The following is a 60,948-nucleotide window of genomic DNA, read 5'->3' on the forward strand; positions in this document are numbered from 1 at the left end:
CCTAATGGCTATTGTGTGATACATGATGCAATTAAAGCCTAATGCAATGCACCTCACTTAGTGAACGTGTCAGGTCCCACATAACAGGCACTGGTTGTCCTGGGCTAACGGGGCTTGCTACCTGACTGGCCTGTAATGGGGATATCCTCCAAAACAGACAGAAGAGCTCCCTAATCAGCTGGATCTGTCAGCCGGGCATGTTTGTTTGCAACCGGGGGGGTGGGGGTGGGGGAATATTCAGCACAATTTGATGCAAACTATTTCTGTTAGCAGAAGAAGAGGGGAATAATCGAAGCGGGTAAGAAAAAAAAAAAGAGAGAGGGCACAATCATCAACCCCCATCCTTTCCCTCCCTGTAACCCCCAGCCTTCCCTGCAGCTTCCCTCACCCTCACCACCCCCCATCACCACCACCACACCACACCACCACCACACTCCCAACACCCCAGTCACTGTCAGGCCAAACACATGATGAATTGCCCTGTCAACAGAATTCATTCAGGGACCAATTAATTCAGCAGAAATGAACTAGAGCCATCAGTCGCTGAAAAACTCAGAGCAAAGAGAGCAAAGTAGCTCGCTTTGGAAGAAAGAGAGACAGTGTGTGTGTGTGTGTGTGTGTGTGTGTGTGTAGGGGAGAGAGAGGGAGAGAGAGAGAGAGAGAGAGAGAGAGAGAGAGAGGGAGAATGAGGGAGAGGGTGCCAGGGGAGTGCAGTGGAAGTTAGCCTGACAGGAATTGGTCATTTAATGCTTTAGCGCACTGGAGACAGCCCCTGTCATAGAGGAAGCCATGACAGGACTCCCCTGGTACTTTATTTATTAATTATCCGGAGCAGCAAGGGGCATTTAACTGTCTCACTCCGGGCCTGTCAACTCGACTTCTTGTCATTCCACCTTCACAAACAGGTCCTTTGGAAACACACGCGAATCAAAACGGTGGAAATGTAGACAAATATTTGTGTTGCGTTAAAAATTTAAATCAATCGTCGTGCAAAAAAAACCAAAAACAACTGTCACCGAGGAAACAACATCTGACTTTGGGACCGTGTCAGCTGATCAGCAGGGGAACAGAGCCAGTATGTCAGATAACGCTCACCTCTGGATACAAAAACAAGACCAACACAAATATAAATCCAGCATGAGGATACAGCAAGAGCTGTAAGATATTTACAAGGGTCCTGACCTTTGTCCAAATCAAAGCTCTAATAGGTTCTTCCTTGATACAATGATCAGTTCAGCATCCTACTTTTAAACAGGCAAAGGTGAACTGATGACCAAAACTTGGAAATGTTGCTGTTCTTTTGAACTCTACTTAAGTTTCCCTTCGTGTCTTCACTGATGCAAACACACCAGATTTGTAAACTGTAATATAAACTCTATATAACAGATGTGAAATGAGAGAAATCAATAAATGATTTAGAAAGTGCTCTAAGAGCACATAGCACTAAAAATCTGGATCATTATCTGGATCTGTACCAAATTGTATCTGTCCAAACATATTAGCACTCTACATCCCTGCATTATGTCTTGAGATATTCATAAAAAAAACACCTTAAAAACAACAAATCCCTGTATCACCAGATCTGCTCCAGAATTTGACAGGGTTTCCATGGGTCACGTCTCACACGCCCACCAAGTTTCAAAGAAAGCGGTTCAGTTGTTTTTGTTTAATCCTGCAAACAAAATACAAATGGCACTGAAAACAGAACCTCACTGGTAATGACAAAACATACTGACAATTTAGCTCATCTTGTTGTTTTGACGCAACAGAAACTTTTACAGAAGAGCAAACATTTTGAAGTTTTGGTTGGTTTTTTTCTACGACACAATGAAACAGTGCAACTGTTGTGTTTCTGGAGTGTGTTTGCTCTGCTGGAAACCCGATGAGTCCGCGGTTGACCTATTCAGTCAAAGGTTTGATCTTTCCCCCTTTGTGTTGTGCTGATCAGGTGGTAAATATTTGATGGAAGCCTTTCTTTCTGCACATTATGCATCCTAGTGTAACAGGAGGATGAAGCAGCAGCAGCAGCAGCAGCAGCAGCTGGGAAGCTGCTCATGCCATCAGGTATTCTTTACCAAGATTACACAACGACACACAGCCAACAAACAACCACACCTGACTGCCTGTTACCGGTGTTACAAAGAAGTGGAACCAAACAGGAAAGAAGCTAAGAAAGAAGAAATGTACATATAAGTGACTTCTAATCAAATCCCGCCCATTATCACAAGGTTCCCACAACTGTGTTGAGCTAAACATCCAATAAGTGTGTAAAATCCACACAGCAGCATCCGCGTCACCACCGGTAACGTGGCACCAACGTCTCTGTGAGAGCCCATCTTCTCTGTGCAAGTTTGAAACAAAAGGCGATGGAATCCAGAGGAAGCCAGAAATGAGGAGAAGAAGAAGAAGAAGAAGAAGAAGAAGTGCTGCAGTATATAATTAATTAAATGAGACTAATTAGGAACATGAGAGCAGGTGCCAAGCTATGGGCTGACAGCACAGACAGCCAGACAACAGGAAGGGGGGAAGAAAAAAAAAAAAACCTATGGGTAAGGGGTGTAACGTGACAAGAGGAGGGACAAAGCAACTTTCTGTGTTTTGTCACATGAAACCTCCAAGGAATATATGTGACAGAAACTGTAGACCTAGACGCCATGGGGGTCTCTGCCTTTGTTTAAGACAGATTTTTCATTTTGCCAATTTGAGGTCTGATGCAAGCGAGAGATGTTCCTGCTCATTATTTCTGCGCCATGGCTTTAAGAAGAAAAAGACCTGTACCTCTGAGAGCGTCCATGTCACTCATTTAGAGAAATAACTCCTGGTAACATGGGGCTGACACCACAGACTGCACAACTTCTTGTGATATATACATATGTATATACATATGTATATACATATACATTCATATATATATATATTCATACATAGACTAAAGGGACAAAGTCTTTAGTTTTGAAAAGCGTTGCAGAGGAAGTATGAAAGAGGAAGTTAGCCACCAGGGGGCGACTCCACTGGTTGGGAAAGGAAGTCCATTTGAATGGATGATGAGCCCACTTCTCCGCTGATTTATAACATTAGGAGTTAATGGTCTCTATTGCAATGTTCTTGTCTTCTTCAATAGCACATTTTAACCCTTTAACACCAAGCGTATTGCAGATGACACGTTTGCACGGGTGCACTTTTCATTCCAGTAAATATGCGAGAGCATGTGCTATCAGAAACATTCCAGTGGCATCTCAAAGCTGAGAAGTTGCACGTCAAAGCCAACATGTGGTTATTACGGTAATTGCACTCACGCTGTTACAGGAAGCCGGCGAATCAGCGTCTTTGTCACCAGAGAGGAGAGAGTTGGAAAAACACCTGTACATAAGTTTCTGTTTCCATCAAAAACTCAGACAAATCTTATTTTAACTGTTAAAATTTCAAATTTTACACAAAATCTGGTGTTTGTGTACAACTACGGTGTTTTTTGTAAATAACTGCCAGATATTGAAAGTTATTCTGGAAAAATGGGCAAAAGCACTTATGCACATGCTAATTTTCGGGCCCTTTTATTGTTAAAATAAGGACATTTTGAGGCTTAGGTGTTAAAGGGTTAAAGGAAAATAGACAATGCACATATGAGAGGACACCAGTATGATTGACAGCTGGTACTATCCATGACACTGGTCAAACTGTGAATCTCAAGGCTTAAAAATGGGAGTTTGTTTTGCAACCAGAAGACTATGTCCATTTTCTATTTACAATATATCAACGTATAAAGTAGATTTATACCCTTAGATATCAGGGAAGCCAGCTCACTAGATATTTTTAAAAGAAGACAACTTGAACTAGCTCCTTTTTATTCCACCCTGTGTTGTATTTTACGGTATACAAATGGTAAAACAGGGTTTTTAAACGTTATACTTTTCCTTTTCATTCCACCCTGTGTTGTGTTTTATTGTTGTATTTGCATCTCTTTTCTTTTTAAATTAAATTTTCCTTTAAGTATGGCAGGTGCTGTACAAATAAAGTCTATTATTGTTATTATTATTATTATTGTTATTATTATTATTATTATTATTATTATTACATTACTTCCTGCATATAATTCTTTGTCATTTTCTGTTGATAAGACATTCCGGCTCATTAGCCCATGAATTCCAGAGTGATGTCACAACACATTACATCACACTTTGTGATGTGACGTTACATAACAAGTGTAAAAGAGGGAAAAAACCTCTCTTCCTCCTCTTTTTTTTCCCCCCTCACACAAACGCGGTTCACAACATTATGGAAAGTCCAGCTTGTGCAGCCACAGACGCTCAGAAGGGGCATCAGCCTATTTTATCACAATTTGCTCGCTAACCAGTTACAAATGTGGCATGTGATGACAATAATGAGGCTTGATGTCACTTAGCCTTTGAGTCGTGTGTGTGGAATAGCAAAGCAGGATGTCAGGGTGCTGCAGGTCCTCCACTCTGCTACTGAGAGGCTTCCTGCACAAGAGGTGACAGACACCTCGGTTAGAGAGAGAGCCGCCTCTCTAACAGCATTATAAATTACTGTAGATCCTATTTGTGTCAGTGGAGGCAAGTGGGGGGAAAATTCAACATCAGCCTATTTATTCATTTACTTATTCCCTGGCTCGGTCAGGCTCGATGCAGCCGCTGTGTGCTCCACTCTGCCTCAGAACAAATGCTGTGTGTTTACGGGGACACATGGGCATTTTATTTTAGAGGCACTGGTGAAACCAGAGTCAATCAGGCCAGGTGAGAGTAAGCATCACAGTAAAAGTCATTCTTTTTCCATCCCTGGCTGCATGAAGCCCACATTTTTTTTAACAACCATATAGTCTTGAAAGATCTTATAGTGTAGATGGAATGTTTACATTTTTAGTAAAGTAAAAAGACATCCAAACATCCATGCTGCAACCACATTATAGGCTGTTTTATGCATTTCCACAAACAGGTGACAGTTGCTGGGGATGTTTTTGCCTTTCTTTAACCAGACCTCTATTAAAAACCTCTGATGATGTGACAGAAATAAATAACAGAAATACAAATAAGAGTCGTGGACAATCACGTCTCTGCTATAAAGCCACTGGAAAACAAATTCCCATGACATAATAAAGACATTTAGACTTTAATATTTATTAAAAATAATAAATGATAGTCATGTTAAATGTAGAGGGGGATTTTGTTCTCCACACACACACACACACACACACAGGCTCACCTGATTGACTGTCCAAAACAAGATCATTAACAGCTTTTACGTTGAGTAATCAATAACAAGTCACGGAGAATGGATTTCAGAAAGGAAAAAAAAAAAAGTAATTTCCCGGCTAAAATGACAAAAGTGATTTAAAGGAAATGCAGCTTGATGTGTTTGTGCGTGCACCTGTGTGTGCACTCACGGGCACAAAAATAAAACAACAAATACAGAGAAAGAGACGGAGCTTATTTTAATTATCATGGGATGGCTTGGACTGTGCATCATCATTAGTTTGACTAAATAGCGTCGGTCAGTGACTCAAGTAGTGGTAAATGGTACAATTAGCAGGCTGAGCAGGGAGAGGTATATTCAATTTGAAAGCCTTCTTTCTTAATCCATCTCGTGTGATCATGAAAAATGCTGAGCGGTAGGCTTTTACGCTCAATTTTAATCAGGTTCATTCCAAGTAAAATGTCAACATTGTAATCAAGAACTAGCACACCCCAGCAAAAGCTAAATGTCTGTGGCTGCTAAATTTAAATGTCCGACCGCTTTTATCTCCCCCATCTCCATCTTAATGTCCCCCCTTCTCCTCGGTGCACATTCCTCTGTGAACAGTTTGGCACATTTCCTCTTCAGCTGGGCATATTTGATTAACAGCTAAAGCAAAAAAAAAAAAAACCCAGCACAGATTAGTTTGAAACCTACGTAGCAACCGACAACAATGAATAGCTTAAGTACAGACACCGGGGAGGTGTTGACATGCTTCCTTAGCATGAATCTGTTGTTCCTTGTTCTACTTCTCCCCGTGCCCCACTGCTTAATCCCTCAGTGCACTTGCTCTGTAACCCCAGCAGGTGCAGTGGGAATCTATAAACACAGCTGGTGCATCTCAGCGTCAAAAACTCTCAGACCTGCCCTCACCTCGCACCTCACCCCATCAAAAAAACTCAAGTTTACTCAGAATACCACGCATAGCCCTGGTTCACGACGCTGGCAGATTCTTTAATCAAAGCTGCAGGCACAACAAGGGTTCATGTCAATTAATTACAAGTACTCAGTGTTGCTGTTTGGATTTTTAAAAAAAAAGAGAAATATGTCAGGGTTAAAAAGCCACTGAAAACATAAACTCTACGAATTCTTCTCTGCTCTGAACCACTGAATATAATAAATATAAACTGAAAGGAGATGTTCTTTAATAATATATCAAAACAAAAGTTTTAATGTCATAAGCAACTGTTGAAAAATGTTGATCAGTGTTTCACTGCCCCTTTTCACACAGAACTGTTCTTGTAAACAACAATTAGCATTTGGGTGTTTAACTTTGAAATAGTCATCTAACGTTGTCATTTTAGCCTCTTTTGTAAAGACTAAAAACAGTGGCGTTATGAAGGATCAAGGAAAAGATTGAACTTGTGTTCACAAGACCAAACAGAGGCTTCATCAACAGATTCAATATTTGCCATATTCTGTTTGAAAGTCTGATACTTGAGCGCTGAGAAAGATGGTGGTCACGAGAAGAAAAAGAGGTCAGGAGAGCAGAGAACTGTAAGCGACGCTGCTTCTGTGTTCCCTGTAATTGTCCTATTTGTGAGAGGTCTTATTGATCAGCATCGAAAACGTATTGAATTTCAATCTTTGAAACGCAATACGAGCACATTCAACGACAGTCACAGTAGTGCGACATTAAGAAAACAGCCAGAGGCAGTGAGAAGGATTTGAGAAGTGAGACTAAAAAGACTGTGTAAAATTAAAGATGTTTAATACTATACACAGCAGCACCTGTGACCGACGTGTCACTGGGCGTCTCCTCTGTTTTCTAGAAACTTGATGACTCTGGATATCGGCTGTCTCATTCGCTCTGATTTAATGTTCTACTTGGCTTTGCATTTTAACTTGTTAAAGTGCCATAGTCTATATACCTGCCTGGGCACGTTAGTCCTGATTGCTTAGGAAATTTCACCGCTGCCTGCACATAATGAGAGTGGACAGAGGTTAGAACAGCTCAATAGAAGAGATAACCAGTCTTTGATCCAAACAGCCATGCAGAACATACAGGCAATACCGTCAGAAAATGTACTGTCAGGAATTTTGGATTTTAAATTACTCCTGATTAACCCGAATGGAAGTGGTGGAAGAGTTTGGCGGAGTTGGAGCAGACGAGATCGAGAAACGTGGAATCAGCTGCTCACGAAAACCAGTCAACTTCCCCCAAAACAAACAAACATAAGCTGTGTACATGAGTTGTCACATCGGAGAATGATATGCGAGCTCTTTGTAATGAGGGATTTTACTTGCGCACCTGTCACTCACTTCCGTCTAAGGTGCAGGAGGAGAGTGAAACAGCCCTTGCTGATCAAGATCAGTGAACAGTCTCATGTCTGCAGATGTCTGCTTTGTTATAATCAGGAAACATCTCTACGTCAGTGATGAGAGGAAACAGGAATGATTCCACTTTTCTGTGTGGAAAACTTCCCCATTGTACAAATATTATGCATATTTTTGTTTTCTTTCAACTGTATTTTATTTTTCGTATTTGTGGAAACAAAATCAAAACTTTATTGACAGCAGATCATGGTCTCTTCCTGGTTTTCACTACGCCAGACAGATTATTTTTCGGGTAAAAAGTGTTCCACTTACAATGCTTAAACTTAACAGCCTGTTTGTTTTAGGCCATTTTGAATCAATCAGGGCAAACTGCTTAAACAACTGCTCAAAGACAATGGAAACGTTTTTAATCGATGTTGGAAATTTTAACTTTAAAGTCCAAGTTTCCCCTTAACAACAACTGATCAGAAGTAAAGGAGCTGTCTTATTAAAAAGGCGCACAATTATTGTGAATTCTTGATTCATTGTTCACTTTTTAAATTATTTTATGTATTATTGTATATTTGTTAATCTAATTTTCATGTCTTCAGTCGTCTGCAGACGTGAGGAGGGAAAGTCTTTGCACATCAACAGCAACACAAATAAAAATGAAATTGAAGATAATTTGTGGATAATTTTGATGCATCTGACAATTAAGATGATGCATTGTGTGAATAATGAGGAAAATCCTCCTTTTAGGAAAATAAATATGGAATTGACATCATGCAATAATGACACAGTACTTTTAATTGATAAAAAGGTATAAAATTGATATACGCTGAGAGGAGAACTTATTGTAAAGCATTTATTGCAGGATGTTTGTCGTAAAGTTTGAAAAATTGGTGCAAAATCATACGGAAGCTAGGATATTCATGATTCCAATAGTTGCAGTTGGCCCTTAATGCTGCAGTGTGTGAATTCTAGTAATTTTTATTGTTGATGATGTTATTATTCTGCTTCGGACTTTGTGGTGAGAAATGATTTATATGCTGAACCCTTCACTTGAAATTGGGCTTTGTCAAGCAATACTATCAGACCTGGCTGAGGGTGCGTTTGTGTATATTCATCAAAAGTGCAGGGACGGGTGAGGGAAAACTGTTGAATTGAAGCAGTAGAATTCACTTCTAAAATGTTGTGTGGAGCTGATCGTCTTAATTAACTTAAAAAACTTTGTCTTAGTTAACTTGAAATTAACTTAACTGTGTGAACTCATCTGACAACTGGGTGAATGTAGCAGACATTTGTTGATATTTAAATGTTACACACAACAGTTTTGAGATGACTCAGAAACTGCCACCCTGCAGCTGTCAGAGGAAGAGAATCTACAGGGACGATTCCATTCATTTACGCACCCATTTATTCACATACAGAAGAGTTCATTCTTATACTTTTAAAGCTACAATGTTTGTCAAATAAGTTTCCAGAGTTCCCAAGTTCCACGATTACGTAATGTACATATTGAATCGTTGGCAAAAAAATTAATTTAAAATTCAATTTGTCAATCAAATTTTCATATCATATTCTCAGCGATTAATGGGCTGCAAATGGGTTTATAAAGATATAATTATTAATTTCCTTAAATGTCCTGTTATGTGGTAATTTAATTTTTTTTTATTCTTTAATCAGAATTATGTTTCCATGTTATTAAAACTGTAAATTGATATTAAACATTGTCTCATTTCCCTCGGCTCATGTATATTCAATAGGGTGAGCTTAAAAAAATTTTTTTTAAAAAAGAAGAAAAGATTATTCAGAGTTGCCACCTCAGCCACAGTCTGACTGTGCCTTCCAAAACACCTGAGGGGGGGAATGATTTCCTCATTGCCAAGCTAATGGTCTTCATTCCTGTTAATCTGTGGCCCAGTGTTTTCCAATTTGGAGGGTGTATCCTCACTCTCCACTGTCTATTATGCTCCAGGGCCAGAAGGAGGCCACTTCCTGCCCATTCTGTGGCACTTGAATTAAATGGAGGCAACTTGATTGCTGGGAAACACGAGGCTCGGCGATAAAGCAATTAGGAGCCTCCAGTTCTTATCCAAAAGACAGCGCAGCAACTGCTCCAGAGAGAATTAATATGTGTATAAGGATATTGTGTCGTCTTTTTTTTTGGGGGCTCTTTGTGTGGAGCGCACACTCCTCCCTTGGCTTGTCAGGGAGATGAAAACAAATCTGTGGTTAATAGGTCCTCTGTGGGCAGGAGACGTCTATTGTAGTGTCGTTTGCAAACAAGTGTGAGGACGGAGTGAAGTGGCCAGAAAGAAGGACACAGACAGCTGATCTTAAGTGGACTGACTAGTTTCCTCAGAGCTGCTTCAACTTGATTCCAGTGATGATGAACAAAATGTGGCAATGGCTGGGCAATATGGCCAAAAAAGACTCCAAAGGGAAAAATAAGAGAGTCCAGTATCAGTCAGTAATTATCACAATGAAATTAAAGAAAAATAAAGATTAGGTTTTGGTCCTGCAAAGTATTTAACTGTAGTTTAAAACTTGGCCAGACTTAATAGGCCTAGGATTTAATAGGCCTTTTGAAAAAGCTTCAAAAGCTAAAAACTTTGGACACAGAAAGCTTTTAATCATTATTCTAGTGTGGGAACACACAGATATCAGTATCTAACATTGATTAGAATCAACCTTTAAATATCTCCATATTTCGACACTAAATGTTCTTGAAAGCTGAGATGAAGGCAGTGTGGGAGGTCCGGAACATGACTACATTGGATACTGTGAAAAATCCCACACTCTAATTTACAAAGAATGCATTGTGTAATATAAGAAATGCAATGCAAGCTCATTTGTCCACTGCACAACAGCAAAAACCTTCTCTCCAGGTAACTATATTAGTATTTCAGGGTCATATTTCAATTTATAACAATTGTTAACAACAGTCTAACAAAAAGTGTGCTCTTCGCTCAATAGCGAATTCAAAGCTCGCATTTAAGATTAAAAGAGTTTTATCGTTACACTTCTATAACCCACAGTGAAATGTAATGAGTCGCTCTAAGACTGTAAACATAGGAATATCAAGAAAGATAAAGGGAAAAATGGAAAAGAAGGACATCTAAATCTATTCAACAAACAGCATGTAGCAAAAAACAAAAATTAAAGTGAGTTAAAGGGACAAATTGTGCCGTTTTAGCATCAGTAGTACTCAAAGTGACATTGTGCATTGAGAAACATTGTGTTATCTGTATTGATTATTGTTTATATTGTGTTATCCATGTTGTGTGTTGTCCATAGCTATGGTTACTTAGAGGAGCCTTATGCCATGCGGATAAAAGTGGATAAAGTTAACATTTTGAACATTTTAACTAAAACTTAATTTGTCTTCATCCTACAGATAAAAAAAGATTCCCTCCAAAGTTAATGCTTTCTAATCACTAACCATTTTAGTCAAAACAGACACCGGAATAGAATGATTTCTTGATCTTAATCTTTTTTCTTTTCTTTTTTTTCTTTGTAATTTGGGTTAACTGTTATTTCGTCTGTTCATTATAACCAAATTTCTTTGGTAAAGAACGCAGCTATTGTTCCAGGAAAACAACATAAAGGAGTTCATTTTCTAATCATGAGTGTGATGGCTTATAGACACTAAATGTTCGAGAGCAAACAATTTTCTCTCCAGCTGGTCTCTTTATAGATCATGAAAATATACTACTTAAATCAATGGGAGACATCCCACACACAATAGCAGCCCTGCTGTTCAATGATGACTTTTGTATTGGGGATAATCTACCAAGGTCATCAATCATGTCATGCATCCTCCAAAAAAAAGGGGGGGAGACACTGGCTGATTTGATGATTTAAAAAAAATCCTCTCTTTCATTCCCAAAAAGTAAAGTATAAAATATCTGTACATATGTATAAGAAACACAAAGGTTAAAGAGAGGAACACCAGACAACAAGGGAGTCAATAAGGCTCCAAATTCAGCGTCAGGCATGTGGCGAGGAGGGCGCTTTCACAGCAAAACACTCCCCGGTTGAGCTGAAAATGTACAATTGACCCTGTCTTCCTTCTTCAAAATGGTGCAACATTATAACCTGGGGGAATGTGTTGACATCCAAATGAGATAAGTTTATTTTCTGCGATGTAGCATTTGTTCCATCAGGCAGGGAGGCTATAAAGCTCGAAGGATCAGTGGGGAGTCGAGCTCAGCACATGTGGTGCGAACAAGGAGCCCAACGAAAAGGCTTGGCCACCGCCCAAATCTCTTCCTCTGCCTTCTGTGCGGGCCCAGCCTTGGAAAGCAGGAGGCCACAATATTGTGGAACAAATTTCCTCTAATCTGTGCGTGCTGGTCCCGGGGCTCCAGTGGGAAGACTGCTCTCCTGTGCCCTCCCCGCCTGTCCCACAGATCAGCCCAGTTTACCCTCCACAGTGCCAACACACTGCAAGACGGATGAGATGTCAGCGGGGGGGGGCTGGGTTAGGGCTGCCGGGATCTCAGGCTTAGCGTGGACCACTCATGTGTGCTCTCAGCAGGCCAAAGCTCTGCCCTGGAGAAAGACGCTGAGTGGAGAAGAGCTGGCACGGGGTGGTCAGATCCCAATTGCATCGTCACTGCCAATGCACATGCAACTTTCACAACTTTACAGCCTGGAACAAATTATTATTGTTCTTTAAATTCAGACAAATGGAGGGATACTAAATAGAGGACTGAAACAGCGAAAAGTAACTGTTGCCTTTCGGTTTATCAGTTTTAGCTGCGATCCAGGGTTTTGAAAAAGACACTTTTCAGTTTCATTTGAATTATATTATTATATTATTGAAGGCTCACATTTGGGCTGTGTCCTGGTTAGAGAGGGGCCCAGTGACATATAAGTGGGCAACGCTATAAAAATAAAACTTAATTTGGCCCAATTGTATTTATTTTATTATGAGCAGGGGCAGGTAAATGCAGCAGTTAACGCAAATAAAATAAATATGACGTGCGTGTTATTGCCTGAACATACAGTACGTATCAATCACTTTAGGTAAGTGTCACTATCAAATTATAATACAAAAGCATTTTGTTCCAGCCCTAAATGTAAACAATATAATACAAACCATAACACTGTTTTTGGGTGTAACCTGTGCCATTTGTCTAATTTAAAAAAAAATCCAAGGAAAGAACATGACACTTATCTATGTGCAAACACGCTTACAGTTACTACTGAGGGTCCTGTTGTCAAGGACTGCATTTAGATTAAATGTGGTGCCATAGGCGCTGATGGAGACAAGTCACATGCTTTGCTCGAGACTGTATCCATCAGCTCCCAGTCATTTTAACAGCAGCGTGCGGGGCTCCTCAGCTCAGGATTGATCGAGACAGGAAAAGAGTGGGAGTGATGAAATACATAGCAGATAATTATTAATAGTGCCGCTGCTATGGAGCTCCTGCAGCACTTTTTTTGTTGTTGTTGTTTTTTGGCGAGGAATAAACATTGTTGATACCACAGGTTTAAGTGTTAAAACTTTGAACTGACTGGTTTGTGGTTCAAGGTTTTACTTCTGATTTTAGGATGGATTATTGTGACAGAATCCTTTGGCTTTCCTTTCCATTTAATAACCAACTTCTTACACCTGTCTTTACCCACTAATACTTTTCTTCTCTTATCCAACCTCTTGTGTTTCCTAATTTATTTATTTATTTATTTTTTGCACAGGTTTAGTGGCTGACAAACTGATCGGTTCTTTTAAACCTACCTTGACTGGACGTTTTGCAACTTACACTGCTGCTTATGTAAAATACAGCACTACAATAAACACTCCCTGACGCAACTGACACTGAAACATTACCTGCGCCCTCTGTGGATTATAAGGGGTACTACTTCAATTGGCACTTATTAGATTGGATAATAAGCAGATCAATGTGGACATAGCATCCCACGTTTGAAAATAATATTGAATTTTGAATAAAAAAAAGGTGACAATCCTTATTTACAGTACAGGGCTGCACTGTGTTGTGTTTCTGTTGTGGATCCTTTGAGGATGAGGTTGACTGCGAAGCAAACTATTTAACAGTCTTCATCTCTAGCTATAGGTTACAGGAGCCTATTCTTGGTCATTTTCCAGCCGCAAAGCCAAGCTGAGCGCCGCTAAGCACCCGAGTGCACCCCGAGCCATTTTCCATTTGCAATAAACCCCATTTGAAATAGGGCAGAACAACAGAAAAGTTGACTTGTTAACACGGGGAGGAGGAGGAGGACTTGTATGGTCTCAAATGAGCAGCCTGCAGTCTGGGGCATTTTCATGCATCCCGGGAGTCAGGAGGGGGGCTGGCTGGGAGGGAGGAGGAGGAGAAGAGGGGGGGTTGTGATTTCCATAGCAACAGTCAAGTCCCCAGCTGTCATGTTTGGGCTGAGATAGGTGCTGTGAGCATAGGGACCACTTAACCCCAGCCACACTTCAGCTGTGGAAGTTAAGATGCTGCTGAGTGTCTGTGCCTCACTTAAAATGCAAACTCTATACCCATGGGAAGGAAAGGGAATGCTTCAGAATTAACCCGGGATACATCAGCTATGCAGAAAGCCTCCTCGGAAATAATTAACCATCAATGTTTTTGGATGTCATTGAATGAAGCCCAACAACAAGAAAAAAGATAGAAAGAAAGCACACAGTGAGCTCATCGAGCCCCACAAACAAAACTATCAATGGTTCAGTCTATTGTTTAAAAAAAACGTAGCATCATGGAACATCAAAAGTGTGTCTTCTATCGAGCTGATAGAAAGACAGTCCGTGTCGGGATCAGAATGTCAAAATAAAAGCCTCAATAAACACCATGCATCGCCATTTGCCAACCTGCATGCCCCATTCTCCGTAACAACGATTCTCACCTCATTATTCTGTGTCCAGGTCACAGGGTTTATCTCTGCGATCACGAGCCGCTCAGAGCTCTTGATGCTCAAATGAGCAAAATGAGTCCAGATTAAGTGTGACGCTACAAGCCGTTGGTCAGACAGGGAACATGGCTTTATTAAAGTGTTCAAAGGGAGATTCTTTAGTTGCTGAAAATACATCACAGGCTAATGTAAGAGCAGAGCATGTGAAGCAGTGAGAGTGGAGAAACAGTGTGCAGTCAAAGTGTAGAACCAAGGTTGTTTTTGTTGAGGACATTTATTTTGACTCCCTCTGACAAAAGTTGTGGGTTGGATGACTTGAATAAATAGATATATTAAGTTATTAGACTGTGAAGCTGTGGTTTAATATAGTTTTTAGTATGGCATTATGCTATTTTGTTTGTTAATATTGCCATTGTATATTGTGGTATGTGTTGTTCATAACCCAAGTAATAGTTTGGTAAATGTTTTTAGAACCAAAAAATAGATGAGAAGATAGCACTAAGAATGTCCATATTCATTTCTTTAATATGTAAAAGCATGAGCTTGAATGGTGATTTATCATTTTATTCTCGTCAATGAATGTAAACAAGAGACATGTATTGTTTTAATGACTGATCTTTAGATACTTGTTTTGCTCTCACCCCGTGCAATGAGCTGAGCGTAGTTGTAGTCACCTGCAACCAGGCACCTATTGGCCAATACCAGCTCATAGGTGTTGTGTTTTATCTTCTATTTTGTTGTACTCAAGTGAGTGAGACCATTAACAGCCCTGATATTATAAATCAAGTGAGAAGAAGGCTAATTCTACCACATACTTCCTGTCAAACTGAGTTTTCTTTGTAACTAGCAAAGTCGCCCCCTGGTGGATAGTGAATATATATTCTTGCTTCCTCATTAACTTCACCCGGCAAATCAGAAGACTAAGTCCACTTTTTATATACTGTATGGTTTACTTACAGCATACTTAAATTAGTAAGTATAAAATAGTAAAATACATATCATATCTTCCTATGACATTACCCATAACCCATGTAGATTGTTCTCAGGGTTAATGCTAACTCTCATTTTCTTGGCAGTTATGAAACAAATGATATGAAACAAATAGTAATAATGGAGAATTAAATCAATCTGTTTTTTCCAAACCCATGACAGAACATGATCCTTGCTTTAACGGCAGCAAAACTGAACATGGTGAACTGCCTTGGGTCATTCCGTCTCCTGTGAGTTTTTTTTTTTTAAACTGCCCGTCCGCAGCATAACAGATATTGCTTGCGACAGGCCAGACAAAATGTCCCTGTTGTTTTGCAAGGGAAAATGTGGCATTGTCCCTCCACGGCAGTCCCCTTCTGGGTGTGAATGGCCATCTAATCAAGCTCTGCCTTTCACTGCAGCTGGTTTACAGCGAGCAGCGGGGCTGACCTCTGAGGGGCCCGCCTCCCCCCTCCCTCGTCCCCGTCCTCTGGGACCCTTCAACAAGCTTTAGAGGCCAAATGAGGTGTAAGTCTATTAAAAGGGAGTTTGTGTGTAGATCACAGTCCCTCTGGGGGTGGGAGCCTTTGCCTTGTCATTCAGGTGCGGCTAATTTCCTTCTGCTCCACACGCAGACATGAGGCCTGCCCACGGTCCTCATTGCACTGAGACACGACCCGCTGCTAGAATTTCAAATGACACCTTCTTGCAGCAGGAAGCACGTGATTTATTAAAGCAGAGCAGTGAAACAAAGAGGAGGATCATATTCACAACAACTATGTTGAATGTGTTGAGTAACTAAATCACAAATTATCTTTAAAAACAAAGTGTTTTTTTCTCCTTTATTTGCTATAAAATGGTCAAAAATTTGAGTGGATATTTTTTTCCTTTTTCTTTTTTTTAGAAAGGTGTGAACAGGGCTGCGGCGATGATAAATATTTGGTCCCGCTGACTGCTGCTTATTGAACTGAAAGAGAAAGAGATAGGCTGTGGAGGCAGACAAGGGAAAAGGGAATGGGGGAACAAGGCCACAGGCAATGCTTGAGTGAATACGAGTTAGAATTTGTGGCATAAATTGATTGGAAGTGAGGGTTGTCAGAATAACATGATGTTCTACCAATCAAGGTCCTATAAAGAGATCTGATTATCACAGCACCACAGAGGCACCTTCAACCTGGTAGATACAATCACAGCAGAGAACGTAAACACAGCACCTGACAGTTACACTGGAGTCATTCACATTAAACTTGACACAAAGACAAGCAGCTAATTGGAAGCTGTTGACATAAATATATGTATATATATGTATATATATATATATATATATATATATATATATATATATATATATATATATATATATACATATATATATATATATACATATATATATACATACATATATATGTACATATATATATATACTGTATATACAACTCAATTGTTCCTCAAACATGTTTCATATTATGTGTTGAAATAGTCTTCATCAATAAGCAAAGGTTGTCCAGAAAAGCTGTGGGGGTCTGTAGCCAACATGACCAAGATAGCGATAGCATGAAGTTAGCGAGTGAAACATCTGAAAAATTAGGACAGAGCTTTGGTGAGAGGGCTGACTTTATGTCCCTGAGGTTTTGAAGAAATGCGGCTCAAACCGTACAGAGGAGCCAACCAAGGAGTGGCCGACGCGACATCAGCCCATAACGTGTTCAAAATTTGCAGATGATCAGGCAGAAGACAAACAGACCCACAATACGACTAAGAAGTGACTGGCACAGCACCACGGGGATGATACCAAACATCTGGTGTCTGCGGATCACAAACAGTAACTGACAGCAGAGAATTTGATAACAAAACATGAAGTTTGTCTTAATTAGTGCAGCAAGTTTCAGTTTAAAGTGAGGGACTACCTATGTCTAAACAGCACAACACAGTTTCTGTGACATAATGTGTAAATGCAAATGGCCTTAAAATTAAAGGATAATTCACCTTATGATCACTGAATGCTAAGGACTGGGATAGAAGACGAGCACATGATTACTCAATGTACTTTTTTTCACATGAGCTCACGTCATTCAAACATCATCTGAAGATCAGACTGGGGCCTGGCAGGAGAATCACTGCAGAACTTCCAGACAATCTCTGGAGTATGTTCCAACTTCACTGCACAGGGGCATAGAGCAACAGAATAAATTATTGACCACTGTCCTATGAGTACATTGTGTAAAAACAGCACAACCTGAAAATACTTCATCCATAATAGACCTCTGCACACACCCAGGTTAATTCTCTTCAGGTTAGCTCTAGAATACAGCGTATCAAGCAGAAGGAAAATGCTTCTAAAGATCAGGTCTGCACTCGTATGAATATGTACATAACTCACATAATTAAGAAAACACTGACTCATCGCGGGACTCATGTGTGAGCCACCTTCAGCACAGACTGACCTGGTATTTGACTGAGGAAGAGCTTTTCCAAATCAAGCATTGACAGTGTTTGTCAGAGGGGACTGGGGTCAGCCGAGCAGCATTAACCTCTGGAAGACCATCACTGCGCAGTGCATTAGTCACACGGAGGAGGAGGAGGGATGTCCTGTAATAGATTATTGACCAGCGGGCAGCGGCCTGCACCACACCATGTGGTCCTAGCCAGCTACTGACCTCTTCATCACAGATGGAAGAGCCCTCCTGTAGTCTGTAGCAAGGCTAGAGGACACAAGCACCCACACCCACACCCTCACACACATACACTCCCATGGCAGCATAACCCTGGTGACTAATGACAAACACACAAGTAATATTCTCTGTTTGGTTGCAGGACAAGGAACCTGAGGGGTATGAAACCACATTCATTCATCGCCATAAAATGGGAGTCCTTGGCTCATCAAATTGAAAGTGTTGGGGAAACAACAATTGCCTCCATGAACTTAGACTACCTAATTAAAGGCAGGCAATTTCTCTCCGAGAGTCACACTCAGGATCTTTAATTGAAATCAAAATGAATGTGGCTGGAACACACGGAGCAGGGTGGAGCGAGAGCTGGGGGTGGGGGACGGCGTTTCCCTGGTTTCACTGTCAGCTCATGTGACTTCATATTTGATTTGTCGAAAATACAATTTAAAATAAAAATAAAAAGATTTTAAACCCTTTAAAACAGAAAACAAGGGAATAGAGCAAATGACAAAACTTAACCCAGAAAGAGCATCTCCTAATCATTGCCAAAATCATCTGTGCTCTGTTTCCCTTTGGCTCAGCCTCGCTTTTTTTTCCTTTTTTTTTTAATTGTTTGATAATTCATCTCCAAGCTCTAATTTACCCCCCATCGTCAGCACTGTATGTTCAACCATTGTGTGAGACATTCAGCTGAATTTCAAATGAGCTCGTAGCATATAAAGTCTCTCTTCCAGGGAAAGCACCTATTTATGGACATGTTTGTTTTTCATCAACATTTAACCCTTTGGGCGAGAAACGTCCGTATGCCGCCTTTTTTTTTTTGTTTTGTTTTTTTTTGTTTTTTCAAGCGCGGTTCAAGGAACGTCCTTGGGCAGGAAGTCACACTGTTTGAGTTAGTCTGGTGTCTCGGTGACTCCTATGGTGAAAATACAAGATAATTAATAATGTTTTACCATCAGAATATTGGACTCATAGGATAGTCTCATGAAGCATTTATCTTACAGCTCTGTGCGAAAATCATCTTTTCAAGAGCATATTGAGGTTGTACTTTGCCATTAATGGGGTAAAAATTTGATTGTTTTATATTTTTTTTAAGTGTTGCATGGAGGTCATGTTTTTAGTGTGTTTTTTTTATTCACCAAAATGTGCAGGTATACACAGGTTTTTCTTGACAGGTAAAACACTAAAATCATAATTGACTCTTAACAGTTTTAGTAGAGTTCCTGTTTTTCAGTCACAGTCCGATTTTAGTCGGACTAAGACAATCATTTGGTTTTCTTAACGTCATGTTAGGCTGACTAAAATCAAGCTAGTCTTAGTCGGACTAACATACCTGGATTATGTGATTAGTGGTCCGATTACTCCTGCATGGATAGCTTAGTCGGACTGGAGTCAGACTTGGCGTTCTGCGCTTGTACCAAAATTTCCTCCCCGTGCTTTGACCTGGAAGTAGAAGGAGATGACATATAAACTGCAGTACTGTTGCCGGAAAAGAACAAAACAACACTATGGCATTGGTAAGAGTGAAAGCCACGGAGAAAATGTATACTCGGACTCAGCACGTTGTCTGATTGCCTGTCTTAGTCAGACTACGGCCTTAGCTCGATTAAACTGTGCAAGTAAACATACTGTGTGACTCGTATTCAAGGTAAACAACATACATGAAAACACGCAACAGAACAAAAGTATCATGAAGAGCACCGACAAAGTCATGTTGATTACACTTTTATATCTCTCTGTTCAATCCGTCCAATCCACTATAAGGTTGCCGCCTGAACACTGTACATCACAACGTCACACAAGAAAAGGTGCAGACCAGTGCTGACTCAGCGACATGACAGCTAATATAAAGTAACAAAATGACCGAGGTGTCATGGCAGGTTAGACTACAGGAGCTGATACTTTCTTTAACATTGTGAAAAAGAGGATTTCTCTTCAATATTTTCTTGAATTTCTGATGTGAACTTGTAATATGGTGCTGATGCAGGTAATGGTCCAAATGTAAGTTGGGGAAAGTGTTGGTGTTGTCTTATAACTTGTTTTTTTCACGTGTCATGGGAGCTTTGAATGATTTGTTTTAAACGGATTATTTGTCTTGGAAATAAAGGCTAACAGACTATTTTCGTTAGCTCAGCTTAAAAACAGCACGGTACAGAGATGTTTGTTTTGCTTCCATCTGCAGTATTTAGCACACAGATATAAGAGTTGTGTCAGGAAGGTGAAAAAGCAACAACGTTTTTAAAAAGGTGAACTATACCTTTAAGAGAGATGACAATTAAAGAAATGCATGAACTCCTCCCATATGTTGAGGTAAAAATGATTTTCCATAATAAACTTTTTTTCTTGTAGTTTAATAAACTAAATCCTTTAATAGATTCTATATTAATGGAAACTGACCTCACATAGTCAATACATTGACTCATTCTTTGCTGGTGACTAACTCCTTTTATTCAAAAATACTTAATTATTTATACACATGCATAAAAACAATATTATACATGAATGAAATGAATGAACATGTGTTGTTCCTCATGTGTTGTGGACCTCTTTCTTAAATATGCAGCAAACACATACAGTCAAGGGAACAAATACCCATGCACTCAAACAGCATTGAGAATATAAGGCTATCAGAGCATTGCACATTACATTGACTGGTGGAGGTCTTCACTGTTTAAGTGGAGCTGCCTGCTGAGGTTTTCCTCCCAGGCAGCAGGCCTATAAGAGTGGTAAGTGGCGGTGATGAGACACTGTCCCCTGTGCCTCCTTCAGCTGCCATTCCCTTTAAATTGAAACAGAGTCCTGCAAATAAATGCCACATTCTGAGAGGGGAGAACGCCAGAAAGTTGCATTTCATATAAGCACCCGTTGGGGAATTGGCCCCGGCACAGTCTGCTTCATTCGCTCTGCTTTTTGTTATTTATATGATGAAGGAACACAGCTACGTCAGGGTCATTCAGTGTTCATTTATCTTTTTATGTTGTGTTCTGAGGCGAGCTGGTGTAGCCAGGCCGCCTATGGCAGTGGATTCTGCAACACGAGTCACCTCCCATGACTCTGAATATCCCAAACAACCTTATACTGATGCTCTCACCTCTTGGTATCAGCCTGCATTAGCTCTACCCCCAATCAGTAGCTCTAAATTCTATCTATTAGACACTGGAATAGAAGGGGGTGGCTGTTAAGAGTATAGACTATGGTTTGTTATTCATGTTTGCCAGAAAACAGCAACTGTAAATCCTCTGAGTTGTTGTTGAGCTGGCTGTATTACCATATGTGTGCCATTTCCATGGAGTGACAGACACCCCCCCCCCTCAGATCAAATGGGGACTATTGATCCTGCAGCACTCCATTTCAAGTTAATTGTGCTTGAAATGAGGTCCACACACTCAAGCATACCTGCATTGGGAAGGTTTTATTTATTTATATTTGTCAGGGAACCCGTGTCAGAAAATATTCAATTCACGTCTTATTCAATTTTGCTCAAAAAAGCCAGTTGTGCTGAAGTACGCTCAGAAAGGGGTTGAACCAGATTGAATCAGACTATGATCCTCGGTATAAGGCTGCTGCTGCTATAGGGACAATGTTTATGCAATACAATGCAGGGGATTGATTGAAATTATACTTGCACAGCAGTTAATTCACTTCATCAGTGAAAAAAGCATCATCTGATTCTTGCAATATTCTTACAAGCCGCTCCTATTTCATGTATGTAGCTTTAGACACCCTCTCCCTGACTGGTAAGTAAACCTGGCTGCAATATTTCAGCAGAGAAAAGGTGAAAACTGGCCTCCCCTTGACCCCCATTACCAGTGACACTAACAAAGCACGGTCTAAGGTAACTAGGCATTTCGAGCCTGGCAGAACGTAAGAGGCTAAGTCTGCTGATTTCTTCAGTACTGCTCAGCCTTCAGTGTCATCATGTGCCAGATTATGATTTCGGGTACACAACACCGTCGACTAATCCCTCCAGGACAGCGGCACTTTAAGCCGGGAATACGGAGAAAATGTTTGAAGTTGAAAATTCACCCTGAACATATTCTTATCATGCATTATGTAAACTTCCATCCTGCAACAAAACTCACACAGACAAACTTAGAATAAATTAACTTGGACTGAACATGCACAGTTTCATATATCTGAGTGTAATCCCATGTTCTCCACAACACAGGCAGCAACCACTGTCACTGACTGACAGTGAATAATGGCAAACATCATGGCTCACTCAGCTGGCCCCAGGCCAGCGCAGCCCCATTTAAAAGAACAAACCCCTCCCGTGGTTTGTTTATAAGCCTATTCTTTTATAATAGTATATATAAATAAGTGAAACTGTGTAATGGATCGCATTAAACAGGCAGGCATATTGAGGCAGGATTTAATTTGCATGCCAGATTAGCTTGCTGTTGGTTGGGGCAGCGCCTTAGGGCAGCCTATTCATTAATAGGATCTAGTCTCTTCAAATTCATTAAGTCAATTGAACCCATACATAATCTGATTTCAGCAGCACCATGTAAATGTTGTACTGGGGCAGGCCTTTGCTCTCTTGAGCGCAGTGGTGTGGTGGTATTTGTAGATGCATCCCCCAGCCAACCAATAAAGTGAAATAGATACAGTACTTAACAAAGTAAAAACAGTTACAACAGCATGTGGTATTAGGTTTACCACAAGCCCTTCATCTGCAGCTCCTTTTTTGGCTATAGGAAGCAGCTAAACTTGTTGCATATGATAAAATGTTGTGACACTATGACACAAAACCTTTCCCGACACCTAACCAGATGCTTTTTGTGCCTGAACCTAACCACAGTTCATGTGCCGTGTCTAAATGTAACCACATTCATGACGAGATAACGATTATCATCATCAGTATTTACTCATTTTCTTCCAAAATTGCCACACTAGAACATGACCACACTAATATGTACATCTACAGACATGAACACACCTGGACAATATCTGTAGTTCAGATGCACGATTAGAGGTTTTCACGATTCTCATAGTTCTGAAACTGTCCGTCACAGGAACCAATGAAAGATGATGTCAGCCTGCAGCAAACACCTGAGCAACACTGTCCCTGCTTCATACCAAAATTAATCATATTGAGTGTATGAATCTGGAGAATCTTGACATACAGTATATGTGCATGCCTAATTGAAGACTGAGGAAAAGATGACTCTGCAGGTAAAACTGGGAGAAACATTCATTTGTAAGGCTTTGCTTTACGAGTTTTGTCTGTTAAGACAGTGTGTAGAATATTTGTGTGATGACGGCATGGTAACTTTATTTGAAAATATCTAGCTTGAAACAATACACATAAAAGCATTAAAACTGATTTCATTTAAATCCTATAATTATGTCAAACAGAGAAAGAAGAGGCCACTCAAGGTGACAAACAACCAGCTCGAGTTTTACTGCAGATTTAAGTTGATCGTTCCAGTTATGCTGCCTCCACCTTCACTGTTCCGCCTCTTGTCTTCGCAACTCAAACCTCATTTTCGGCTAAATGACAACTAGTTAGTGGCTCTTGAAGAACACGGTGAAGCATTTAGCACACATTTCTCTCAGGGGTTGTTTTAAAAGGAAACAGACCTCTAAGTAGAGAAAATAGTGAACTTCACAGTTGGCCAAATACTCAACTCCAAATAAATGCTGACACAATGTCTCACAGCACAGTGGTGCAATTATGTTTCAGGAATGAGTAATAAAAATTACATAGCATTTTTATGTCGGTTTTTTTAATGGTGGAAGACCTTTAAAATTATAGACTATAGAATCCTGCTCAGGCACTGCTAAAATATTAAAATTAAGGATCACAACGTGCACAATAATTACTTACATAAGTCACTATGTCTCCAATTAAAACTGTGTCTAACTTTTAAATATTAAGAACCATTGTCAAAACAGCTCCATAGGACTCTCTCTGTGTTTCACCCAGTGACATCAACCTAATCTACGCACTGTGGCTTTAAATATTAACCAACAAAACAAGGTCTGTTTCCTGCAAACACTTCTTGTAAACACTTTTGAACCCTGCGTCCGCACATCATCAGAGGCAGTGACTTTCAGTCATGTTAGCAAACTCTAAGGGTGGTGCAGCAGGTCAGCATGTCCTAAATCCTTGTTTGTGAGGCTGGCTGGTCAGAGCTGAGGAGGGAACACTGCTGGAGGCATATGGAAGACAAGGCCCAACACAGACCAGGTCATGCCTGAGTGACCCGACTAGCCCCAGATTTACACACTGTACACACCCCAGCATCTGGGCCAACAGGGAGCTCCACACAGCTAAGACACACACACACACTCTATAGACGTCAAGAGAGGACAGGGACTCACCATGGGGAAATCCATACAGTTTATAATTGGGGAAGGCTACTGGAGGAAAAAGAGAACCATAACAAATCAACACAAGGGTGTATGAGGCTAAATAGACCTGAATGTCTAAAAGGCAGGTTTTAAAAAGCAGGAGATAAGATGTGGCGGTAGTTTCAATTATTGTTTATGTTTCTTGTATTCATTCTTAAATCTATTTAGTTTTCTTCTTTCTCTCTTTCTTTTTTTTTAAATTTTTAACAAGGAAGTAGATCTCTTAAAACACCCAAATCCATGTTCACTGGAATCGTCATGTGGAAAAAAAGAAGGAGCATAATTGGATGCTTTGGAAGGTAAATGCAAAAATATTAAATAAAGCATCACAGTATGGAGGCAGTTAACTACCCCACACCTGAAGACTTCAATTAGAAAGCCTAAAGTGTACTACAGTGATTTCTGTGTCAGAGGATTTGTCACCTCTGCTGTGAGGGCTCCCTGCTTTTCAAAACACACAAATGGAGAAAAATTAAATCCTTGGAGGAGGATTTAGACACTTATATAACTCCCCAATTATAAAGTTTTTTTTCCTTTATGAAGCCTCAGTGCCCTCCCTTCTGTTTATATGACTCACAAATATCTAATACTCAACTGTGTATAATGCCAGGATGCCCACATGACTGCAGAAAAGGCTCTTTTGCTTTCTGCCCGACTGAGTCAGGCATAATGGGAGGCTTGAAAAGCTGCAAGCTTAAACCAGCGCAGTCTTGACAAAGCCTCGGTGGCTTGCTGGGAAACTGTGCATCCCAGGGAAGTTGCCAAAAAACTAATTTTCAAGAGCACTCAGCGTGGTCTTAAGGCTATTTAATGGAACCACACCCAGGCTGGACATTAAATACTTCACCCCTGCATGGACAATTTGCTGAATATGACAAAGAAAATGATTACAGAGCACTGCAATGACCCTATTTAAATCTAAGGGAAGGAGACAACTCCAAAATACTGCCACACTCGTGCCCTCGTGGGCTGCAACATATAGATATGCCTTCCTGCAACATAAGAACACATGTATCCCAAGTGGAAAAAAAACATTAAACAAGCATATTATGCCGAATAGAAAACACGGAGAGCATAAGTACGATGATTAAGTCCAGAAGAAGGTGATAATGTCACATTATGGATGACAAGTGCCTTTCAAAACCACAACAAATTATCTTATGTGGACTGTGGATTGCAATGGTCTCTCAAGAGTGAGACTGGGCTCTGATGTTGACTGATAAGACCTGCTTTGCAAGTAGAATTTGCAGGCAACTGGTCGTGCATGGCACATAAAGAAAAACCTTAACACAATTAGTTGTAGAGACTAATTATTCAACAACTTTTTTGGTTTGTGGAATGTTAACAGAGGTTACATCACACAACAGAATGTCCCTAAGCCAAAAGTGGCATCCTTAAACTGCTTCATTTGACTATAACATCATCCTCAAACCAGAACATTCAGTATTTCAGTGACTAACATGCTGTATATGACAAAGGCAATCCAAAATACTGATATGAGAAGGTAGAACCAGCAAATATTTGGCTGTGACATAACAAAGAAGAACATTTGTTGACTTTTCATTGCATCCTCATTCCTCATTAAACTGAAAAACAAATAGTATTCTTTATGAACCTGGCTGGTGTTATGTTGGGGCAGGAAATGGCCTTTAACAAACTGTTGCCACAAAGCTGTAAACACAACAAGGCTTTACATCAAGTACAAACATGTTTACACTTTCACCAGGCTCACTCAATGCTATATGGAGTTCTTTAGCAACCTCATACATATTCTCAATGTGCATCTGAACCTCTGTCAGCTGCAAAAGTGAGCAGGTAGGAACAATGACAGATGAGTGACTTAACAGTCAGAGACTCAAACTGCCGGATTCAGGCACAGCAGGTTCAAGAGTAATACTGATATGGGGGTCTGAAAACTTGCACTTGGATCCACTTCTGCACTCTCACCCTCTGTCAGTCCAATGCTCCATTGCTTATTCAACTTTTGTCTGCTAAATCCTTAAATGTGAATGTCTGAAAAGTCATCAACCATCCACAGCAAGTCCAACAAAAGTTACCCAGTGTTACTTTGATATACTAAACTGCCTGATTAATATGATAAACATAAGCATCAACAATAATCACCTAGCATACATAACAACATAATGTATTCAAAGGCCAACCCCTCAGAGTAGGATCTTCCTCCTTTGGATCAAACCTAAACCTAAATTAAAGGTTCATGTGTCCACACATTGTGGGTCTTTTAGTATATTCTTAACTTATGCTACATATAATGTATATGCTCGAATAGAACTAAATCTAAAAAGAATGGCAAATATTACCTCACTTCAGAAGACGTGAATAATATACTGTATAGTTTGGTTTGCAATTAAAACTAATTTAAAACTTTATCATACAAAACTGTGGCAATACACAGAACAATTATAAAATGTACAATACTAGTGCAGTTCCTGCACACGATTGCTTGCATTTTCTATTCAAACAACGTCAAAGTTGGCACTGCACACACTGGTGCCCTTAGTAAGTCACCTGCCATGGCTGAAACCTTTGAATTGACCTATTGGACAGTTAAGTGATTAACAGACAGACAGACGTCCCTTGCATTTCTAGATAGATGTGCTTCAGGTAAGGATATATATTGCACAAAGAATGCCTGGTATTTTCCTTCATTCTCATACAAGATATATTTATGATAAACAACAATGATGTCGAGTCACCAAGTCGTCCAGTCACTTTTGACCCCTGTACCTGACCGCCTCAAACCTCCCCCCTTCCCCTCTCCTTATATTACACCCAACCTTGATGTACCTGTTTACGTGCTGGTGGGTGGTCCGGCTGCTGCTGAAACAAATTCCCTTCCCCCCACACACTGGCAGGTCCAGGTATTTAGAGAACCTGTTTATCCGATTTCAGGAAATGGCTAAAGCTGCCTGCTCGTTTTGCAGTTTATGTCTTGAGAATGAAAAAGAGAAGGATGGAGGGTGAGCACACAGAGTTCCCTGGCCAGGCCTCAGGACCACCTAACCTGTGGTTTCTATTCCTGCACCCCTAATGTGTGTGCGGGAGGGGGATATTACCTTTTCTCCGACAGTGCTTCCCCATATTCCCTGACCCCACAGAGACATTACAGTGGGCAAATATAAAGCAGGGCTTCATGAAGCCTGAGCTTATCAGGGCTCTGAAAGTATGTGAGACATGCCTGGGAACAAAAGGCCGTCTCTCAACCTGGGAGTAGGCCAGAGGGATCTCTTTCAGCAGCCACAGATTGCCCTGTGTTTTCTTAATTGACAGACCCTGGCCACATTTGATAGAAATGACATGCAGCTGGCACATTGCCGCGGCCGGGCAGGGAGACCACCTTTCAGCAGGAAAATTGTCCTCGATGTGCTTCATAAAGAAGTTTGATGGAGGTCGCGCGGTGTACGTCACGGACCGACACATGGCGCGGTCGTGCACTTGCGTGGGAAAAGTTGATTATTTCAGTGTGGGGTCAGCTTGCCTCATCTACACCCTCTAATGAGCTGTGGTTATGTCACCAAGTCACTGAGAAATAAAATGCACTTACATAATACAGTAGATAATGTACAATCTATTGTTGTTATTAATATTTTTCTATGGTACTTTCACCTAATGTTGACATGCATGATTATTATTTATAACCTTTATCTTTACTGTCTTTGAGGCTGTGATCATGTAAATTTCCCAACTGTGGGACTAATAAAGGACAATCCTATCTTATCTGAATGTAACAAACAACATCTATAGAACTGTATTTATTCATTTTCAAGTGATTATTCACAAAAATACAGCAATTTCTATGTAAGTGTATGTAAATGAAAGGGTTTAACTCTTTTGGCAAATGACATTGACACGAGACAATGTCATAGACATTTGTTTTAAGTCTCCCTCAAGTTATATACTGTATTTATATCTGCATGCACACAGGCTACTGTCTACACTGTCTAGTTGAGGATACATAAAGCTGTACGTTCCCTTTTCCCAGTTTGAGGAAAGCATGTCCTCCACTGGCCAGTTGTAGTACTGCATCCTCAACTTTCTTTTTCTTTTTTTTTTCTATAAACAGAGCTGTCAATCAGGACTCAGAGATGCAGCCATACTTCATGTTTAAACATTCAAGTTCAAAAATTGTAATCTCCAACATAATGAGAATGGTTTTTTTTGCAGAAAATGGGGGGGAATTATGTAACAATAATTCCATACCAATTAACCTCTAAATATTATTTCTTATTTTCCTTATGTGCAGTTTTAATCATTCATAAATATGTTGGTTTTCTGAATTATTCTGTGCTTAACTGTGGTCATGATGTTATGCATGTGTCTAACAGTGAATGTCTTGATCTTAACTACTGGTTAGATTTAAAATTAATATATGCAAGAATCATTGAAAGCACTAATAAATACTGTATGGACTCTTCCATTCGAATCTTAATAAGGACTGCTGCACACACGTTTACGGCGTCTATGCTAATGAACCTCAGTGACACGATCGTTAATGGCAAACGTCAACGTAAACTGCCCCCGAAAAATTCCTTTGTCACATCACGTGTTGTCGTGGTGTCTTGTGTTCATTGAGATGCTGGGCATCCAAAAGGCCTGAACTCCATAGAGAATAAGAGGGGGCCATATGGCATCCATGTCCCGAGCCCACTGTGATCCACGCAGGCTGATTTTCCCATCCGGTGTAGGAGAAAGGATTTCAGGGTGCCAAGCGGTGTTTGGTCCCCTGTGGATATTAGTGAGCCATGGAAGATAAGAAACTAGACGCCCCAGACTTCCACTTCCATCAGCAGATAAGAGGTGAAAAAGCCCCTCAGCTCCAGCTGAACCTCCCCTGATCTACCACAGGCTTCACGTGCAGCCACTGCACAGCGGGGTTTTATTTTCCCCTTTTCTGTGTGCATCATTTATGATCATCACAAAAGCACATTTTTGACGTTATCAGTCAGTTTTCAAAAGGGATCTTTGTTTATGGAAATGTCGCGGTCACATTTTATAGAACATCAAAAAGTACAGTTGCAGACGTGAAGCACAATCGTGTCAAAAACAGACGTGTTGCCATGTGTGCATTCTTAAGTTTAATTCAATATAAAATCTGACATCATAAAGTTCTATCACTACCAAGAAGGAACAACTTCTCAAGTAAAAACGGTGCAACTTAATTGTGGCTAAAAATACATGAAGAAATAAATAAATAAATAAACAACATCCTTGCAATTTTAATTTAAAGTCACAATATAGTGACAAACATTTTCCATTATATTTTGAAATAGAACAAACTTCATTTTTACCAAAGTAAAAATGAAGCCAAAGTATCTCCTCTTTTTGTCGAAACTTAAAATTCAGGCCTGCACTCAAAAGGTGAAATATTATTAAATACTTTTATAAAAGTGTTTGGAGATTCTGAAGGACAGAAGGCAGATTGGGTGTTGTCGTGAGTGACTTATTGTCTTGTCTATAATGCATTGTTCTCTTGTGTCAGTATGTGCTTGTCCTTTTGCGAATGTTCGCAAACACACAAGAAAAAAACAATAATGTGTCAACGATACCAGTGTGTTAATGTGTGTGCAGACAGCTGCAACTGAGAAAACACAGCGTCAGCAGAAATTGGTGTTTACTGTACAGGCTTCATTTAATGAGTGTGTCACTTTAATTTCATTCAAACATCCAAATCCTTGTCAGTTGTCAGTGTCTTTGAAATATTCTTATATATTCTTATGTTATTTCTGTATCTTCTCAACTGGCCCAAAACATCTTAACCTTTAATTTGTTGACTGCAGTGTTGCCTCAAACTACTGTACACAAAACAATACAATTACAGTCATAACCATGTCTTATTTGAGGGTTATGTTCCTTTTATGATCAAAAATTCAAAATGAGAAGAGTATACTATGTCCAAAGTTACAGAGACACAAAAATGACAGCTTTTTCTACAGAGAAAAAGAGATAACAGCTGCAACAATACTTTTTTTGTGAAGAAAAAGTCTGAAATTAGTGATGTGTTGAATCTAAAATGCTTCATACAGACAGGATCAGGAACACTGGCACTGTATTCTAAAAGGTTGGATGAGTCTCAGTTCTGTGTACTTTATCATATTAGTTCAGGGTTTTTTTTTATTTAATCACAACTCATTCACTGCACACATAAACACTTCCGACTGCTTTCATCTCCTGCTCTCAGCAGGACTAATGTCACTGCCTCTGAACAGTGCACACTGCCAGCTGCACTCCATGTTTGCTGTGGTACAAGAACACGAGACACTCGGCGCTCCTGTAGGATTCTGAGGTCGTCTAACAAGAGAATTTGAGTCATTGGAGTTCAGCGTGTTTATACTCCGTCTTCAGGTTTATGCTCCTGACTGTCAGAGACTAAAGTACCTGTGCTAAAAAAGGAGACAACATTACTGCTGCTTTGTTCCAAGCTTTATACATGTCAACTGTCAACTCTTTTTTTCCAGCTGATTTTGACAGACACGTCTCTCAGCACCTTCACAAGAACTGCCGTTTCAACTATTTTGAATGTTTCTGCTGCTGCTTTTGTTTTTCTCGTTTCAAGAACGACTGTCAAACGATTTTTCCGAAGCAGCCAGCAACACTCTCCTTAATCTTTATCTGTGATCTGATACCAAGACACTAATCCTCCCCTGAAAAGAACAGAGATATGAAAACATAAGGTCATCTCACAACTGCTGAATAAGCACTGGAATAATGGGTCATTTAGAGGAAATATCAGCAATAATTTTTGAAACTCTGGGGATCCACTCTCTGGCTGCCTTTCCACACAGAGAACTGTTTTGTGTCTATGTTTTACCACTGCGAGTGCGAATGTTCAGGCAGAAGATGGGTCACAACTTCCCTCCCTTTCCCTGCAGATGCTGGTTGGGTAATGAAGTAACAACAAATTGGGCCGCGGGCTAATTTGGAGTGGCGTTTCCTGGCCCCTCTTGGCCCACCGAGATGTGTTTCATTTTCTCTTATCAGTGATTCAGTCATGTGGATTTACGCATGGACGCCTCTGTCTCCCCTGATCGCTGTGCTAATGGAAACTTCGTTAATGTCATTAATCTACGGGGCAAGACTTGTACTAAACACATATTTTGCTGTTTGTGCTCCATTTGTCAAATAATAGCGCGGGTTTCCTTCATGTCTGAGTTTGCAGACAGTGAAGCAACCTGGCGGGAATAAGACGGAGGAGGCTCTGTTGATATTTGGGTCGGAATTCTCCAAATTATTCTATATAATATGAATCATTTTGTGGCCTCAAACAGCCACAGACATCAACGTTCTATGATGTACGCTTTGTCTTTGTCAGATTTGTCTTTCTCCGTCTTCAATCAGATCTGCGCCTGCCCACAAAGTAAATTACGGGACGGTCTTTAGCATCTTTCAGTGTCCACTAAGCATAATAAGATGTGATCTGTGATTACAACACGGAGCTGAACTCTGATCTCTGTTGGCTTGGAGGACACAAGTTCAACACATTACTTACAATTTAGCAGGCCAGATTAGTCAGAGGGCAAAATGCTCCTGCCAGGACGAATCCCCGTCATGCTTATTGTATGCGTGCTATTTTCCCTATTAGCTAATTTAGTGTGTTTATATTGCAGTCAAATTACGTGTAGCTTCAAAAATTTGGCCTCTGGGTGTTTCGGAACTGGGGAGGGGACTCAACCCTGGGTGGCTTGAGGTGAGGGGCTGACAGCATAGCAGATCTGATGTTTGAGAAAGTGGAGGGGATGCAACTTTTAAGCAGATACATGTAAAATATGTACAACAATAACAACAATCCCACTTCAAAAGAGCGCGGTGACCCAAAGCGTCCCAAACACACTTAAACGTAGCGTTTCGCTTTGTTCGTGCACATATACACTGTCTGTTTTTACACACACTGAACTTATTCATTTGGCTAACTGTGGCATGTCAGCAACACGTGGAGATCATACAACAAACTGCCTAACCCATAAATTATTATGGTTACAAATTATTTATGGAAAAGAAAAGACACCACAGAGTGGTGGGACATTGCTCCCAAAGAACTGGGCCAACACATTCTTCACTCTGGCAGTGAATAGTTGAGTCACACTGGCTGTGAGGCTCCATTCATTCAGTGCAAACGACAAAGAGATGTCTTAATGAAGAGATAAACTAAGTGTGGACTAACTAGCAGTAGCGGAGCCAGAGCAAGTTGACCATGTGTTTCCTGTCCAGTCCGGGGTAAGAAGCACAGTAATTAGGACGATGCTAATGGGTCTGACAGTTCTGTGTCTCCAGCAAGCTTGAAATGTCGCGTTAATTAGACAGCACCCTGAAGACGTCTTGTGTGGTGTTGTCATTCATTCAAGAGGCTGAAAACAACACTGCTCTTCACCTCAACCTCCACAAAATAGTTATTATTAAATCCTCACATTTAAACCCAGGTTTCCATCACTCCTGTCCCCACGTACATCAATACTCTAAACACACATGTTTATTCATGTTGATTTTTAAAATCCAACATTATTTCCTGCTTGGTTGATCGACATTTTGATGGCCACGCTCACAAAGCCACTTTAATGTTGTCATTAGTTATGCTTCTGTGGTGGCCAAAAAGATGGATCCCTAAGTCCCGGGATCCAAGCGAGTTGTGTATGAATGGTTGGAGGAGATAAACTACATCAAATAAATGAGCAAAAAAGACTCATTCACCGATGGAAGACGAAAGGCGGCGGGGAAAAAAAGTCTGTTAATTAAAAATATGAAAATGAACAAAATCTCTGACACAGTTTTGAGCCCATCTGAAGAGCTACAGTGATTCTCACTCCACCTTAAAATAACTTACGGCTGGAAAGTATCATGAACCAATTATTTTCTGAGCAGGATCTACTTTTTAAACATACTGAAGATGAAATATAAATAACTACAAATACTCTTTTAAAATATTATTTTATTCAGCTGGTTAATATGAAAGAAAACTGTTTCTAAATATACTGATTTCTCAAACATGCTGGTCTTATTTGTGGCTGCCTCAAGTTAAGTCTTACAGAAGACAAATGTTGATATATTGTATGTCCCTTGGCTATTTAAAAGTACGAGATTCACTTTACACATGCACAAGGCCAAAAATATACATATTTTATTTTTAACTACAATAAACAGAACTTACTAAAGAAATATCTATTAACAGAAAACACTGTAATTAGGCGTATATTGTCTTAAACTTGAATTATTTGTCACTGGTTTCTTGTAGAAAATATCACTAATATTTGACTTATTTATTATATTTTATTTATGTATAAAACTTGAAATGAAGTGTTAACTTTGAAGTAAAATTCTATTGCTAATGTAAGTGGGGAGGTTGTCTATAGTCTACTTAACATTACTTGCTTTCCATACCAAGAAAATTAAAAGAAAAGTGTTGTCAAGCAGAAAATGTGCCGTCTGCATGGTTTTACAAGACACTACAAAATCTGCAAAAACAAGTGCAGTGACAAAATTATAGTTAAAAATGGGACCAGATTCACCTCCAATAATATTAAACTCAGTTAAACTCACCAGTTTAAAACAAGTATGCATGAAACATAACTAAGAGCATTGACTGTGCCATGTTGAGAATATAAGTCATGTATCACATTTTTTTATTATCATTATTATTATTGTTGTTTTATTTGAAGGATTACAGTCAGTCGGCCGCTCTGTGAGAGAGGATTCTGAGATTTAACATAAATGTATTCTTTGTTTTAATAAGTACAGTATATTACATGCCGCCTCGGGCTAAAACTGCCTTCTGAATAAAATAAAATGACTACATTGTTGTGCCTGGGTATAAAATGATCAGTTGCAATTGATCAATAATTTGTGCCAGATTATTGGCAGGGAGACAAAATATGTTTGGCCTGCTCCGTTTGAGAAATCCCCCCATATACTCAATCACTGGAACAGAAATTGCTCCATGGTATATAATAGCACAGCAATGTTTCTTTCCCCCCCTGCAGATCAATGCTAATTGAAGTCATACATGATGAATGTGGTCTGATTTTTTTTAACCCACCGACTGCTGGACACAAACAAGGGCGAGTCACTGAACCCTGAAGTGTTCTTATACAGATTATTACAGTTGAAGGTGAGACTGAGAAAGTTGCAGTTAACTGTTTTAATCCTCTTCATATGCGCTATAATACAGGGACAAATAATTATCCCTATTTTGCATCATTCATTTTAAAGAGGAAAAAATGGCAACAAGACTGTTGCCATTTTGTCTGATTCCTGCTAAAGAAAAGAACTTGCTTGGTTGGGCCGCACGGCGGTACAGAGGCTAGCACTGTTGCCTTGCAGCATGAAGCCCCAGGTCCGACCAAGGGCCTCTCTTAGTGGAGTTTGCATGTCCTTCCCGTGTTCGCATGGGTTTCCTCCCACAGTCCAAAACCATGCAATGTGGGGATTAGGTAAATTGGACACCCTAAATTAACCATAGGTGTGAGTGTGAGAATGAATGGTTGTTTGTCTTTATGTGTGTGTGCATGTGTGTGTGTGTGTGGCCCTGCGACGGACTGGCGAACTGTCCAGGGCGTACCCCGCCTATCGCCCCATGTAGCAGAGATTGGCACAGCACCCCCCGCGACCCTCTGGATAAAGGGTAAAAAAGGATAAAGCAGTAGATGATGACTGACTGACAATAGCAACAAGACTCATTAATTTTGTCTGATTCCTGCTAAAGAAAAGAACTTGCTTGGTTGGGCCAAACGGCGGGACAGAGGCTAGCACTGTTGCCTTGTAGCATAAAGCCCCAGGTCCGACCAAGGGCCTCTCTGAGTGGAGTTTGCATGTCCTTCCCATGTTCACATGGGTCTTCTCCGAGTACTCTGGTTTCCTCCCACAGTCCAAAAGCATGAATAGGTTGATTGGGTTGTGAGAGTGAATGGTTGTGTACCCCGCTTTTTCCCCCTAGTTTCAGCTGGGACTGGCTCTAGTGGCCCAGTGACCCTCATGTGGAGGACAAAGCAGTAGACAATGAATGAATCTTGCCTTGTTTGTTAAATATAAACCAAAATGCTGTAGAAGCTCCGCTGTGAGTTGCTTTATGGAATACAGTGAAATTTCAAGATTCTCTTTGTCTCCTTCTGTTCCATGTGACAATCAGCACAATCGACTAACAGAAGGAAGCCGCTCCGTCCTTCAAAAAAAAAAAAACAACACAACTCTCTCTTGTGCCAATTCAGCCCGTGGACCGGACGCACACAGCAGATGGAGTAAACCATGCCATCAAGTGGAAAATAGACCTGTTGTGCTGTCACAGAGACAAGTTACAATATAGTCTGCCTATCGGACCACCAGAGGAAACTGTGGGAGGGATGTTTACACCTAGCTGTTGCAACAAATAAATTCTTATTGTGCAGTCACTGCATCAGGTACATCGTGAAGCTGATGCTGGCTTTCGCAACTGTCTAACCAGTCAAACATGCAACTTTCTCTCTTAATCTTAAAGATTCTTGACATTCAAAGTGTTATACTACATTGAAGACGTGACTGCACTGTAGCTTTGAAGTAATGCATTGCAGCTTCTGAAGCGTCAGATGAGGCGAAGAAAAAGAAATCCTGACTCATTGCTGCCACCTTGTGTCATTTTGTCATAAACCCACAGTGCACTGAAGTAATGAGGCCACAACAGTACAAAAACTTCAGAGAAGTCTTTGCTTTACAATCACTCAGATCACAGGAAACGTGTTTACAGACAAAGGCTAACATCCTTTCAAATGACAGAGGATATATGTAGTGAGAGAGTAGAATGTATACTGTAGTTACAGAGTCTGTCCACTTTTTCTGTCAGTTTTAATGTTAGATATTTAAGAAAACAGAAGGGACATTTCAACAGTGCTCCGTAACTGACTGACAACAATCTGCTAATATAAGAGACTTATATAGACTTACTACTTTGCATTCCCTTTGAAAACTGTATCCGACACCAGCTTGATCACTAAGTCACACACCTGCAATTAAAACAACACTCCAACTACACAGTCTGTTGTATCACAGCACTTTCATGCTGCTTTATGGAATGGGAAACTAATGACAGTCATTTCTGATGGTGTTGTCTTTTTACAATTTTTATATAAATCTGGTAATGTGTTACAGGGAAATAGGATTTCAACACACGTATACAAAAGGCATGTCAAAGGCTTAAAAGCAAACAGTCATGATAATAAATGTCTTTACTCATTTCAAATATGGACTATACAAGAAAATAAAACAATGTTAACCCAGTTACCCCAGTAGCATCTAGCCACAAATATACCTTTAGAGTAAAAACTGTTTTAAATAACAGTTTTCTTCAGTAAAGTATTGTTAAGTATTGACCTTGAGGTCTGTTGATATCCTGAGGAGCCGGGACATTATTTCTGAAAGACACTTGAAGACACACTACAAACAAAACTGCATTCAATTTCAGTATTTCATGACGGCAGACAAGAAATTGAGATGACAAACAGAGGACAAAATAAGCCAATGGCTAGACAGAACTATGGTGGCCAAGTGGTGGGAAATGCATGGATCGCGTTGAAGTGGTCATTTCACTAGATAAACTGTACATGCAAACAATAAATGTTTAATTAAACTCAAACGTGTTTAAATGTTTCTAAATGAAACATAAGACGAGTGTTTTTACAATACCAGGTACACAATGTACCAAAGACAACAACAATACACTTTACCGTCCTTTGGTTAAAAAGGTTTTTCTATGATGTGGATACATTTTAATCACAATGACATTTCATCATGACTCGTTTATAGAAGATGAGGACAAATGAATGTATTACTCCGATACACAACGCAGTGTTGACATTACAGTGATACGATGACATCATTCCTACCATATGGCGATAAATATTTTAAAAATCTACTCTGTGCAAGCATCAGGTTGTGTGTTTCATTCATTACGATATATTTATTCCTAGAAAGCGCATTTTGAACTATGAATGGTGCTATTTTGTGACATATTAATAGGATGAAGAATAACTTTCCAAACAATAAGCGATGACTTGTTATTTCTGAAATCAGTTTTTCAAACCAAATTTTTTATTGTTTTTTGTTTTTCCCTTAGATTAATAATGACTTACTCTTTGATAAGCAATATTACTACAAGTTATTTTGAAGGAACTCTGTTCATGCATTGTTAAGTTACACACACACACACACGCACGCACAGGTAAAAACCTGTCCTTGGTCCTTGGCAAAGTCCTTACAGTTGAAGAAAAGTGCAGTGACATCTTTTGGATATGAGGCAGACGTTCACGGCTTTCTTAAGTCATTTGTGTCATTGTTTTCAGTTCCATTTCCCCTTATTATTTTTACTTATTCACACAAAATTGAGTTCAACACATTCAGGTCTACCTGGACTGTCCTCATATATTTACAGACATTTCCACTGTATGACCGCTTCCGAATGACCGCTGTCTTGCAGGAAAGGCAAATGTTGACTGTTACCTATACATATATATTTTGCACTCTAACAAAAAGTATGAGGAAAAAAATCACCATTCATCATTTTGTGTAATGGACCAGTCTGGATATTTGACAGCTGGACACAAACATGTCACAAGTTTGGCCAGTAGACTTACTGATGATATTACCTACCTACAGGTAGATGATCCTTTGGTTATATCTGGAGATTGATAATAGGAGCAAATCCCAGCACATCTTGAAGAAGAACCAGAGCTCGTTGTAAGGGTGGCTCAACGTCGATCACAACATTGCGCTTGCGCAGAGGATCGAGGCTCGACTCTGTCACGTTGTGGCAGTGATTCACCTTCAGGGACTGTAGCTGCGGGCAGTACTCAGCAAGAGTTCTGTGAGCACAGCAGGCAGTGGACATTATGGATGGGTGCACAAATCAGATGATACATGTCAAAGGGTGGACACAAACTTTGTTGAATTACACTAGAAAGTATATATATACCTGATGGACTGGTTCCTGACCCTGAGGCAACCTGTCAGGTCCAGCTGCTCTAGACTCCTGCAGTTTTTGGCCACTTCCTCCACAGACTCATCCGTGATGTTGGCATTAACTGCCAAAGATAGAGACTTCAACTTCAAACACTTCTTGGCCAGGTAGCAGATGGCGTCATCCTTGAGCTGTCTGCAGGCGGTGAGGTCGATCGACAGCAGCCCCCTGCAGTGGTCAACCAGGCTGCGCAGGGACAGGCTGTCCACCCACTCGCAGTGTGCCAGTCCAAGGTGCTGGAGATGCATGCAGCTCAAGGACACGGCCACCAGGGAGTGGCGGGTAAGCCAAACACACCCGCTCATGTCCACTTTCTGCAGATGCTGGTTCTGGCCGATAACTGGCAGTAGCTCTTTATCTGTCACCCAGTCTGAGCAGTTCTGGAGTGACAGGCTCTGGAGAGCTTTGCAGTCCTTTAACATGGAACAAAATGCTTCCTTGGGAATGCATATTCCAATCTGTAAGGTCAAAGAGCAGAAAGTGGACTTCAACAAGAACTGCAGGTCTTAGCAGGTGTATCAAAAAGGTCTGTTAGAAACTAAAAGCAGACTTGTGCAAGCATGAACTCAAGTCAAATCTCACTCCCTGGACTTGCATTAGGTTGGTTAGAAGTGCACTGGGATACACGTAGAACCAAAGCTAGAGAAAACTGGGAGTCCTTAATCATTTAAATCATAAACATGACCATGGCATTTTGTTAAAAGCCATGTCAGCATTTTAAAGGTGAGTGTATTTAAGTTTTCTCTGATTTTGCTGTTCCTTAATTGATCTGTGAAACAATGTTAATTATATTCTGATACATTCCACATAACATTAGAAAGAAAACCCATGTAAAACCACTTACCATATCAAAAGTCCTGCAGTTGGCCAGGTACACCTGGATAAGGCTGTGAAACTGCTTGCTAACCCGCTGCAGGCTGACCAGGTGTTGCAGCGGCAGATAATTCAGTATGTGTGGAATAAGCACATCCTCCCACGGCAGGTCCAAGAGATGGCATCTGCAGAGGAAATGCAAACCTGTGCATTTACAGCTGAACTTTCACACTACAGACAACAATTACGAACAAATATAAAATGTCAGTGACGGTTTTACAAAGTGAGAAACCACCGGATAATATCACATTAACAATATAGAGTCTTGTGTCTGTGTTGTCACGGTGGTAGTTGATAACACAGACGTCAGCTTTCATAAATAAAGAGGACGGCTACCTTGTCCAGTCACTTGCCAGTTGTTTTAAATAGCTGTTAGCAGAGGAGCTAGCTTGCCGGGTGGCAACCAACCGAGCTGATTTTTAGATTAAAAACACCATTATAAATGTACTCACCTTGGAATTTTAGCTTCTTTACTCATTCTGAATCGGATTTATAGCAAGGAGTTTCTCAGAAATTGATATTCTTCACTTAAATGCCAAAACGACGTGTTTTCCTTTGACATCTTTGCAGGCGTTTGAATGCAGTGTTGCCCAAACCCGATGCTGCCTTCAAGTGCTATCACAAAAATCTGATTGAAATCGGGAAGCATGCATGGATAATCCCGCAAAGTTATTAATTATACAAAATATGGGTATAATTAGGTTTATTTGGTTTGGTATGAGACAGCCAAGGTCCAAAAATTTGAGAAATTGCCATAATCCTACAGGTGAAATAACATGTAAGTGATGCAACATCTGCTAAAATCAAATGTTGCTGTTTATGCTATACAACGCGATAATTGATTCATGTACACGTTCAATTGCAATTTAAAGTGTTTTCAAAGTGATATATAGGTCAAACCAACTGCCGTTAAAAGACAAGGAAGAAGAACATAGATTTAATTTAAAAACACCTATACGTTACGAAGAACAAGTGAACGCAGCATTTGTAATTTTCCGGGTATGGTGCTTTTTCATTGAGGACATTTATACATGTCACTGTGGTAAATTAAAACACGTGTATAAAAGATTATAATAATCGCCGTGACTCAAGAACACATTATCTGCTTGGAAGTGATAAGTCTACAACCTCAGGAAAGGACAGTCCCTGTGAACTACCACTAGGTGGTACTGGGGTAGTAAACCAAATTATTTTCCTATTAAGGCCTATTGTCCTTTGTAATGCATAATAAATCCTTTATCCTGGCCCATACACATATCAAGTGAGGTCAAGTCACATTTATTTGCATAGCTCATTGGAAACAACAGTAGTTGAGCTACTGCTTTCCAAAAACAGAGGGTTTTGACAAGGCAAATAAGACAAAAGATAAGATGACATTAAAACAGTGGCATACACTATCAGACTGAATCAGGATTGAAAGCACTATTAAAAAAACAAACACAAAAAAAACAATGGCGAGAGGAGACATAATGTCAACAGCTTATTGTATAACATCTAATAATTATGTTGAATAGATAACCCAGCAATTCAGTTTTATGATAAACAACTCATGACTTATTTTTATGCATATGTTTTATTACATGAAATAGATAAGATAATTTGCCACTCATCTGCGGGTCCCAAGTCAGTCTTTGACTGATTTTCAACAGTGTAATTCATTGATATTGTACTCTGGGACTATATAAGTAATAGTTCTTATTTAAAGCAGCCAAGATGCTGCTGTGATCTCCTACAGGTGTCAACATGTTAATTCTTAAATATTTAATTTCCAGAACCCAATTAAGCTGCCACTGTTTTAACAGCCTGTCTTCCTGGTGTAGCATCCTGCCAGCTCACCTCTGTGCAGGAGAACAATGAAGTCAGTCATGCTGAACAACTGCTGACCCGTGAGTTATGTTTCAGTGAATGAGACGAGCTAACAGGATAGCTGAGTGAGTACTCACTCTTGACTGCCAACAGTCCCCTGTACACACTATAGCACAAGCATGGCGAATAAATCAGTCTATGATTTCTCTGCTGAGACCCTGGATGGACAGCTGGTTCCGCTCAGTAAGTACAGGGGTAAGGTGCTTCTCATCGTCAACGTTGCCACCTTCTGAGGGTCAACAATAGAGGAGGTAATATTCCACAACAGCGCTGATTGATTACACACAATCTAGTAACACGTGTCATCCCTAATAGAGGCCTTTGCTTTTGTGTCCTGTTCTCTCAGTACCACCGACTGAATGCACTGATGGAAATGTTTGGCGACGTCAACTTCACTGTCTTAGCATTTTCTTGCAACCAATTTGGTCTTCAGTCACCTGGTGGGTACAACCGGACCTTTTGAAATGTGACAGCTTACTGATGTGGTGGTACATTGTACCATGATAAATGCAGTAGCAGTGTGTTGTAATGTAGAATACAAAACAAACAAATACTTTGTTACTGTACTTAAGTACAAAATTAACGTATCTGTACTTTACTTTGTTATTTAAATTTCTGGCAATATTTACTTTTACTCCTCTACATTTCTTAAATACCAAATAAAATCAGAAGAGTTAGTAATGGTCTGTATAGTGTTTTTTCTAGTCTTGATGAGCTGCTTTGCCATTCAGCCACTCACAGACTAGCAGAGCCAGCAATTGAACCAGTCGAAAGACTACTCACCCACCACTGAGCTACCATGGCTCAATCCTTATTCCTCACTTTTTTTAACACTTTTACTTTTACTTCTAAAACTTAAGTACATCTTATATCAGAAAATTGGCATGTCTATGAAACAAATGTCTAATGATGCTTGTTTTTTTCAGAGGTCAATCATGAAACCCTCAATATATTGAAGTATGTGAGACCTGGTGGTGGATTTGTGCCAAAGTTTCCTGTGTTTGGCAGGGTCGAGGTGAATGGATTAAATGAAGAGCCTCTTTTTTCCTACCTAAAGGTAGTGTTTTTGTGTGTGTGTGTTATATAGCATGAGTTTTATACACATATTTTTGTTGCCAGACGTGCACCTGTTAAATCTGTTGTCTTTGTTTGTCACAGGAAACTTTGCCATTTGTGAACCCTGTTATTGGAGACATGAAGAAATTCTACTGGTCTCCAATCAAAGTCAATGATATTCGGTGGAACTTTGAGAGGTTTCTAGTTGCTGCAGATGGCTTGCCCTTCAAGAGGTAACGTTAGAGACCCAAGAACTCAAGTTAGAAGCAATTTATTTCCACAGATATTCTAATATTTTCACTTTTGCCCCAGATATGAACTTCACTGTCCCTTTGAGAAAGTGGAGGAGGACATAGCGATATTGCTGTGAATGACTTTCATCTTCAACACCAGTGACAGATTGACGATCCCCCAGTAAATGCATGTGCACCTGAGCTGGATCTGATGGAAGAGGAACAGGACTCTGAGCTTCAGTGCATTCTATTTGAGAAAAGTTCCCTTCAGCCACTGGATGAGATTTCATATTGACATCACATGTTTCTTCACAATATGCAACTGAGAATAAATGAAAAACTATAAAAAAATAAATCAAGTAATGATGGTTGCTTCTGTTTTCACTCCTAGTATGACTGTTTTCTGAGCTGGGTATTTGAAGCCTTTACCTAAATATAACATATCAGATTACTTCATGACAAATAAAAGCCTTTTGGTCAAATGACATGTCGAAAATGTATTTAAATCATCAAAGTAAAAGTATCTCATACTATGACTTTTATGACATATTTATTATGTGCATGATATGATTACCAAATAGTTGAGTCCAGTCCTGAACAGTTTTTACCCCAGAGCCATTGTCACACTGAACAATGATTTCAAAAACTTCCCAACATGAGAAAATACAGCACCTTAATGTTTTTACTGCAGAGATAATGTGCAATATATTGTTATTCTTAAGTCAAATCCTTATTTTTACTTAATTACCTCTCTCAAATCTTTACGTCAGCACTGACTGAATGATGGTGGGGTTAAATGAATGAATGTTGGAATGTGTGAATGTATATATTTATTACTTATTTAATTTATGAGTCCACATCCTGACAGTGTACCTGAATTTCATTGTATATTCTAACAATGGCAATACAATTTAGAATCTAATCAATGCGGTACTACAGTGTATTCTGATAATTTATTAAAATTAAAATGTCATATTTATGAAACTGGCCATATGTTGTTTAGCATCTCCAAATCTGAAATTATGATATTAAGGACAGAGATATAGAATACCCAATACATACTGCAAAGTCGGATACATGTAAATAATGGCTTTAAAAGCATTGGAAAGAAATATGGCAAATCAATTGCTTTATTTAAATGAAAAAATGAGAAGTTTAACATCAAGAATATAACTCTGTTTGTTTATCTTATTGTTTTTAATTAACATATAAGCGGTGTTGTGCACTCTGGAACAATAAGTGGCAATCTACATCTAAAACGTTCATTTTTAGCATTCCCAAATAAACCAAAGAAGAAGACTACGAACCTTACGCATGCGCACTTATATTCAGTGGGTCGGACGACAGCCACTTGTAAACATGGCTGGTGTTGGCTTCCGTGGCTTTGCCCGGGCCCTCTGTAAAGCAAACGGGTCTGGCGTTCGGGCCCTTCTGCCGGGATGTAGAGCTGGTCAGTAGTATGTTTTTTAATCGTGCTGTGATGTATGTCTGTGGAGCTGTGTGTCAAAATGTAAAGTTAAAGCCCCAAAATGGACGTAACCTTGACATGCTAATATTAGCTCCTGCTAGCTGAGAAGCTGATTTGAATGAGAGTGGACGGTCAGAATAAGGTTGTCACGTCATTTTGCTCTTTATGGCTTAAAAAAAATCCACTTTGACGGTTCTCATGCATGTATTTGTTCTTAAGCCTCTGGGGTAACAAAGGACAGCCTACCTGGTCGTTTTCCGGAGACCCCCGAGGAAAGAGCTGCTGCTGCTAAGAAGTACAACATAAGGGTTGAGGACTACGAACCATATCCTGACAAGGGAGAGGGGTGAGCAGAAACTATTCCATTCATAGTGGTGTAAACTCTGTGTCTGATTGTGTTGCAATAGACTAATGTCTATTTTTTCCCCTTTTTAAGATATGGTGATTACCCAAAACTTCCAGATAGATCTCATCATGAGAGAGACCCCTGGTACAGTTGGGACCATCCAGATCTGAGGAGGAACTGGGGAGAGCCGGTAAGACACTGATGACTTTTCTTCCTGCCGCTGAAAACACTTTAAATTTATTAGAAATGCATTACAAACACATTCCTATATGTTGTCCATGGGCAGGTAGACACAATACAACAAGTGCATTGGTACAGCAAATTCAATTCTCTAACCGCTTAGTGAATCCACATGTTCAAGCCAGTACAAGCACTTCTTTACCTCCCAACACTTCCCCACTTCCTCTCCAACCTTAGATAATTCATTTTTATGTAGAACAAGATGTAACTGTCACCTTACATACACATTTTAATTTCTACATCAAAACAATCAAAAGTGAAATTATTGATGTGTACTTACTAACTATAACCATGTATCGGATCATTTGTGCATTTTTGGCAAGTGTTGTTGAGCATGTCGGGTGAGAAATATTAAAAACAACAATGTGCATGTCATTCTGCAAGATGTTTATCTTCTTGCCTGTCCTCAAATATTGCATTCATCAAAAAATGCACTTGTGAGGTGATGGATGTTAAAACATGGCCCCAGTCAATAAATATCTTAGTCACAATTTGAACAGAGGTTTCTGTTACATTGGCTGAAAGTTTTAACGCTCACATATTGATATTGGTATGTGACTCCATTATTTGTCCACACTTGATCTCAAAGTTTTTCTGTCTTCCCTTATGGCACTCTGATATCAAATGTACATTTATTACTAGTAATTATTAATACAAGTCAGCAATCAGGCATTTCATTGGACAATAACTGATGAAGAATGTTCATGTTTCTTTGTGTCCTAAATTGAGACAGTGGTAACATAAACTAAAATTTAAAGTGCATGCATACAGGCACTGCGTGGCACTCCACCCCAAGCACCACCACCCTGCTATTAAAGTAAATTTACAGTATATTGTTCACAACTGTTAATTAGTGATTGTCCGCTGTCTTTCCGTTTTTAGATCCACTGGAATTTTGACATGCTCATCAGGAACCGTGTGGATACATCTCCCAGTCCCGTGTCCTGGTCCACCATGTGCAAACAACTGTTTGGTTTTGTTGGATTCATGCTGTTTATGTTCTACGTTGGAGAGAAACTCCCATCTTACCAACCTGTTGTAAGTACAGACAAAGGCTTGAAATTATTTGTTTGTTTATTGCAAGTTAAGTCAGTTTTCAGTGGGTGTAAAATTACCTGGTTCCAATAATTAAACTGTAACTAGATTTAAAAGCAGAGTTCATGTCTGCCTTAAGCTTGCCACACTGGGTGTCTGTCAACGAATTCTTCAACTAGAAATGGCACTCAGGAGAGTGCATACCTCTGCTAAGGTCCAACAGTCCCGTAAATTCAGTCACACCCTGTAGCAAACTCCTGCTTGTTATCTAAACATCCTTAACTAAATTAACGTAGTTCTTCCTTTGCCCTACCTGATTTTGTGAAAATCTGTTATTTATTTATTTAGTGTGTAATCTTGCTAGACGACAAACCAACAAAAAGGCATGGGTGAACACATCACCTCCTTGGTAAAGATACAACAAATACCTTGTAGTAACGATGTAATTTCAGACTTCAAGTATCTTGCGACTGCTCACAAAATGGTTTGTTTAATGTGTTACCTTTGTTCGTAATAATTGTACTTATTTTCTGTCAATTGGTTTCACAAGGAACAAATGGATTTGATTGTGTCCTCTATTTCGGCACATTTTAATGAAAGTATTTGTCTGTGTTGCAGGCTCCGAAGCAGTATCCCTTCAATGACCTGTACTTGGAGAAAGGAGGAGATCCTGAAAAGCAACCAGAGGAAGTCAAAAACTATGAAATCTAATGATTTAAAATCAGACTCTACCTGTGTATATATATTTCTGTCAAGAATAAAGACGTATGTTAAAAGTTAAAATATTAAGTGTGGCTGTTTCTTTTGTTTGCGAAAACAACATAAACCATTGCATCATAGTTAATTCTTACACAATGCAGTATATCCATATTACAAATATATATTATATAAATATTTCGGTTGGTTCAGTTGTGACACTGAGGTTACCTCGGGCCGCCGAAAATTAGGTTTAATCGTTGTCGGCTACCGTAGTGCAGTGACAACACGGCAAAGCACTTTGGTCAGACTTCGCCTGTGGCTAAGTTGTTAGCACCTAAGTTGCTTCCCAGCTTGTGGATGCGGACAGTCAGGCTGTGCTAGGCAATTAACGTAAGTTGTTCGTAACCTCCTTTTTGTTTTTGTCATGTTGCTGTGTTTAAATTTGCCTGGGACACAGTATTTCAACAGAGATGTGTTAAGAAGGGTGGTGGCTGATATCTAGCTCGCTAGCTCACTGCAACATCGGCTGGAATTTAAAGACCGACAAAGATGTAACATGAACCTGCAGGTTCTATTGCATTTTCTGACATTTTCCTCGCAAAACAGTGTGGCTGCACATTTAACAAATGCTTTGTACATTATTTTAGTTATAATTAATACCTGCAGTCAGGCTGTGTACATCGTTAAATAAAGCTAGCTAAAATGCAATGGTAGCCGTAAGGATTAGCTCAGTTGCTACTGTTGCTTGGCGACAATTACACTGTCAGTAATAACTACATCAAACATGTAACAGCTGAGTTCACATATAAGTAATACAGTAGTAATAATAATAATAATAATAATAATAAAATGGTGGCTGATAAGTGCTTGGTCAAAGGCTTTGGTGAGTTAAGGCTGTTCACTGTTTCAGGAAATAGTCGGAGCTAATCGTTCAGCAAGGGTGGCTCCCTGATACAGATAAGTACTGTAATTTAAAAAGTAGGAAAATGTGACATGAGCAATCAGTTTTGTGTAACTGAAGTCAGGCTCTGATTCTCCGGATACGAGAAACTCAGGGAAAGGCTGTTAGACACTGTTAAGCCTTAACACCTTTTGCCCACCGCTTTATGAATATATATATAATTATTTTACTGCTTTTTTCCATCTAGACTACCCAAAACCAGAAACGAAGTCAAATGTGGGTTACTTAAACAAGGACAGTGTAAAAACTATATTAAACAGTTTCATATACACTACACACCTTATTAATTGTTTATTATTTATTACTTTCTATTTGTAGCTTAATGCTGAAGAAATCAAAACAGTGTTTTCAGTGAATAGTCCTAATCGACTGCTGTTTTATATCCATATTATGGCAAGAACCACTCAGCTAAATAAAGAGACACACAGTCAAGAAAAAACAAAACACCAAATGCTATGATGAAATTGGCTCTCATGAGGATTGTCCCAGGAAAGAATGCCCAAGAGTTACCTCTCCTGCAGCGGGTATGTCCATTAGAGTTAACCAGTCTCAGAAACTGCAACATTCATTCATTCATCAATCAGGCCTTCATTGTCAAATTAAAAATGTAAAACTCCATTACTGAGACCTGAACCCAATTGAAATGGTTTGGAATAAGTTGGCTCACAGAGTGTGACTACTGCATGGAACAGAACGCCATGAGTGCACCAAGTTGTTATCAAAGCAAAAGGTGGCTCATTAAAAGAATCAAAAACATATTCCAGTATTTTTTACCACCTTGTTGTTTACTACATAATAAGGCTTCCATCATAGTTTTGATGTCTTCAATATTAACGTACAACATGAAAAATATTAAAAGACAAAGCACTGAGTAAGAAGGTGTGTACTGACTTTTGACTGGTACCGTATGAGAAATCCTTCTTTGATTTCTATGGACACAATCATCATGATACAAAATTGGAGAATTTACTCAAATGTTTGTCTGTCACATCCAGTATGACAAGTATTCATATGGATGCTTATAAGAAGATACACTCAGATGTTTAGGTTGTTGAAATATTTTGCATTCACAGTAAAACACATACTTTTTATAAATATAAATTTAAAAGTGGGTTACAAGAAGCACAATTTTCCCTCCAAAGACATCACAGGCCAACTTTGATTTTGTGGTTGTGTGTTTCACAATTTGATATCCTTAATTAAAATAAACTTAATTGTGCAAAATGCTCTGCAAAGAATAGTATTGGCTTTAATTTTAATGATTTCCAATTGTCTGTCCAGGAGTTGAAACTTGAAATAGAAGGAAGATGAGGCTGAAGGAGATCCAGAGGATGGCCCACCAGGCATGGAGTCCTGCAGGACACCATCCTATCTACCTGGCCTTGGGGACATCAGCACAACAGCTGGATGCCTCATTCAATACCACAGCTGCTCTGGAGATTTTTGAGGTGGATTTTTCTGACCCCTCTCTGGACATGCATCTAAAAGGGTCCTTACCCACCTCAAACAGGTAATCAAACATTTCTAATAGAATAATATGACGTACTGTTGACAAGGTTGTCAGCCACAATTCCTCTTCCCCTGTCCATATCAGTTCTAGCTGTGACCGAGTCTGTAATTTGATATCAGTGATGCACTATACTTTTCATATCCCACAGGTTGCACAGCATTGTATGGGTGAACTTTGGAATGGGAGCAGATGGTACTGGAGGTAGACTAGTTGCTGGCAGTGAAAATGGCTCATTGACTGTATATAACCCAGAGGATATAATGAACTCTGGAGCAGAGGCAGTCGTGGGACAGTGTGACAAACACACAGGGCCTGTTCGAGCTCTTGACTTCAACCCTTTTCAGGTAAATTACTGCAGTCCAATGTTTCTGTGCATCTCAATATACTTAATACTGGAAAGGGTTCATATTTTGTGGTACAGTGTTAGACATTATTTTACTGCTTTATTAATCTTTCTAAATGGCTTCTTTTCAGAGTAATCTGCTCGCATCAGGGGCAAACGATTCAGAGATCTACATCTGGGATCTTAACAACTTGGGCAGTCCAATGACACCAGGAGCAAAATCTCAGGTGGGTGCATGATCAGGAGATGACTGGTTCTGTAAAGTAAAGTAAAAGATAGTTAGTTAAGTCTGTGTTTTCCTGTCTTTGAGAAGAATTCAAGTTGTGTATCTCGACTTGAGCATTGTGGTTGTTACATGATACAGTTTGTTATTGACAGAAACAGTCTCTGTTTCTTTTTTCAGCCTGCTGAAGACATCAGTGTTGTGTCCTGGAACAGGCAGGTTCAGCACATCCTGGCCTCTGCAAACCCCAGTGGGAAAGCAGTTGTGTGGGACCTGAGGAAGAACGAGCCCATCATCAAAATCAGTGATCACAGCAACAGGGTTGGTGGCTTGAAAAAAATAGTTCAATTGACCAAAGACTCAAGAAGCATCATTGGCCACATTCCAACATTTTTAAAAGTCTGAACATTTTACATCAGATTTATTTTCTGTTCTTACACATTTGACACTATACTACAATCAATACACCTATGGCTTGTAAGGGGAAGTATTCATCATGAGAATTTTTTAAGCTCCACTGAATTTAACTATTGCACCCTGTAGAAAATTCCTTTTGTTATTAAAGTCTCACCTGTCATGTGATTACAGATGCATTGCTCAGGAATGCTGTGGCACCCAGATGTGGCCACTCAGTTGGTGCTGGCCTCTGAAGATGACCGACTGCCAGTCATCCAGATGTGGGACCTACGTTTTGCAACATCACCACTCAAAGTTTTTGAGAATCACACAAGGTAAAGCTTTTACACTTATCATATCATGCTCTTGTGTGCTGTTTGTTCCTCTTGCAGAGTGACCTGCATGCACCCTCTGTTGAAACTTTCTTACAGGGGAATTCTGTCCATATCCTGGAGCCAAGCAGACTCCGAGCTCCTGCTGAGTAGTGCTAAAGACAACCGAATCCTGTGCTGGAATCCAAATACTGGAGAGGTATTAATGGCAGCTCTGTTATTCCTGATTTTTCTCTCCTCTTTACTGTGACGTGATGATGATGCGATGGCTTTTCATTTCTCATTCCCTTCACTGTAGGTCATTTATGAGCTTCCGACAACAAACCAGTGGTGTTTTGATGTCCAGTGGTGCCCCAGGAATCCGGCCCTGCTTTCTACAGCATCATTTGATGGGAGAATCACTGTGTATTCTGTGATGGGAGGGAGCTTGAAGGCTCAGCAACAAAGCACAGTTGATAAGGTAAGGACTGCTTGGTCTTTCTATGCTGTAATACCAAATTCCCTGTCCTTTGAAGTGCATTATTTGTCCACAAGATGGTGCTAACGTGAAGGGATTAACAGAGACTGACGGAACATAACATTGAATTTCAGAGATTACCAAATATAAATATAAATAAACTTTTCTTCTCTCAAATTTCACAGAATATTTTCACATACTCGTATGTTATTTTGACTGACCATAAATCCAATAATCAGGATAACAAAAGCTAAAAAAATATAATTTTGCTCATCCTTTTGACATAATAATGATAGTTTGCTTGTGATTGACTAACCCCACGTGTTAATGTTTGTAATTAACATTTTAACATTTTATTTAACAGATATCATCCTCTTTTGACACAATGGATCCCTTTGGTACAGGGCAGGTGTTGCCTCCCCTGCAAGTCCCTCAGCCTACAACACAGGACACCATAGTTCCTCCTCTGAAGAAGCCACCTAAGTGGGTGCGCAGGCCAGTTGGGGCTTCCTTTGCTGTAAGTGCGATCAGAATATACATGTAATCCATGTAATTGTCACATGAATGGAAAAAGTCAAGTTTTTTTTTTCTTTCTACTCTGATGTGGTGTTTGTTTGTTTGTTTGTTTATCTCTCAGTTTGGTGGAAAGCTTATAACCTTTGAGAATACCAAGCTGCCTCCAGCGCAGAGCCCTCAGCCTGTCCCCAGGCAAGTGTTTGTGAGTCAGGTTACCACGGAGACCGAGTTCCTCCAACGCTCCAGGGAGCTGCAGGCGGCGCTGCAGACGGGTTCCTTCAACAACTACTGCCAGACCAAGATCCAGAGCGCCAAGTCAGATGCTGAGCAGGACATATGGAAGTTCCTTCTGGTGAGACCCTGCATACTGATATTCAGACATAAAGATAAATCAGTGCTGCGCTGTTGGGTTTTCAACAATTTACCTCTCTGTGATTACAGGTTAATTTCGAGGATGAAGCCCGCATTAAATTCCTCAGACTTTTAGGTTTCAGCAAAGATGAATTGGAGAGAAAGGTGATCTATGTGATTACAACTGCAAAGCATATACTTGTCAATCATGCTGTGCCTTTGATATAAAAAATGTTGATTTTATTCAGATTTCAAAATGCCTTGGAAAGAATTTTCAACCCAACGGACATGGAGTAGACGCCAAAGATCTAGCAGAAAAGATGCAGCGACTTTCCACTGAGGTCAGCAAGTGTGCTCACAAAAAGTCACTTCTTAAGTTTTATACTTAATTAATTGTCGCACCTGTTAATTGTGAAATGTTCTTAAATTACAACTCCAGAGATCTGATGAATCAGCTGCTGTAGGTGATGAGAGAACATCAGGGTCTGTTTCACCAGCAGACTTCTTTAGTCAGACTCCAAAGGAAAACTCAAACTTCCAGATCCCTGTATCATGTGGTAAAACAGTCTTCCTCATTTATTATGTGATTTATAATTACACATATTAGCTCTGGTAATATATTTGATACCTTGTATTTTCTACACTTCGGTTGCTTTGTAGATACTGATGGGTTGATAAGCCAAGCACTCCTGGTTGGCAACTTTGAGGGAGCAGTCGACCTTTGTCTGAATGACGGTCGCTACGCTGAAGCCATCCTCCTGTCCATCAGCGGGGGAGAAGAGCTGCTCAAGAAAACTCAGCAAAAATACCTGAGCAAGCAAAAGAACAACATCTCAATGGTGATCCATCAATCATTTTTTTCTGTTAAAAATAACGGCTCAAAGAATGTGTTTATTTGTTAAGTTAATGTAGTTTGTCCTCTACTCTAGCTTATATCATCAGTGGTCACCCAAAACTGGAGAGACATAGTGCAAAGTTGTGAATTGGACAACTGGAAGGAGGCTCTTGCTGCTCTCCTAACCTACGCAAACCCTGAAGACTTTGCCCGTCTCTGCGGTGAGTTTGCTTACATTGAACACGCTGCAACTTGCCTCACCGTGCCCTTTCTGCAGTACTTGTTCTACCCGTTCCACCCTCTCTACTCCTGATAGATACACTGGGAGGACGGTTGGAGCACGAGGGGACAGAGAAGCGCTGCCTGCAGGCCTGCTTGTGTTACATCTGCTCTGGCAATGTTGAGAAGCTGGTGGAGTGTTGGGCCTTGCATAGAGACTGCTCCTCCCCTCTTGGTTTAGAGGTTTGTTCAAGGCTTGACTGATAAAGCAAATTTAGTTTAAGCTACATTTGTCTAGAGTCAAATCTGTCAGAGAAGATACAAGTTATTACACTAGGAAAAAAGTATCTCATCATTTCTATTTCATTGTACAAAGCCTAAAGTGCATGTCAGAGGGATCCGTCCTGTTAAATAAATAAAGAATTGTTGTTTTTTTCCATCATAAAAAAACTATTATGGGGTAATTAAAACTGTTATAGCAATTTGAGAAGAACTTGTCATATATTTTTTATGGCATTTGGCACAAAGGTGAGAGAAGTGTTGAATGTCACAATGTCATATGCTGTGTATTATTCTGCAGGATCTGGTTGAGAAAGTAATGATGTTGCGCAAGTCAATCGAACGCCTGCGCAATAGTGAGGTTGCAGTTCAGAGCCCCATCCTGGCTGAGAAGCTAACCTGCTATGCAGGCATACTTGCTGCAGAGGGCAGTCTGTCCACTGCTATGACCTACTTGCCTGAGAACTCAGACCAAGTGAGTGACCCAGCGTCCTCTTGCAAAACCCCAAATACATAGTTTTCCTTAATGAGTAACATTTGTGTGACTTTTCTCTGCAGTCTGGGATTATGATGCTGAGAAATAGACTGTTTCATGCTCAGGGAGAGGCTGCAGTTGGACAGCAGCCTCCAAATTCCTTCAACAGAGTTGGTGTGTCGACAGCCAAGTCTGTTGCTCAGACTCCTGTACCAAAAGCACAAGTAATGGTATAAATGTATTATTTGTATACTATGCAAGATTTTTCTCCGATTTGGTTTTAAATTACAAGATGTTTGTTGTTATTTCTTGTTTTTTAATATTTTGTTGTTGTTTTTTTTACTTGCGATCTTAGAGCCAATACCAACCCACTGCCCCCGCCCAGTTAGCTTCACAATCGCAGCCTCCTATACCATCTATTTTCACCCCAAAAGCTCCTCCAACCAACACTGGGCCTGGTTTGCCGCCCTCTTCTCATGTACTGCCGCCCTCTGCAGCTCGTCCTGCCATGGGGCCCTCCTTCCCACAACATCATCCTCCAGCTCCAGGTTTGCCTATTTGTACTGCAACTAGAAATTAATTAAAATGTTTGTTGATGTAATTCTACTAACTCCTGTCTTTTCTCAGGTTTCCTTCCTCATCAGCCATTCCAGCCACATCCTATGTCCATGGGCGGACCCTCTGCTTTCCCTCCTCCAGGTCCTTCTATGCCAGCTGCTAGCTTATCAGGTCCTCCACTACCACCTCCATCATCAGCTTCTGGTGGTCTTCCCCCCATGCCCAGCCCCGGGGTGCCACCAACACTCTTCATGCCATCAACCTCCTTATCTTCAAGCTTCATGCCGCCCAGCTCCCAGCCAGGAGCCCCAGTCCCCTTGTACCCTGGCGTTGCTCGCAACCAGGGACCTGCTCCCCCCATGGCACCAGGTCCCTATGCTCCTCTGGGATCAGGGTATCCACAAGGAGGCCCCGGAGCCCCTGCTGTTCCTCCTCCTCCTACAGGTACACATGATGTTGATCACCTTCTAATCAAGAGATATTACCATAATGTCAGATTTACAATTATAACGCAATGCAGTTATTAGCAGGATTTTGTTGCTAATGGTGGATTTAGCTGTGATTATTTATTTGACTTGCAGGATATTTTCCCTGGCTGAATTCCCAGTGTGACCATGAAGGTGACAGGGACAGGGTTGGACATATAATCAAAGTGTATTAAAACATGCAATTAAAAAGAGTTAGTGTCATAGCAACACATTATAACATTGCATTGAATTACACTATTTATATAGGATCTCTTTTTCTTTCTTGTCATTTGGTGTGTTTGGTGTTGTTCACTTGTGTTCAGCAGGAACAAAGCATTTTACACTTGCAGTTTAAACATAAACATATATTAGATGCATATGACCATTCAGCATTGTTGCTGGAGACTGACCACGAGAATGCTGCTTGAACACTTTTTGAACAGCAGTATTTGCTGATTTGTTTTTGCATAAACTGCTAAAGCCAGTAGACTAATGTGAACAGTGCCGCTCAAAATGCTTTGCCCTCTTGACTAAACTTGGCTCAAAAAGATTGTGTTGACAATGTGGGCAATCTTTGGCTGCATTGGCATGAACACATGAAAAAAAAAGTGCTACTAGTTACTCACCTATTCCTACTCGTCTTCTGATTCAGGACCTCAGGAAGGCTGGAATGACCCACCAGCAGTCAGAGGTGGACCCAGGAAGAAGAAGGTATTCCCACATGGGCTTGAATTCAATTGTCCAGCTCCTGTAACACAAGAAAAACAAATTAGAATAATATTCTTGCTTAACTTAACAACTGTTGTTGTTGCTAGTTATTGTGACAACAAACCCCCGAGTAACCACCAGTTTTTACCGTTTACCCTCTGCTAACTGAAGATCCAGAAGTGCAGTTCAATCATTTATGTCGTCATTCATTTTGAAAGCTCCACTATTTAATGTTTCATTGTCAACAGTGTATTCAACTATCACATACGATTTAAAATGGGTTGTGTGCATTAACAAATCCACAGAGAAATATCCTCCTGCTCTTGCCAACCTAATTTCCAGCCAGTATGTTATGTTGATAACTCGCCAACTAGTCGTTAAGATGTGGACTTCCTCTGCCCCGAATTACCTTTTAATTAATGTCAACCTTAAGCATCTGAGCGCAGTGTATTATAACGTGCCTCACCAACTGTCAATATATTACTAATGTTTATATACAGATGCCAGACAACTATACTCCACCGGCCCCCATCACGGCCCCCGTGATGGGCTTCTCTGGGGACACACCTCAGCCTCACAACCACACTCAAGTCCCACCCGGAGCCCCACAGGAGCCCAGCGTGCAGGTCAGTGTGTAATGAGGTGCCGCTCTTTGAATTCTCACAGCAAACACCTTTTTAATTGTGTCTTTATTTTTTGCTCAGCTCCTCCAGCAGCTGCCGGCAGAGAGAGTGGAGCAGAAAGAAATCCCCGCTGAACACATGGTCCTCAAAACCACCTTTGACAGCCTGGTGCAGCGCTGCCAGTTTGCAGCAGGAGACCCCGTAAGTCTTGCAGCACGTTTGTGGTAGTGTTTTGCTCCTCTTACTGTTAAATTTTTTGTCATTTTGAAGAAATATGAAAATAAAAAAGAACATGTTTTTATTTCAGCAAACGAAAAGGAAACTGGACGACGCAGCCAAACGTTTGGGATACCTTTATGACAAGCTGAGGGAGCAGTCGGTAAGAAATTACACACACACACACACACACTAGTCTATACAGGTATAGGAAAATATTGTGTTTAGTATAATTATTTTAAAGGAATGTTACCCTTCAAGTTTAAGAGAAAGGCTGGCAATTCAATGAGCAAGTGATATATTTGTTTACCTGATCCAAACCAAATTGTACTTGTTAGTGTCATTTCTTGAGAAATGCTCAAAAGCAACAGAAAATACAATCTCACAGTGTTAAAGGAAGTGGAAAAACACCCAACTACAAAGCCCTGGGGTCCTGAACCTGCTGCTCCTAATTGGAAGGCAGCTGTTATTAGTATAATGCATCACACCTATGTTAAGTTCACCTGCTTTTTTCTTGGCAGACATTTTGTGATTTGTTTAAAGTCAAGACAGACTGATTCAATAGCAACATTGTGCTAGTGAAACTAGCTGTTTTGAGTATTGAAAAACTTACAAAACCTAATCATTCAGCTCTAAGACTCACACATTCCCTCAGCCAGGTCTGATAGTATTGCTTGACAAAGCTTGTTTTCAGATAAATGACACATCACAAGACCCAACAGAGGTAGAATATTGACATCAACAAGAAAAACCACCAACACTTAAAAACTGCAGCTTTAAATCGCGGATGTGCCTCAATTAGCACTCAAATTTTGAAAGATCACTGAGACATGCTGTTTAAAAGCTTGTTATGTTACAATTGGCCATTAAACGTTCATTATCTCCCGCTGATCTCTCAGCTCTCTCACAACATCCTGAACGGGCTCCACGAGATCAGCCGTTGCGTGGCGAGCCAGAACTACCAGCACGGCCTGGAGGTCCACACCCAGGTGGTCAGCAGCAGCAACTTTAGCGAGATCTCTGCCTTCATGCCCATCCTCAAAGTGGTCATGACCATCGCCAACAAGCTGGGAGTCTAACCCCAGGGAACTTCAGCAACCAGATTTCAGTGTTATCATATTGTTATATATGTATTTATTTCTTTTTGACCTGATGACGTGCTTAACTACCAATAATAATACTGATATTGATCTTCACTCCATACATGTTCCTTCCTGGAGGACTTGTCTGATTGGGGCAGTACGGTGGATCTTTTTTTTTTTGTAGTAATAAATGTTGCTGTGGTCATTTTACAAAAAGATGAATGTATGCTGAAAGTGGTGATTCTGTTTGAATTCCAAATTGATGTAACATACAAAGCAGGTGGTGTGAAGTTTGAATCAAGGTGGCATTTGTACATTTAGATTAACATAGTGCTTTACATACCACTGCTGTTTTTTTCCATCTCACGTCATCAGCAGTTGAAAACGTATGGGATTTGAATACATGCGTTGCTGCAGCTACAAAAACACAAAATCAGGCACAAGGGGGACTCACATTTGAGTTGTGGTTATGAACCATCTGTTGGTGTAGTTTGTGTGTGTGTGGGGAGAGAAAAAAAAGTATCTTTGAATGAACAAGCATCAAAAGCATTAAAAAAAACACGCTGTAACATAAGTACTGATTGTTCTCTTCACCTGCTGTTACAGATTGTGTCCAGTTTATTGTGCCATGAGGTCAGAGCAAAGCATTTCAGCAACGATTTCACTCAAAGGTTATCATGTTTTTTTTTCCTTTTTCTCATTGAATATTAAATTAGTCCTATTAGCGCGTTGATTACTGACAGTTTGTGTGAATGAATGGCCGTTAATGACTTTACTCCTTTCAATGCTGACTTGCTCCTGTGTGCATGTTCTCCTTGTGAACTTGTTCACTCACATGACGGTTGACAAGAAATATTTATTTGCTGTATTATGTCGGAAAATGAATTAACATCCTCACGTCTCCCGTGTGTTAAAGATGCTTTTCCTATCACGCTTCATCTTTTGTAACTCTGAATGATTTTTAAATAAATCATACTTGTCAAGATTATGACACACAATTGAAATGAACTGTTAAATGAGCTGAGTGCTTTGAGGTGTGTAGCTGGACATAAAAGCTGGACAGTTTGGTGTATCATGGCAGCAGAAGGCAGGAAAGTGCCTCGGTGTGCTCATTTTGGTTGCACAGATATTTATACAATCCACGTTGCTTACTTTACTCATTTCGGTATCTTTTTTTCAAATAAAATTCCTCTTCTAAGGGCTTGTGCTCTGATTCATTTCTTCAGACATATTGATGAACCTGGATCATGGTCATTCGATCACCAGCCTCTGATAACACAACATTCTGGATGTTCTATCAATTTGTAAATAATATATTTGAATTGAACCAAATATTAAATGACTAGAATGAGTTCTTATTTCAGGGCAAATGCTTATTTACTACCCTGACTTTCATTAATTAAACAATCATCGTTAATGTTACTAATAACAGCTCACAAAATATATGCTGTGGAAGAAGGACTATGAGCCAAATGTTGTGTATGAACACATGGTTTTGTTATGATCAGGTAACTAAATTAATTTCTCGTTCATTAATTAGTTAATTTTATTTTGACTGAGTACTCATACTTCATACCCAGGGAGTATAACGTGTACAATAATCTCATAAACAAGCATATTATTAAATTGTACAAAAACACATGAAAGTTAGTACTAAATTAAATGCTTCAAACTCTATTTACTACTAAGTGTTTTTAAAATCTTAGATTTATAAAAATGATGCAATGCTTACACAGGATTGCATCATAATTACATATACGTATACTCTAAATGTGTGTGTGTATATATATATAAATATGTGTGTGTGTATACATATATATATATATATATATATATATATATATATATATATATATATATATATATATATATATATATATATATATATACATATATATATATATATAAGGTAACTACTACAACACTGTGCAACCTCTCAGTGTGTCACTTAAAATACACTCCCCATGTACTCGCTGAAGCTTTATATCGCTGGTGTAAAATTAAATACAAACTTGAACAACCACAGATACTCAAAGTGATGCTCAGTTTTCCCATTTATATTAAAGGTACGTGAATGCACCAAAGTCCGCACTTTCCCACCACGCACTGATGAAGGCATTTCTTTAAAAACAGTCACTTCACGACAGTGAGAGTTTGTAGCAGGCGCGCGCAGGTGGTTCACCTCGCGCCCCGTCATTGGTCCAGCCGGATCAGAAGTCAGGACCTCGCTGCTGATTGGCTGCGTGGAATCAGACGCTGCGAGTTACATGGGGTGAATTTTTTTTTTTTTTTAGGTTCCAGGCCGGAACAGGCTGTGTGTGAGGGACGTTTTGAACGGCAGTAACCTCAGTCATCATGTCATGCTGGGGTGACTCTGACATCCTACAACTTCAACACCACACACACACATCACACCACACCACAGAGGCAGCAGGAGCCTGAGTCATGCACACGCCCTGTTCTGAGTTACTGGGTCACTGAGTTGCCTCAGTATTTAATAAAGCTGCAATTCGATGACTGTCTGTTACATGCCAGCTATGTGGTTTATGGAGCTCTCTATCTGTAAAGTGATCATCCTGCCAGAAATGTAGCACAACACACTCTGTGGAGAGCAGAGACTTCCTGCTGTGAACCACCCCAACATTTGAGGGACTGACACCTAGGCCAATGTGTCACATGTGTCACCATATTTGAAAAATAGATGTAGACTTCTTTTCTACATCGACCGCTTTATCATCCACACGGCCACATGAAGAGATAAACAACCATTCATTCTCACTCACACTCATGGTCAATTTAGTGCCTAATCCATGCAACCTCCATGCAGAAAGGCCCTTGTTCCGACCGGGGTCACAAACCCGAGTCTTCTTGCCACCAGGAGGCAACTCTGCTAATTGCAGAAATAACTTTCTTTTAAAACTCTAGAAGTCTACTTTCCACTTGTGGTTTATAAAGTCAGTAAACATTTTCCTGAAGAGTTACTAGTGTTCATCATGATTTTGTGGATTATGATCCCGTTCAGAGGAAAAGAGACAGTAAAGCATGACACGTGTGAGTGGACACCAGTGTGATTGACAGCTGGTGCTGTCCAGTAGCAGCCTGCTTCCTTGTGGTTCCTCTCAACTTGTCAAATGGTGAATGGTGAAGGTTAACTGTATAATTCACTTCCAAAACTTTTCATAGTGCTTTTAATTTCAGTCATACTTCATCTTTTTGCAGTCCTCTCACTTTTCTACATTGCTATTGCCTCCGTCTGTCTTGACCCAAAATGAATCACTTCCTTTGTGCAGCACAGGAATGTCACCAGGCATACTAAGAAACGCAGAGAATAGCGTGAAGCTGGTCGGCCTCATCAGCATTGTGTGAAACTAATTTGAAAGTAACAGATATTTGTTTCGATTTAAAAGTGACACAACTACAGTTTTAAAATAAGCAATTTAGACAAGGGCCTTGCTGCTTTATTTGTTTGATTAACAAAGCCACGAAATGACATCAAAACATTTGTGACAAATAAGTTGTATGTTTTCTTTTATAAAACAAATACAGAAAATGACAGATGGCTGATGTTGTTTTGCTTATCCAGCAAGAAGTCGTCAATCTCTGAACCAAAACACAGACCGACACCATGAGTCAGAACAACAGCGTACTGTTGACACCTTGCAGCCAACACAGAACCACCACTTCCCCTCATTCTGCCCCAGTTGTGTCAGTCAGGGGAGATTTGTCTTTTTGACAAACTGAAGAAATAAGCCCCTCACTTTCCCAAATCTACCACGTCACGCTTATTTTCTCCAATTTGAGGAAATGAAGGATGTCTCTAATCTGGACAGGGCGTTGCTGTTGATTCCAGCCCAATATTTTGAGCCAAACGCTTATGAAACAGATGAAGGGGAAGAGCTCTGCACGCGTGAACCTGAAGCATAAACCATCAAAGAGGAAGGAGTATACTACGACGGCCACCATAGTTGGCCGAAGCGTCTCAGAAATGGAGAAGTCCTGTTTTCTGCAGTCTCACCATTAGATATCACTACTTCTTACACAATGGCCCCGTAAATAACCATGGAACAGAGAATGAGTTCATATGACACATAACAATGCATTGCATCAGGCTCCTGGCTCTGCACAGCTCCAACAGCCTGAGGTGGTCAGCAAACACCTCGGCAACCGTCGAGAAGGCTCAGCAATGGCGCTGCTACTTTATTAGGTCATGA

At 40.0% G+C, this 60,948-nt stretch overlaps 4 protein-coding genes across 5 annotated transcripts; 3 read left to right on the forward strand and 1 right to left on the reverse strand.

The window, feature by feature from the left end:
* Positions 1-19,434: 19,434 nt before the first annotated feature.
* fbxl15 (F-box and leucine-rich repeat protein 15) lies at positions 19,435-39,845 on the reverse strand. 2 transcript variants are annotated; one of them, XM_044014786.1, is made up of 5 exons: positions 39,696-39,845; positions 39,215-39,368; positions 38,326-38,828; positions 38,004-38,215; positions 19,435-19,466 (listed from the first exon to the last, which is right to left on the reverse strand). In XM_044014786.1, the coding sequence occupies exons 1-4, from the start codon at positions 39,719-39,721 to the stop codon at positions 38,026-38,028; spliced, it is 873 nt and encodes a 290-aa protein (XP_043870721.1). In that variant the 5' UTR covers positions 39,722-39,845; the 3' UTR covers positions 19,435-19,466; positions 38,004-38,025. The 2 variants fall into 2 exon arrangements, with proteins under 2 accessions (XP_043870721.1, XP_043870720.1); XM_044014785.1 differs by lacking the exon at positions 19,435-19,466 and having other exon boundaries at positions 36,395-38,215.
* Positions 39,846-41,163: 1,318 nt separating this feature from the next.
* gpx9 (glutathione peroxidase 9) lies at positions 41,164-42,753 on the forward strand. The gene is made up of 5 exons (XM_044013892.1): positions 41,164-41,360; positions 41,456-41,549; positions 42,036-42,166; positions 42,268-42,398; positions 42,478-42,753. Exons 1-5 carry the CDS (start codon positions 41,229-41,231, stop codon positions 42,533-42,535), a joined length of 546 nt encoding a protein of 181 aa, XP_043869827.1. The 5' UTR covers positions 41,164-41,228; the 3' UTR covers positions 42,536-42,753.
* A 980-nt stretch (positions 42,754-43,733) lies between these two features.
* ndufb8 (NADH:ubiquinone oxidoreductase subunit B8) lies at positions 43,734-46,270 on the forward strand. The gene is made up of 5 exons (XM_044013891.1): positions 43,734-43,848; positions 44,086-44,212; positions 44,303-44,402; positions 45,335-45,490; positions 46,106-46,270. The coding sequence occupies exons 1-5, from the start codon at positions 43,758-43,760 to the stop codon at positions 46,196-46,198; spliced, it is 567 nt and encodes a 188-aa protein (XP_043869826.1). The 5' UTR covers positions 43,734-43,757; the 3' UTR covers positions 46,199-46,270.
* Positions 46,271-46,448: 178 nt separating this feature from the next.
* Positions 46,449-57,935, forward strand: sec31b (SEC31 homolog B, COPII coat complex component). The gene is made up of 25 exons (XM_044013886.1): positions 46,449-46,576; positions 48,429-48,657; positions 48,806-49,001; positions 49,132-49,227; positions 49,404-49,544; positions 49,812-49,954; positions 50,051-50,150; positions 50,250-50,411; positions 50,773-50,925; positions 51,046-51,276; positions 51,366-51,440; positions 51,524-51,616; positions 51,715-51,832; positions 51,936-52,114; positions 52,205-52,331; positions 52,427-52,572; positions 52,910-53,083; positions 53,167-53,313; positions 53,439-53,631; positions 53,711-54,085; positions 54,761-54,819; positions 55,317-55,442; positions 55,521-55,640; positions 55,747-55,818; positions 56,555-57,935. The coding sequence occupies exons 2-25, from the start codon at positions 48,455-48,457 to the stop codon at positions 56,732-56,734; spliced, it is 3,609 nt and encodes a 1,202-aa protein (XP_043869821.1). The 5' UTR covers positions 46,449-46,576; positions 48,429-48,454; the 3' UTR covers positions 56,735-57,935.
* The last annotated feature ends 3,013 nt before the right edge of the window (positions 57,936-60,948 follow it).

The sequence above is a fragment of the Solea senegalensis genome, linkage group LG18 (genome assembly GCF_019176455.1).
Source record: "Solea senegalensis isolate Sse05_10M linkage group LG18, IFAPA_SoseM_1, whole genome shotgun sequence".
Classification (NCBI taxonomy): Eukaryota; Metazoa; Chordata; class Actinopteri; order Pleuronectiformes; family Soleidae; genus Solea; species Solea senegalensis.

Bases quoted from the DNA above. Each gene is read 5' to 3' on its own strand.
- fbxl15 (XM_044014786.1), bottom strand. From the start codon at position 39,721: ATGAGTAAAGAAGCTAAAATTCCAAG. The intron at 39,369-39,695 runs GTGAGTACATTT...TTTCCTCTGCAG, and splicing joins AAAGAAGCTAAAATTCCAAG to ATGCCATCTCTTGGACCTGC. The intron at 38,216-38,325 runs GTATATATATAC...CTGTGCTCACAG, and splicing joins GTCAGGAACCAGTCCATCAG to AACTCTTGCTGAGTACTGCC.
- ndufb8 (XM_044013891.1), top strand. From the start codon at position 43,758: ATGGCTGGTGTTGGCTTCCGTGGCTTTGCCCGGGCCCTCTGTAAAGCA. The intron at 44,213-44,302 runs GTGAGCAGAAAC...CCCCTTTTTAAG, and splicing joins TATCCTGACAAGGGAGAGGG to ATATGGTGATTACCCAAAAC. The intron at 45,491-46,105 runs GTAAGTACAGAC...TCTGTGTTGCAG, and splicing joins TCCCATCTTACCAACCTGTT to GCTCCGAAGCAGTATCCCTT.
- sec31b (XM_044013886.1), top strand. From the start codon at position 48,455: ATGAGGCTGAAGGAGATCCAGAGGATGGCCCACCAGGCATGGAGTCCT. The intron at 49,545-49,811 runs GTTGGTGGCTTG...ATGTGATTACAG, and splicing joins TCAGTGATCACAGCAACAGG to ATGCATTGCTCAGGAATGCT. The intron at 55,819-56,554 runs GTAAGAAATTAC...CTGATCTCTCAG, and splicing joins ACAAGCTGAGGGAGCAGTCG to CTCTCTCACAACATCCTGAA.